A 60948-nucleotide genomic window follows, 5' to 3' on the forward strand; every position below is an offset into this window, starting at 1 on the left:
GTGTGTGTGTGTGTGTGTGTGTGTGTGTGTGTGTGTGTGTGTGTGTGTGTGTGTGTGTGTGTGTGTGTGTGTGTGTGTTTCTTTCGTTATTTGCAGACGATTTAATTCAGCTTAGAACAGATTTACGTAAGCTGGAGAGGTAAAAAAACAACCCTCATTATCCCTAACTTGACTGGAGGAATTCTTCTAATCTAAATATAATTACCTGGTGGACGTAAGGTACAAGGATAATATAAACGTAATATTTATCAGGGGCTTGACAATATATCAGGCAAAGGTCTTTATTTCTCTGAGGACGGGTTGTGTGGCCTCCAGAATGATTGAGGTATAAAGATTTGATACCTTAACTACGAGAACGTCTTTCCTCTTTTTCCACATTTACTACCTCACGACGCTTCTCTTCACCTTGGAAACTGTGTCTTTTAATGAAGGGCTTACTCAAGGCTCTATCTCAAACCTTCATTTACAGAAGGCTATCGTTAGTTAACTATAATCATCTGAAATCGCCGCAAAAAAATGCCAAGTAGGTCATAGAAGCGAAATGGTTAACTCTTTCAGGCCACTACCATAAACGATTTTATTCAACTCAGGACAGTCCTTTAGAAGCGAAGGGGTTAATCATACTGTAGCTATATCTTACCCTTCCAGTTCGAAAAACCTCTCCAATGATGAATAATCTGGTGGTAGATAAGTATGATAAAATGATAAGTATATGTTTTGATGAGCATAAGTATATATTGATAAGAATATTTTGCTGAATATGTATAATGATAAGCATATATTAATGAGTGATCGACGGCCAGTGAATGAGTTTTGCATTCATATTAGAGCCTGTGATTATAATGGAAACGTATGTTGATGAGAAATTTGGTAAATGAGCTAATTATAATATGTTGGCGTCCGACAAGTTGGGAAGTGTCCTTGAATTAATGAGCTTAACTTAATTAGACTCGTTAACGAATGGCTCGTCTGTCTAATTATCCGTCTATGTATGCAGGCTATATAACTTTCTGTTTGTTTATATACCTCTCTCTGTATCTCTCTGTCTATCTGTCTATATCTGTCTCTTTACCTGCCATTCTGTGTATGTGTGTGTATTTACCTCATGTCTGTCTATCTGTCTGTTTGTTCATCTATTTATGCTCCTACGTATGCTTATCCTCTCCAGGGGAAAAATATGTGATTTTCTCCATACTTACCGCCCTTGTAATGACTAGACTGTGCATTGCGTCCGTCTTTTTTCTGTCTATGATCATGTCTATTTCCTGGACCTTGATTCTGCCTGTGTTTCTGACTTTCTCTCCCTCTAGTTCCTTTTCCCCCCCTTTTTCCACAGTCTTCTGTCCTGAGGCCTTTCAGACTGGTTGATGCAGTCTGTTTCCCCTTCCTTCTGTTCTACCTGCATTTCTATTGAGGTCCATCATTACATCGACAGTTGCGGGTGGTACTGTAGGAAAAGCTTGGGACAGCAAAAACTAATCATCTTTCTAAATGACCCTCATGCAGGAGGGTAAAATATAGGGCTGTTTATCAGGGAGGTCCGACAGATAACAAACATCAGCGGACGAATTATGGTGTGTGAAGTGAGGTGGGGTGAGGTGGTGTTAGCAAGGGTAAGGTAGGGTGAGATGAGGTGAGGCAGGATGAGATGAGGTGAGCGGAAGTGAGGTGAGGTGAAGTGAGACGAGATGAGATTAGGTGAGGTGAAATGGTAAGAGATGTAGCGAAATAAAGCAAGATAAATTAATATAAGGTGAATTAGATTATGTGAGGTTTGGCGGGGTAAGGTGAGAGTTTAATATGTGAGGTGAGGTAAGGTGAGGTGAGATGAGACAAGGTGAAATTATGTGAAGTATGGTGAGGTAAGGTGAGGTGAGTTAATGTGAAGTGCGTGAAATGAAGTGAGATGAGGTGAAATGAGATGAGGTAAGGTGGGGTAAGTTGGGGTAAGATGAGGTGAGGTGAGGTGGGATGAGGCAAGATGAGGTAAACTGATGTGAGGTGGGGTGAAGTGCGATGAGGTTAGATGAGATTCAGTGAGATAATGTGAGGTCTGGTGAGGTGAAATAAATTAACAACAGGTGATGTAATGGGATGAGTTGTGATGTGATGAGGGGTGGGATGAGATGAAGTGAGGTGGAACAGGATGAGGCGAAGTGAGAGTATGGAGTGAACAATTCTGTATTTCTCATGGAAAGGATAAACGTAGTATCATCCAACGTACGTCAGACGATTTCCTTGAGCTGATGGTATTAGAGCCCGAGAGCGTAGGTATTCCCACAGTTAACCCTCTCTGGGTTGGGACAACTGTAGTATTCTCCTGCAGGAAATGTCAGACGATTTTGTTCGGCTGAGTGAATAGAGTAACCTAATACAGTATCCTAATGCTTACCATAGTATTAATCACATGCACTGAGCATTCGGTTCATCATCGACTCTGGGCATCTACAGTGTAATGAGCCACTTATTTATCGTCTGTTCTGGAGAGGGACAGCGTCACGTCGTGGCACCGATGTAACCGAGCAGCTTTGCCGACAGGTTATTCAAACGTTCCTCATCTCCCTTCTATGATGAACTGCAGGAGAGGGGCATTTTCAATCTGCAGTTCACAGGATTCACATTCAGATGAACCTGGGGTTACAGTTGTCACTGCTACACTCTCCTGCCAAGCTGCCTTAACCTGACATTGGCGAGCAGCTTTGCTGGACACCTTGAAGCCGTGTTGCTCCTCAGTAATAAAATAATCAGAGGAAATCAGAAGTGGGATACAGACTGTTCGTGTTATAAGTAATGGATGATTTCTCAGATATACATTACAACATTTTACATACCGTGCATTTGGGAAACTGGCAAATCATACAATTTTCCCCCAAATTAACCACCCTCGTAGTGGCTAGATGCCTTTGAATCGAGTCTGTCTGTATGCATTTCTATTTGTGTTCGTCTTTCTTGCTGTGTTTGTTTGTCTTTATGCCTGTGTCTGCCTGTCTGTGTTCCTGCCTTTGCTTTTGTCTGGTATTCTACTGTATCTGTATTTATGTTTGTGTCTGTCTATATGTGTGTCTGTCTTTGCTTTTGTCTGGCTCTATGTCTGTGTCTGCCTATCTGTGTTTTGTCTGCTTTTGTCTGACTTTCTCTCTGTTTCTCTCTTTATGTCTGTGTCTGTTTACCTTTGTGTCTGTATTTGATTTTGTCTGACTTTCTATCTTTGTCCTCCTTTATGCTTGCATTTCCCAATGTCATGCTTTTGTCTGGCTGTCTATCCATGTCTATCTTTATTTCTGTCTCTGTCTATCTGCGTTTCTGTCTTTACGTCTATCTGGTTTTCTGTATGTGCTTGCCTTTATATCTGTCTTTCTGTCTGTGTCTGTCTTTGCTTTTGTCTGGCTTATTATCTGTGTCTGTCTATCTCTGTGTCTACCTATCTGTATTTCTGTCTTTGTTTTTGTCTGGTTTACTGTCCGTGTCTGTCCCTATATTTCTGCCTGCCTGCCTGTGTTTCTGTCTTTTCTTTACCCTGGCTTTCTCTCTGTGTCTGTCTGTCTTTTTGCGTTTTTAAGGTAACAATGGAGCTCTATAGGAAGCTGTTTTTTAAATTTATTGAAGCTTTCATAGCAAAATAGTATGTTAAAAAAAAAAAGGGGGGACCACTTATAAAGGGAACCCACTACAATAGCCTGCCTCGTAATTTCCATACATCAGCGCTTGTTAACATCACAAAAAGCCTTAGAATATATCGCACCGCGGGTGAGCTTATGTGTGGTTGTTCTTATGCATGTGGTCATATTTTTGCTTTTTTTTTTCTTAGGTGTGTGTGTGTGTGTGTGTGTGTGTGTGTGTGTGTGTGTGTGTGTGTGCGTCTGTCTGTGTCTGTGTGTGTGTTAATCTCACGCAGTAGTGAAGCTGAGATCCGGCGCTCATCCTGAACTGACAGTCGTGTTTACCTTGTTCAGCGAGGCCGTAACGCCAACCTGATATATCCACGTTTCCCTCCTTATCAGTGTGTCAGATACAGTTGGGTCCGTGTCGTGTCGTGTCGTGTCGTGTCGTCCCATTCTTTTGCTCTACCTTTCGTTTCCAGGTATCTCATGAATTTCAAAACAGTGTTCTTAGCGAGCGTCTCATTTTAGGTCCTGGAGCATTTGTGGATCTTTTCTCTGTGTCTCTCACTGGCAATTTTCGGACACGCAGTGCCTAACTCTCACAGACTTTAGCGACCTTCGCCGACCCACACCCCACCACATAACACAGTGACCCTCCCACACCACACCACACCACACCAAGGGTATTAACTGAAAGGCTCTGAAGCTACCACACATAGGGCTTTTTAACTTGGTTATTTATTCGCTTAGTACTTTTAACAAAGTAAGGAAGGGAGATGAAGCTAAGACTATAGCTCCCAGCTCCATCCGCTGTTGTATGTTACGTTAGAATTACTTTAGGTTAAGGTTTATTATGTTACCTTATTTTAACATAGATGGGATGGAGGATAAATCTAGTAGCTGGAGAAATAATCTGCTTCTTCCCTATTTTCTCAGTACAAATGAAGCCTTTGTGAATGAAATTTCAGGAATACTCCCCTTCGACCAATATATTTTTTTTTTTTTAAATAACAGAACGGAGGAAGGAAAAACAAATGGGGAAATATATATATATATATATATATATATATATATATATATATATATATATATATATATATATATATATATATATACAGTATATGTGTGTGTGTGTGTGTGTGTGTGTGTGTGTGTGTATACACACATATATATTCGCAATGACCTAATGATGAGAAAGGTAAAATGTTTTAGGATGGTAAGTGGTAGAATGAGTATGTGGCAGAGTAAGGGGGTAAATGGCAATGTAAGTGTATAGGTGGCCGAATTGGTGAGTGAGACACTATAGCCAATTTAATATGATCTGAGAAGAGACGAGCCTTAAATTTCTGAAAGCTGGCAGTTGATTGGTTGTCCGAATGCATTCATTATTAGTGACACATTTTAAATTATTTTTACTATATGGGCTTCAATAACCGTTTGGTGATAAGATTGCCCAAATAAAATATTATGTATAATTATTTGCATACATTAATATAAAAACGGGGCCTTACAAAGTTTATCATATGGCCTAGATACGTGTGAAATTTTGAATTCTCGGGACAAAAAAAACACGTCCATGTAAAGTTTTACGAATACCTTGATTCCCCCCCCCCCCAATGTTTGGACATATTAAGGTAAATTATGTCATTACTGCAACATTATGTAAAATCTAACCTAGTAAAGTATCGGAATTCCAATGAAAAATAACTGGCAAACACAGGTGAAGAAGCTGTATGTTACAGTCACCCAGACATCCCGCAACCCATACCTTGTCACTTAGAAGCGATGCGAAAGTAGAAAGCACAATACAATCTGATGCGACAGCAAAACACTCTCAAGTAAATATGAATACTCATCTGCTTAGTCAAGTAAGATATCCCATGAGTGGCCTACCCCACCCCACCCCACCCCCGTCTATCATTCTTCAAAATTCAGGGAATATGTTATATTTCATTGCGTTTGTGATGTTTTACTTGGTTATATTTTACATACTATCACCGTCATGACATTATTTATCTTGATTTGCCTGAACATGAAAAAAAAATCAAGGTACGCGTAAAACTTTAGCTACAGTAGACATGGTTTGATTTGTTCCAAGAATTCAAAATTTCACACGTATCTAGTCCATCTGATAAACAAGATAACGTCCTGTTTTTAAATTAATTTATGGAAATAAGTATATGAAATATTTTATTTGGGCGATCTTATTATCAAACGGTTATTGAAACAGTATAACAAAAATAATTTGAAATGTGTCACTGATAATGAATGCACTCGGACAACCAATTAGCTGCCAGCTTTCAAAAGCATAAAGCTCGTCTCCTGTCAGATCACATTAAATAGGCTATAATTAGCGGATGGCAACGTAGGTGGGTGAGAGGAGTGTGAGTGGGTGGGAGAGCAGGAGGGCAGGTGGTAGGGTGAGTGGATGGCAATGCAGGTATGTGAAAGACTGTAGATAATTGAAGGATAATGTGTGTGTGTGTGTGTGTGTGTGTGTGTGTGTGTGTGCATTCTCTCTCTAGTTTCTTCACTGCCAAGTACTCTTTCATTATTATTTCCCTTCATCCCCTCTCCTCTCTTCTTCACGATTCAGGCGAACATCAACGTTACAGTTACCCCTAAAAGAATTCCTGATTTTTACGTTCTTTCTTATGCCCCTCAATCTCTTCACTACGATGGCGTATTTCATAGTTTATTCCTGCTACCTCCAGACGATTATGTTCATTATTTTAAGAGAATTTAGGGACTAGATTGGCTACCTAAAATCTGTTCTTCATCAACCTGTCCAGTGCAAGAGATCTTTTCTATCTACCCTAAAATCGTTCGTTGGGTAGCCAGAGTATAAAGGAAAAAAAAAAAAAAAAGGCGTGGTAAGGATGATGCTAATTGGTAGATGGCTTCAGTGTCGGGGTTTTCTGGGATATTCTGAAGACCAAACTGTTCGAATGTTTCTGAGTCCAGTTCACACCCCAGCTTCGAATCCTCTGAACCCGTGAAGCTGCCGGGGCGCATCAGTTCCCCGTTACCCTTGAAGGAAGTGTGGAGTGCTGGAGGCGGTGCAGGCAGGGTGAGTATAGCAAGTTAGGGATTTATTTTACTCACATTGCACGGTATTATGGCTATTGATTTACAGTACTTTCCACTGTGTTATCATTTAGGTGAAAAAGTTAACAATTGCCAAAGGATTCTCGGTTAAAATTATTAAGCCGGTCTTTCGCACATTACTGAGGCAGCCGGTGCAATATTCATGATCTGTCACCTAATTTAATCTGTACTCTTGTCATCATATGTCTGGTGTTATTTACCCTCCCAAGCCAATGCACTATATCATCACTAATCCTACTTATTGTTTGGTTTTAACGGCTACTAGACAGCTGCGAGCACTAATTACAACACTGTCCACAACACCATCACTCAAGCACAAATTTTGTTTATTTTTACTGAAAGAATCTGGGGTAATACTTGAGATGGCCTTCAGAAATTACTACTCTGAAAGCTGATGTAATGTTCACTTACATTACTAAGTTAATTCATTTACTTTGATGGCGCAAGTTTATTGTGTATTGTTTCGAATTTCCGGAAAGCTTTATTCAGCCTGGGAGAGACTTCTTGGACTAGAAAAGTTAGGTATAGCCCTAAGTAACCTCCATATAACCAGAGATCTTTTCCAAATGAAGAAAAATCGTCCGGTGGTAGTAAGAACAAACTATAAATTGTCATTGTATTTAAGGAGTTAAGGTAATTTCTCGGTGTTTATAATCAATAAGTTTGAATTCACTTGGTACCGAGACTGTGTGGTCTTGTTTACCCTCCAAAACGAGTGTAATTTCCCGAAGCTCTCTCTCGTACAGCTAACTACATCTAACTATACGGGTAATGTAAGGGGAAGCAATCATATCTGACCTTCGTTGGCCATATGACAGTTCTCGTTAAAAGCTCCAATATTTAGTGCACACGTTCTACTGGATGCAGTACGTACATAGTTAAGATGTAATTGAAATGGGAACCACCTACTTTCAGGTACGAGTATCCAGACATGTCATAGCTTTAATCAACAGCCAATGAAGTGTGCACTAGGACGATTTTTCCTCTGCTGGACACCGCATTATGTATCATGTACCACGACTATTACTATTATTATTTTTATTATTATTATCATTCGTAGTATTAACGTTAAGAAAATAGCCACAAACATTGCAGGACTTAAATAAATGATTTTCACAATAAATATTCAGAATTTGCTAATATAAACTAGGCTATAGTATCATGATCTGCACGCCCTCCAATAAATGACATTTGCCATGTGTCACTATTTTTGTGGGTTATTTATTACTAATATCACTGTTGTTGTCTTATTTTTTTGTCTACTTATAAGCCTTTGAATTGCAGTAATGCTGGACATAAACCCGAGACCTGTTCTGAAGAGTGGAAGAGTACAGTAAGGCTGTATATGGAAGCTGGTGGTGTGGGTGGAGACCACTACAACTGGCGTGGAAGTTCAAGAGGAATGGCATCGTTTGTGTACCATTCAACTTGGAAAGTATAAGGTAGGGATATACTGAAAGAACTAATTTTGTTTAGTGGCGTATCGAGAGGGAGGGAGGGATGGGGTAATAAGGAGAAGCATGTAACATCTATTGACTCCGGAGAATATAAGGTAGTCCCCCCCTGATATTTGCTAATGATACTCCCTATTATTCGCTACAGATAGTGCCTCCCTAATATTCGCTGCAGGTAGTGATTCCCTAATATTCGCTACAGGTAATGCCTCCCTAAAGTCGCTACATGTAGTACCTCCCTAATATCGCTACAGGTAATGCCTCCCTAATATCGCTACAGGTAGTACCTCCCTATATTCACAGTGGGCAGTGCCCCCTAATCTTCGCTATTTGTAGTGCCTCCCTAATATTTGGCATAGGTTGTGCCTCCCTAATATTCGCTGTAGGTAGTGCCTCCCTAATATTCGCAATATGAAGAGCCTCCCTAGTATTTGCTGTATGCCGATTAAAACTTAAGTTCGTATTGATGTATTTAGAAGCTTATCATAATACTATGATATCACTTGTACTAATAAACCATCTTAACACAGTAACTTCAGGGTTGATAAAACGAAAGGATTCAAATTGTGTTGTTATATTTTAAAATGGAAAATGAAATGCATTTCAGTACTTGGGTAGTGTGTTGAGTAACGGTGAAAGTTTGGAGGGCGAAGTGCTTGAAAGGATACAACAAGAAAGAAAGGTTGCTGGTTCTTTGAAAGCAGCGATAAGAAACAGGGAAATGAGCATGGAAATAAAATCGTCAGTGCATGACACTTCTGTGATACATATGAAAGTGAAGCTTGGACTTTGCTGGAAGGAGACAAGTCAAAAGTGAAAGCAGTGGAAATGAGTTATCAGAGAGGAACATGTGTTACATGGAGAGACAAACTGACAAATGAGGACGTGAAGGAGCTTTGTGGTGTGGATGTGGATGTGATAGGAAGCGTTAGGAGAAAACACTGAGGTAGTTTGGCCATGTGGAGAGGATGGAGAGCGAGAGACTAACAAGGAGAGTGTATGTGAGAGGTGGAGGAGAGGAGAGGGAGGGGGAGGCCAAGGATGAAATGGAGGGATTGAGTGGAGAAGTATATGAGAGAGTGGGATGTGAACTGGGAGCAGGGCAGTGAAATGGCGGGGGACCGGCCGACATGGAGGCGATTTGTCTGTGGCCACCCCTTACGGGATTAAAGTGTATGACGATAGATAGATAGACAGACAGATATTTTAATATCGTACATATGAACGTCTCATAATCACGCGATATATCATTAACTCACCTTTACTCCTTTGACTTAATCCTTACATCTGACTGTTCTATTCATCTTTGGAGGTACGTTGAAATGGTGGGGTTAGATACGGCCCTCCTTTATACCTTCACCACAAGAGGTCTCCCAAGCATAAAAAAATCCTTGGAAGGCAGCAGGAATATGTCACTGTATATTAGGTTACCTGATTCAGTGAATTACCTGTACAAAGGGATAAGCTTACAGTAAACAGAAGAATACTTGCTCATCTTTTCCATACCTTCTGTATATGTAGCTACTCCCGCCAGTCCAATGACTAATGTTTTTCTCATACCATTAGACAATTTTACTCATATTGAGACACTTTCCGAGGTTGATGGGTTAAATACAGCCTTCATTAACCCTCTCACCACTGTACGACTCTTATATGCTGAATAAAATAATTTGGTAACCCGAAGGATATATGTTAAACACCACAGGACTGAAGGAGACAAATGTGAATTATAGTCATTTCCAAGATTCTCGTAGGCCATTGCTTTAATTAACCTGCTCACGCCTAACACCTATACAGGGTGTTTCGTGCATAGCGATTTCCAGTCTTGTGTGTGCTCTTTTGTGAGAAGCGAAGACATTTTGGCTACTTCATGCAGTCAATGTACATAAACAAAAAAAGACACCAGAATGAATAGAAATGGTTATGAAAAGTAGAAAAAATATATGCAGTAAGATAGACACTGATAACGCTGACTGAGCCGTTCCCACAAGTACTTGAATAATGGCATGTAACATATGGACCACCATGAATATTGTTCTTGCTGTCCAGACTTCACTGAACTTTGGAGAAATTTTTCAGAGATGGTAAGCACTTGCCTTGATAACTCCCTCACTCCGAAGACATTTATTGTCAAATTACTGCTGTCTCTAAATGACTTTATTCAGCTCTGGACAGGCTTTTCGAACTGAAGGTATTAGATGTAACCATTATTTACCCTTTTAGTAGCACAGATTTTCTCAGGGTTGAATAAAATCTTCTAGTAGCGGCTTGATGTCAATGAAAAAATACATCATTGTATTAAAGAGACCAACAGTTAGTGAAGTGTACATTATTGAGAGGCTAGGCTTGAGATGTTAAAGCCATGTTGCCTGTTACGTGGGCTACGGTTATTAGTATTTATAATAATGATTTCATAAGCATTGCCACAGGTACCGCGGTGCTTAATAAACTGGCTGAATTTTGCTTTCATTGTGGGTATTTCAGGTGTGGTGGCATAGGCAGTAAGGTTACCGTTGTGAGCTTACTACGTGATAATTGTTTTTGTTAATATTTGTGCGAGCCAATTTCATACTAAGATTTAATACGATTATTATATTATTGTTTATTGTTATTATTATTATTATTATTATTATTATTATTATTATTATTATTATCATTATTATTATTATTATTATTATTATTATTATTATTATTATTATTATTAATTATTAGTAGTAGTAGTACCAGTATTATTTTTGCTGTTGATGTTTTGTTGTTCTCTTTGTTGCTGTTTTGTTCCTGTTGCGCATACTTTCAAATTTATGGATTCCAGAGATACTGGGCATAACTCCAAAATCCGCTCTGAAAGGGAGACAGAGGGGATGCCCGTGGAAGTTGGTGGTGTGGATGGATGGACAGAGGCACTACTAGCTGCGTGGGAGTTTGTGCTGGTAGCATCGTTCGTGCACAGTCTAGCCTGAGAGGTATAAGGTGTAAATATAACTGTGAATAAATACTTTGGTCCAGTTGTGTACCGAGAGGAGGGTTGGGCGTGGCTGAGGTATGTGATGTATCCCCTCTCCCTTTTTCCTCTCTATTGTTCTCCAAAATTCTCTACTTATAACAACTGCATTGCAAGGTGCTGCAGTATTGTGAAACATGACAATATGATCATATCAGTTCATGATAACTAAATATTCTAGTGACTTGGAGATTAATAGCGAAATGAATATGAAACCGTTCAAAACTGTATGTGCAACTGTAGACACTGTAGAAGTATGCAAACACTCTTTGTATTTTGATGAATTACACAGTGTAATCAGTACCAGTCCGATATATTTTCATATTAGAATAGTCTTTCCACTTTTTTTGTAGTTTTGTGAAATAGAATGTTTTAAAGGTCCATGTATAATTACAAGGTTTTTAATTTGCTGTACTGATCTTCGCGTGCAGTGGCTAAAGGTAACATTAACCTGTGCAGAGGACAAGGTTTATGATGTACAAAATGATTATTATTTATCTTTTTTCAATATCCATAGATATCATACAATTTGCGGTTAAAGTAAGTTAAAGGGCTCCGACCTCAAAATTATGGGTATGACACAGCTTAGGGTAGCCTCTTGTATCTGATGACGTTTTTGCAGATTATATTTTTGTTCCACCAGGCGATTATGTCCCTTCACAAGACTTCTCACAGTGAAGGGTTTAAGAAAGACATTTGTCTAATCCCTCCAGTATGAAAACTCTCTCCTTAGCTCAGTAAAGTTGTCCGAAGGTAGAAAAGTAAAAAATGTGTCATTTAATTGAAGAGATGAACAACTGTGTACACTCTACGTAATTAGAGTTTGAGTTGTTAGATAGTATATTACATAATGCCGTCTCAGTTGTTTATGTTACTGCTGCTGTAAATAATGCCACAAATACTGCACTAGTTAAAAAGCTAACTAAATTTTTTACTCACTATGTGTGCTCCAGGTGTAATGAATTATGCCGTAGGCTACTGTATCATGACTTCACCTTCCACCTGGACTTTGGTTTCCCTGTAATCAGTGAAAGTGTGAAATTGTCATATTTGTTTATCATTATCGTACTTAATCATTTTCACTATGTGGACTATTGTAATTGCGCATACTAATAACAATGTAAATTTCAGAAGTGGTGAACACAGACTGGGATCCGTTTTGGAGGTGCATCGTACGCGACATGACAGATGGCCTGATGAGTCTGACTTGAACAACTGCAGAGAGACGACCTTCTCTCCCTTCACACCACCACACCTACACCCTCATACTACCATACCTACACCCTCACGCCACCACACCTACGTCTTCACACCACCACACCCACACGCTCACACCACCACACCTACACCCATACACCACCACACCCACACCCTCACACCACCACACCCACACCCTCACACCACCACACCCACACCCTCACAACACCACACCCATACCCTCACAACACTCACACCCTCACAATACCACACCTGCACCCTCACACCACCACATCTACACCCTCACATCACCACATCCACAACAAGAAGGCCTACAAAATGTACCAGCACCAGCCCACCCCAGAATCGCATCTATTATGTCTCGGCTCGGAATAGTGCTGTCTGTTCTGTCCTCTGGTCAGAAAAAAAAAAAATCATTCCTGGTAAATGCTCTGAACTCTTTGACTCAGATTCTTCCTGCTCTTTCCGGTGCCTTGCCAAAGCCTTTCTAACGACTTTGTCATCCACCTTCCCTCTTCTTTCCCACGCTGATGATTCTGCATCAGTTTCTTCTACTGAATTAGCAGTACTCTTGTCTCAGATTTTCTCCTCCAATTCAACCTTAGACAATGCCGGTGCTGTTCCTCCATCTTTCCTCCCCCTCTGATTTTTTCATAATCGACTTTAAAATTTCTTCAGTAAAATGAGCTTTCTGCCCTCAATGGCCTAAATACTTGCAAGGCATACGGGCTTGATGGAATCTCTGTTATCCTCAAGAACCGTGCTTCTGTACTTACACTCTGTCTAAGTAAACTCTTTTGTCTTTGTCCGTCGACATGTACCTTTCCTTCTTGCTGGAAATTTGCTCTCATTGAGCCTGTTCCAAAGAAGGGTGACCATTCCCAACCCTCAAATTATCGCCCAATTGCATTAACATCCTGCATTTCTAAAGTTTTTAATCTACTCTTTAAAAAAAAATAAAAAATAAAAAAATAAAGCATCTTTCCTATCATAATTTTTCCAATTGTCAGTATGGGTTACTCCTCACCTTCCTTCCAGACTCTTGGCCATCCTCCTTTCTGGACATTGGCGAAAGCTTTGCCATTGCACTTGACATCTCAAAGGCTTTAGATCGAGTCTGACATAAATCTTTAATATCAAAACTGACATTTTACTGTTTCTTTGCCTTCATCTCTAGCTTCCTTCCTGGTCATTCTATGGCTGATGCTGTAGACGGCCACTGTTGTTCTCCTAGGGCTATAAACTGTGGTGTTCCTCAGGGTTCTGTCCTGTCACCAACTCTCTTCTATTCTTCGCTGACCTTCTTAGCTGTACATCTAGCCCTATTCACTCCTACGCTGATGACTCCATCCTTCACCATTCCATTTGCTTCTCGCAGTGACCATCTCAACAGTCACTTCAGCATGCATGGGATGAGGCTATGGCACATTTAATGTCTAACTTGGCTTATAAATCTGATTGGGGAAAAGTGATTTTTTAGTTTTTAATACTTTACAATCTTAGTTCTTACATCTTATGTCCCATCAGAATCTTTTGCAGGACAATCCTTTAATGTTTAACAATATCAAACTCAATCCTGTATCATGTTTGAACATCTCGTACATGGGGTTTCATTCTCAGGGAATTTGTCCTGGAATTATCATATTACCTCCCTTGTAAAATCTGCTTTCAAGAGGCTAGGTGTGTTAAGCAGACTCCCCCTTGCAAAGTTGTTGACTTTATATGGGAGTTTTATTCTTCCGTATGTCGAGTACTATTGTCATTTGTGGGGTGCTCCTCACATACAGCTCTTCTCAGTAGGGTGGAATTAAAATTTTTCGTCTAATTAACTCTCCTCCTATTGGCTTCCTTCAACCTCTGTCTTTTTGCCGCACTGTTGCATCTTCCTCATTTCTAATGCTACTTCAATGTTCTGAACAGTCTGCTTGTATCCCTCCCTTACGAGTGTTAAGGAGGGCGCATAGCACCTTCCTGGCAACGAAATCTCACCACTTTTCTGTACACTCTTTAACACAAGAATTAACTGTTACTCGCGGTCCTTCATGTATGCAACAGGTCATCTCTGGAAATGTTTTCATCTGGCTGTATTTTCTATTACCTATGACCTCCAGTCTTTTAAATGCAATTTGTCCAGGCATCTTGATATGAACGGATCTTGATTTTTTTTTTTTTTTTTTGGGGGGGGGAATCTTGCAGGCTTCTAGCCTTTGTTTCCTTCTTCCATATCTGTGCCCACTCATTATTTATTGATGTCTTCTTATGGAAAAACCGACACCTTAACCCCTTCAGCCAGATGACTTGAATACTAGCAGATTTCTTGTATTACCAAACGATTTTATTCAGCTTCAGGGAGTGACCAGGCAGTGAAAGGGTTAATGAAGGCTTTATCTAACCCCTCAAGCTCCAAATATTTCGCCAAAGCTGAATAAAATCGTCTGGAGATTGGGACAATGAATAGAAGTCGTCATTGTAGTGAAAGCGGTAACTGATCAAGTCATCATTTTAGCCGTTTGTTTCTGTATTCATAATTTATTTAATATTTTTAGTTTATCAATGTTACTGAGGATACAATAAATAATTTAAACATTCCCATGGCTTTAGTTATTTTTAAAACTATTCTCGTCCTTTTTAGTAGGGTAACAAATACTTATAGCAGAGAGAGAGAGAGGGGGGGAAGAAATGCCTTTTTATTCTAAGTAACAATGATTAACTTAGTGGATAACAGAGCAGAGGCCATCACAATGAATTCAAAGATATTCCATTTTTTATCATGGTAGCTAAATCAAAGCAGCAGATGAAGATAGATTTTTACATTATTGTTTTTACACAAGAAAATCAAGCAGCACTGAAGTAGCCCCTTCAGTCCGGTGATATTTTTGCCTTTATTTTTTAGCAACGTTGGGTCTGGTTAGTACTTGGATGGGTGACCGCCTGGGAACACCAGATGCTGTTGGCATCCCTACGTGTCAAGTGGGGTTGGTGGAGGATTAGTGCCCCTCCCTGTAAAACAATTAACTCTAAGCCCTTGACCACTCCGTTTGGGATACATGGCGTCTGGCAATGGATGGATGGATGGATTTTTTAATACCAACAGACTCGGCTCAGGACATGCCTCTAGTAGTGAAGGGGTTAATGAAGGCTATAAGTTGCTAATCCCTGCAGTCTCTCTCTCTCTCTCTCTCTCTCTCTCTCTCTCTCTCTCTCTCTCTCTCTCTCTCTCTCTCTCTCTCTCTCAGCTGAATTAATTCGTCTGAAGGTGGCAAAAATAAAGACGTCACTCGAACTAAAGGTGATAAAGTATTATGAAAAAAAATACTAACTTCCACTTTCTCTAGTCGCCTCTTCCTAAGCTACTTACTTTGTTTAAAACACCTTACTGGCCTCTTGTCATTTAAGTCAGTCAAATACCACCATACTCATCATAAATAACATACAGATCAATATTAACTAGCCGTATAAAATAACTCTCTAAGGAGTAGGTGTTAGGGACCTTCCTCAATATAGGCCTTCATCTTCACAGTACACTTCAATTTCCCCTTATTTATTACTGATACTAAATAAATAAAATACAGTAGGAGTTCTGGCCGCATCCTTATTGGGGGCGTGGTGGCAGAGTGAGTAGAGAGGTGAATTGCCAATCTACTGGACCCGGGTTCGATTCCTGGTAGATAAAGGAATATTTAAAAATGTGGCAGTATCCATAGTGGCACCTGCTACTATTCCCGGGTTCGACTCCCGGCGTAGAACTGGGGAAGTTTACATAGTACACTTTCCTTAAAACACACACCCCTATATACGTATACACACACACGTCAAAACCCCAAAGACATAGACACACGGACAGCCACATACACACAGGTACATATGCACAAAAATACGACGTGGAATGAAGGGAGGTTTTATTTAGAAGCTCGACTTTTCCAATGGCAAAATTTGACTTTGAAATAAAACCCCGTCCTCATTCCACAGGGTATGCGTTGTGCATGTATGTCTCTCCATCCATGTGTGTCTCTCGTGTCAGAACTGTGTGTTTGTAGGGACCAGTAGCAGGCCACTACGGACACTGCCACGTTTTTAAATATACACCTGCCTACCGGGAATCGAACCCGGATCTAGTAAGTTGGCGTACCGCCTCTCTACTAACTCTGCCACCAAAGCCTCACTCAAGAAGCGTCTGGAACTTCTGCTGTATTTTAGTTGTTTGGTATCAGTAATAAACAAGGGGAAACTAAAGCATACTGTGAATATAAAGTCGCTAAGGAAGAGTTATTTCGAAATCTCCAGACCTTATTAGAATACTTAAATCTGTAATTTAACGATAGTCAAGAGGTGAAGTGTACCTACTTATATACTGTATAATTATGTAGGTAGAAAATAAAACTTGGAACATTTTTTTTTTTAATACTTTACAATACCTTCTTTACCTCCCCTGTGTTACTTTTGTTTACCGTGTCTCTTAGGCCCCTGTGACCCACTCAGCTGGACCAAACCGTCTGGCTTCAGCTGGAAGAGAATATAGCCTACTAATTATGCCGGTCAAATGGGGTTAATGGTGGCAGTGTATTAACTCTCTAGGGCTTCTATGACATTCTCAGCCGAAGAAAATCACCTGAGTCAGCTGGAATGGAATACTAAAGTTGTCCCGTGCATAGGGGTTAACAAATGCTTAATTTAACCCTCTAATGGTCGGATCTACTCTGGTTCCTTATTCCAGCCGACGGGAGACGTTCGTCTGAGGGTGTGTCCAACGAAGCTGAGGGTATTAATACCGTCACCATTAACCCTCTCACTGTCAGAATAGCTCTAGTATTATGTTCCACCTGGCGCCAGACGATTTTATTCAGCGAAGAGTGAATCATAGGAACTTGAGAGAGATAAAATACTTTGCCTTGTTTGCTTTAACTAGACGAAAATAAAATATTGCAGCCTTGCCATCCTAATTTCTGACCAGTAGCGACGCAGTAACACTAGAATACAATGCTAATCACGAAGAAATGCTATGAAAAGGATGTAAAGCCATAGTATTGTCTCACTCTGCCACTGAGTTACAGGAAATAAGCTACAAAAGGACGAAAAACTGTGTCTAATTGAGGTGAATGAACTCCGGATGAAAAATTGCGTAGTGTCCGCTTGACCATTCTCTTCACAGGAATGCAGCAGTGACGCCATCTTGTGCGTGGAATGCTTGAAGTCCAGGCTCTACTTCACTGAATGGCGTCTGCAGCCACGAAAGTGATAATAACAGTCTTTAGTCAGCCCTTCTAGGACCCTAGGACGTCAGCCTGAAAATATACATTTATTAAAAACAAAATAATCAGCCATATATACAGTTCAGTATCTTAGTCAGTCGTTCAATCAGCCAAACAATAAATTTTAGTCCCTTCAGCACGAGGACGCATTCCTGAGAGTTACTATTTGAACTGGAGGGGTTAGACATGGTTTCATTGAGGAATTCCATAAGACAAGGCTACCTGTACCTGCATAAAATCGTCTGAAGGTAACAAAAATAAAGTACAAAACGTCTACATGATATAAAAATATCTGGCCACCATCAGGACTCGATCCTCGGCGTATAGGACACAGCACTCAATCTCCAGGCATCATTTTTACTCTTTGTTAGCTTCAGACGATCTTCTGTAGCTTAAGAAAACCCTCTCAAGATGATAGGACAGATATATTAATCCCTTCAAACCGAGAGCGACTTTTTTACTTTGTCCTACTTAACCATACGATTTTATAAAGCTTAGGAGATCCCCTGGTAGTGAAAGGGTTAATGATGGCTGTATCTAATCCCTTAAGCTCTATCTCTCCAGAGCTGAAGAAAATCGTCTGGAGGTAGAAAGAAGAAAATAGAAAAAAAAAAATATTATAGTGGTAAAGAGTTTAAGTAAGGTACGTTAGGGTAGGGTAGGGTATGGTAAGGTTGGATAGGATAGGTTATGGCAGGGAAGGCTAGGGGCAGGTTATGGCAGGGTATGGTAGGGTAGAGTAGGTTATGGCAGGGATGGATAGGGATGGGTAGGATAAGGTAGGGTAGTGTAGGATAGAGGACATTACGGTAGGGTTGGGTAGGACAGGTTATGGCAAGGAGGAATAGGGGTAGGTTATGACAGGGTAGGGTAGATTATGGCAGGGATGGATAGGGGTGGGTAGGATAAGGCAGGGTAGTGTAGGGTAGAGGACATTACGGTAGGGTTGGGTTGGGTCGGCTATGGTAAGGTAAGGTAGGTTAGGACAGGGTAGGATTAGGTCGGTTATGGCAGGGTTGGGCCGGGTCGGTTAAGACAGGGTTGGGTTGTGTCGGTTATGGCAGGGTAGGGTTGGGTCGGGTCGGTTATGGCAGGTTGAGTTGGGTCGGTTATGGTAGGGCAGGGATGGATTGGCTCTGTAATGGTAGGATAGGGTTGGTTTGGTTATGGTACGGTAGTGTTGGCTCGGTTATGGCTGGGTAGGGTAGGGCTGAATCGGTTATGGTAGTGTAGGTTTGGGTCGGTTACGGTAGGGTAGGGTAGGGTAGGGGCGGTTTTGCCAGGGTAAGATTGAGTCAAAGGTAGGGTAGGGTTGGATCGGTTATGGCGGTTATGGTAGGGGAGGGCTAGGTCAGTTATGGCAGGGCAGCGTCAGTAATGGCAGGGTAGGGCTGGGTTGGTTATGGCAGGGTAGGAGTGGGTTGGTTATGGCAGGGCAGGGTTGGTCAGTTAAGGAAGGGAAGGATTGAGTCGGTTACGAAAGGGTAAGGTTGGGTCGGTATTGGCTGGGTAGGGTTGGATTGGGCAGATTATGGTAGTGTAGGGTCGGACTCGGTCGGTTATGGCAGGGTAGGGTTGGTCAGTCAGGGAAGGGAAGGATTGGGTCGGTTATGGTAGGGTTGGGTTGGGTCGGTTATGGCAGGGTAGGGTAGGGTTAGGTTAGGTTGTGCCGGTTATGGTAGGGTAGGGTTGGTCTGTTAAGGAAGGAAAAGACTGAGTAGGTTATGGCAGGGTAGGGTTGGGTCTGTTATGGCAGGGTAGGATTGGGTCAGTTATGGTAGGGTAGGGTTGCGTCGGTTATGGCAGGGTAGGGTTGGTTAGTTAGGGAAGGGAAGCATTGGGTTGGTTATTGTAAGGTAGGGTTGGGTCGGTTGTGATAGGGTGGGGTTGGATCGGTTATTGTAGGGTGGGGTTGGATCAGTTATGGTAGGGTGGGGTTGGATCGGTTATGGTAGGGTGGGGTTGGATCGGTCATGGCAGGGTAGGGCTGGGTCAGTTATGGTAGGGTTGGGTTGGGTTGGTTATGGTAGGGTAGGGCTGGATCAGTTATGGTACGGTTGGTTTTGAGTCGGTTATGGTAGGGTGGGGTTTCTTGGGTCGGTTATGGTAGGGTTGGGTTTGCGTCGGTTATGGTAGGGTGAGGTTGGGTCGGTAATGGTAGGGCGGGGTTGTGTTGGTTATGATAGGATAGAGTTTGGGTCGGTTATCTCAGGGTTTTGTTGTTTCAGTAACGGTAGGATTGGGGTGGGTAGGTTATGGCAGGGTGGGTAGGTTATGGCAGGGGGGGGGGGTCGGTTATGGCAGGGTATGGTTATGTCGGTTATGGCATGGTAGGACTGGGACGGTTATAGCAGGGCTGGGTTGTTTCAGTAATGGTAGAGTTGGACTGGGTCTGTTAGGACAGGGTATGGCTGGGTCGGTTATGGTAAGGTATGAGTGTGCCGGTTTTGGCACGATAGAGTTGGGTCAGTTTTTGTAGGGTAGGGCTGGGTTAGTTATGATTGGGTAGGATTGGGTCGGCTATGGTAGGGTAGGATTGAGTCGGTTACAAAAGGGTAGGGTTGGGTCGGTTATGATGGGGCTGGACTGGGTCATTTATAGCAGGGTAGGGTTTGGTCGGTTTTGGTAAGGTAGTGTTAGGTCGGTCTTGGTAGGGTAGGGTTGGGTCGGTTATGGTAGGGTAGGATTAGATTGAGTCGGGTATGATAGGGTAGGGTTGAGTCAGTTATGGTAGTGTAGGGTTAGGTCGGTTATGGCATGGTAGGGTAAGGTAGGTTATGGTAGGGTGGGGTTGGGTCAGTTATGGTAAGGTAGGGTAGGGTTGATGATGGCAGGGTAGGGTAGGGTAGGTTATGGCAGAGTATATTTGGGTTGGTTATGGTAGGGTTGGGTCGCGTCTTTTATGGCAGGGTCAGGTTGGGCTTGTTATGGCAGGGTAAGGTAGGGTTCGGTCTTTTAAGGTAGGGTAGTGCAGAGTCGGTTATGGTAAGGTAGAGTAGGGTAGTTTATGGCAAGATAAGGTTGGGTCGGTATAGTAGGGTAGGGTAGGGTTTAGTATGGTGGGCTAGAGGTGGATCTGTTATGGTACGGTAGGGCAGGATTGGGCCGATTATGGCAGGGTAAGGTAAGGTAGGTAGGGTAGGAGGTTAGGTTAGGATAACTTAATATAGGGTAGGGTAGGGTAGGAGAGTGTAGGGTAGAGAGGAGTAAGGGATTTATTTGCCATTTAGTTCTGTCATGCCCGGCCCTATTTCTCTATTATTTTTCTTGTTTGTTTACCCCTTTTAGATCAATCTTATATTTCGAGGTTGACCCTTGGTTTTTATGGTGGTTTTTGATATTTCGATCGAGCCTGTTGTTCATTTCGGTAGGGAATTCCTTGCTTTACGTCTCATCTCCCTTCCCCTTGCACTAAGGAGAACTAATGGGCATCCTGGAATTTCAAACAAAAATTAACTCCAAAATCGATCGAAACACAAAAACCCACCAGGAGAAACATGAGCCATCAATGAACTTAAAGGACTATCATTCATTCATTGCCAGACGCCATGTATCCCAAACGGGGTGGTCAAGGGCCCACAGTTAATTGTTTCACAGGGAGGGGCACCAATCCTCCACCAACCCCACTTGACACGTAGGGAGAACGTTATGCCAACAGCATCTGGTGTTCCCAGGCGGTCACCCATCCAAGTACTAACCAGACACAACGTTACTAAACTAACTAAAAAAAAAAAAAATCCGAATTGCTGAAGTACAGTATCTGTAACTCTGTGTGTGTGTGTGTGTGTGTGTGTGTGTGTGTGTGTGTGTGTCCAGTCTCTGACACGATGTAAGGAACTGAGAAATCCTATTTACTGGAGCGTAGGTACACGAGGCTAGGCTACCTATAATCCAGAACATTTCTGGGTAGGACACCAACCTACACCCTGGTAACGTTTACAGGATATAAAAGCAACTGACCACCTCCAGGACGCATATTTCCAATGTCTATTTTCGGCACATTTGGGAGACACCTGAGCCGTGGGTGACGCTTGGGTCGTTCCTCACAAACTAACCACATGATTCTTTTCTAACTGTTCTCAGTGTATTTCCCGGGCAAAAAGCCCTTGCAGAAACACACACCTACCCTATCCTAACCTAACCTAACCTAAACCGGGTCGGATGCCGAACTCCAGTAGACTTCGGGAATATGCCTCCGGGACTTGAACAGCGCGCTTAAGCTGCGGACATCACTTTTAGGCTTTGCCAACTTTGAACGATTTCCTGCAGCTTTAGAAAACCCTCACAAGCTGATGGGACAGATACATTAAACCTTTATGAGAAAGATTTATTTACTTTTTTCTAGCTAACCGCACGAATATATTCAGCTTATGAGATCCCTTGTAATGAAGAGGTTAATGATGGCTGTATCTAACCCCTTCAGTTCGAAAAGTTTCTCCAGAGCTGAAGAAATGGTTTGGGGGTAGAATGAAGAATCAGAAATAATAATAATATTATACTGGTAAAGAGGTTAAATAATGACTGAACGTTAGGGTAAGACAGGGTAGGGCTGAGGTGGGTAGGGTAAGCCGGGTAGGGTAGAGTAGGTTGACATAGGGTGGTGTAGGGCAGAGAAGAGTTGGAAAAGGTAAGGTAGGGAAAGGCTGAATAAGGTACAGGGATGGCCCGGCCAGGAGGGGAAGGGGCCACCCCTCCCCCCCCCCAACGTTTGTTTCTAAGTTGGTCAAAAAATTACTGACCTGGTCAAAAATGGAGAGTAGAGACTTTTTTTTTTTTTTTTTACATGAAACGAAAGGTCTGGGAGAAGACAAAATATTTTTAAACAGTAGTTTTTCTTTAGAGAGAGAGAGAGAAAGAGAGAGAAAGAAAGAAAGAAAGAGAAAGAAACAAAATACAAAATACTCTCATTTCCCTACCGTTAGGAGAACAGTCTAAGCCAAAATCGAGTACCTTTATTAATCAAGCTGCCTGGACCTGGACCCCCTTCACGCCTGGCGAGAGGGGGGGGGGCGTACGGGCAAATTTGTATACACTCATGTGACGGGTCTGGTCATAATTAACACCAAATATCATGCCCGGATGAATTAGTTTAATTAGGCTATGAAATAATTTACATGGTGTTTGTTTTCTTGTCAACAATAATTCAGGCCTGGGTCCAAGTTCAGGTGACTTTAAGTGCTCAGAGTTGGTCAAACGTTCACACAGTTGGTCAAAAGAGAGAGAGAGAGAGAGAGGCTGCTTTTCCAACAAATGGAGTAAGGCATATTGTGAAGTGCAATGAATAGTCACAGTTAAATCATCAGGGTGCACTTATATTATGTGTAATTCACCGGGTCGGTCAGGATCACTTGATGGTCGTGATCGTCAGCGTTTTACCCTCCCGGAAGGGAGCTGAGAGCTCATATAGTCCGATCTAAGGGCAACACTGTGACCTTCACACACACACACCCGTCCCCTTGTTCAAGGGGGACAGTAACCATCCACTTCATCAGTGAAACTTTGCGCAACCTGAGCGAGGCTCGAACTCGACCCGTCCACCAGTTGGCAAGCAAGAACGTTACCACTGCACCAGCGAGCGGTGTGTGTGTGTGTGTGTGTGTGTGTGTGTGTGTGTGTGTGTGTGTGTGTGTTTAAAATAGCAGAAGTGCTATATCTAACTTGTTGGTCATATATGTTAAAGTTAGTCAAGTAAGGGGCGACTTGGTTAAATAAGGGGTGAATTGATCAAATATGCGGAGAGTTGGCCAGAACTAAGGTTACCTTCCCCACACCCCCGTCCCGTAGCAAACTCCTCGGGCCATCCCTGATAAGATACGGAAAGTTACGACAGAGTAAGGCAGATAAAGTCAGGGTATGGCAGGAGGAGGTAAGGCGGTGTAAAGCAGTGGAAAGTAGGGTGGAGTAGGTTGGGTTAGGATAAGGCAGGGCTGAGCAGAAGGATGAAACTGAGATATAATTTGCCGAAAATTTATATTATATCATAGTTACACATATAAATTTTATTTTCTATGAAGCTGACAAGGTAGAAAATTGTATATTCTTGTATAACTAAAGTAATTTGATGCCGTAACACTGAGCTCAGATATCAAGATATGATCCAAATTACAAAATTTGTTTTATGTTTTGACTGACGCTATTAACCTATAATCAGATATAAGCAACTCAGTGGAACTAAACAGTATAAGACATGATCGATGAACGCTGTGGGTTAGTTGGGTTAAGGAAAAAAACGCAAATTATATCATACTTGCCCATATAAATTTTATTTTCTACAAACCCGTCAAGGTAGAAAATTGTGTTTTCTTGGATAACTAAACTAACTTGATGCACCAACAGCACTCTCGATATGGAGACTTCATGCGAATTACAAAATATGTATTTCCTTTTAGTTGATGCTATTTACCAATAATCAGATCAGAACAGCTCAGCAGACCTAAACAGTATATAACGTTCCTGATGAACGCTATGGCCGAAAGAAAACAAATAAAATGTATATATATTAGAGCAAGCATCAAACGATTTTAATGAAATTAGCTGAAGACAAACTATGGCAGCATATGGGTTAAGTTTACACACACACACACACAGGTTGAATCTCTCTCGGCGGTATAGAATGTGTTCTCGAAAATTATGACATCTTGCTTTGCAGCATTAATGATAAGGACAATTATAATAATAACTAAATCACCAGAAAATTGTCCAAGGACAATTCTAATATAAAATAAATTCCCACAGCCATTGCCTATTAGAAGCCAACCTATAAAGAGGCCTTGAGGTCAAGGTCAGTGTGCTTGTGCATGTCATATTAGGTCATTACAGTCTATAAGTGCACCGAGTTTGGTGGCTCCAGCTCTATTCCTTCATGGAAAATTAGGTGACATCCGGAATATCCGGGAAAGACCCAGTTTTTTACGCAATGCGATTTCAGAGAATATTCAACCGACTGGAACCACACTCTTTTCCCCAATGCGGCCGCTTTGTCTATACTGCAGTAAAATTTCAGCTTGCTAGCTTAATCAGTTTCTGAGATAGCGTCCCGGAATATTTTTTTGTTTTTACATTCTAAATAATTTCCAGTGACCCAGATGATGGACTGCCATTATATTTGGTCAGAAGCCGCCAGCTGGGCGATTAACTTGACGAAGATTGAGGACTCTGAGCCAAAGAGCATCCGAGTAACGAACATTTACGTTATAAGAGGAAAGAATGATAAGAATAATGGCGAAAACAAGAAAACTTCCCATAGGGATGTGGGAAGTTTTGATGATGATGATGATAAAAATCATCATCATCATCATCATCATCATCATAATTAAGTCGGGTAAATAAGAAGAAAAACTACAAACTCCGCCCACCTGCACAGTCCCAAGTCCGAGCATGGAACCTGGGTTCCCATACTTATTTCGCATAACCCCTCAGCGGTGGCCAGTGATTGTGGCAGTGGCCTTGGGGCGCCCTGCCAGGACAGCTATAGGAACACTCTCCAAGCGCGCTTTGGCACTGGAACTGCCCCACCATTAAGCATCCATTGACTGGGCAGCCTCCTGCGGCTCTACTCCCAGGTTCTGGTCCCTCTTTTTTGAACGGAAGCGCCAGCCTGGGAACCGCAATGTCCTGTACCTTCTTTCACAGATCCGAGCTCATCCCATCCCGTTCATAAAACTCTGTTGGCCGAGACAGAGCCACGCCTCCCCTCAGGCCGCCACTAAGTAGCGGGAGCAAAGTTTTTTTTTACCGCGAGCCTTGCTGGCGTCAGTCCCTGTGACGTAATGGAGTACATTGTGTGGTATGCAAAGCACTTTTAGAGTAGTGCATGAAACAGAAAATTGTCTGGCAGAGTATGCTGGTCTACTCTCCGTGTTAGTGTCACGCTGAAAAGGTCAGCAAAGGGGGATGGTCAGGATATCCTGACTGCAAGTGAAACAGGAGCTCCAGTTCACCTTATCATCACCTACTTCCTTACCTCCAAGAATCATCCCTCCCCCAACTCCCCAAAACTCCGCTTCCTCTGCCACTGAACCCCTCTCCCCTTACCTCCAAGAACCCACTCCTGCTACCCCCTGAACGTCCTCCCAGTAACCCTCAACCCCCCCCCCCACTCTCTTGAGCCTTATTCTCCAATAAACCCGCTCTCCCTTAACCCCTTTCCGTTGCATGCTTAATTTCATTTTTCCTTGTAATCTGTTACGGTGGTGGTAACAATTATTTCAAGTTAAAACCATCTTTAGTGTTAGTACTGTGCAGTTGCCTAGCTATATGTATACGTTTTTGATACCGTAAAACTTAACATTTATTTAAAACCGCCTTCTTTAATGTTCATTATTATGTACAAAATCTTACGTCGCATTTTTTACTTTGATTTTGCATGAAACTTGCTCCCTGTAGAACTGATTTACTAGTTTCCTGGAACAGATCTCCAATATAAAACCCTCCTCTGTAGTACTATAAAACATGCCTACCTACCCAAGTGATCCTGGGTCCTGTTTGCTCTTGCAGGTGGTGATATCAGACTAACGCTGAAGAAGGAGGACCCGACCCAACTCACAGCTCAGATGTCCGTCCAGGGAGCATCCAGGCGAAAGTTGTTCTCTATCGTTTCTGAAATAAAAATTCTAACATTGAGGTGGTTTGGTCATGTGAAGAGGATGGAGAGTGAGAGACTGGCCAGGAGAGTGTATGTGAGTGAGGTGGAGGGAGGGAGAGGGAAGGGGAGGCCAAGGATGAGATGGAGGGATGGAGTGGAGAGGTATATGAGAGAGGGGGGGGGTGAGTTGGGAGCAGGGCAATGAAATGGCGGGGGACTGGGCGACATGGAGGCGATTTGTTTGTGGCTACCCCTTAGGGGATTAAGGCGTCTGGCAATAGACAGATAGACAGAATCGCTTTATCCATATACTATGCCTGACTCGAAGTGAATTTTGGATAAATGCAATTACCTTTGAAAATTAAGACAAGCACATACGAAAAATATAAGCTTAGTGAAGCGCATCGGACGCAAAGTATGCCGACGCTTGAGATTTTATTTCTGGAAAGAAAATAGGTGGATAAAGGGGCACAATTCAGTACACCTATTGTTGTGCAGTGCAGTGTGCGTAAACTGAACCCATAACCTACTTACATATCCTTCACTGCCACCAGCACGCAACACCTTCTCTGTCACGGGCTGCGAGAGATTGAGGCGGCTCGGGTTCAGAGGGATTCGAAGCTGGGGTGTGAACTGGACTCCGGGGCGTTCGAATAGTTTAGTGTTCAGAATATCCCAGGAAATCTTGACACTGATGCCTGGCTTTACCTTCACTACGATTATGTCTTTTGTATTTTATTCTGGCTATCGAACAGACGATTTTAGACAAGTTACGAAGCACCTCTTGTACTGTATAGGATAACGACGACTAGGTAATCCTTTCAGCCCAAAAAGTCTTCCTAAAGTGAATATAATAACCAGAGGTTAGCAAAAATAAACTCAGAAATACGCCATCATAGTGAAACCACTTCAGTGCCAAGAAACTTCAGCACCAAGACCACTTCAACGCCAATGCCACTTCAACACCAAGGCCACTTCTACGCCAAGACAACTTCAATCTCAAGACCACTAAAGACAACTTCAATCTCAAGACCACTAAAGACAACTTCAATCTCAAGACCACTAAAGACAACTTCAATCTCAAGACCACTTCTACGCCAAGACAGCTTCCATCTCAAGACCATTGCTACGCCAAGACAACTTCAATCTCAAGACCACTTCAACTCCAAGACCGTTTCAAAGCCAAGACCACTTCAAAACCATCACCACATCCAAACAAAGACCACTTCAATCTCAAGACAACATCAATCTGAAGACCACTTCAACACCAAGACCGCTTCAACACCAAGACCACTTCGAAGCCAAGACCACTTCAAAGCCAGGACCACTTCCAAGCCAAGACCACCTCAAAGCCAAGACTACTTCAACGCCAAGATCATTTCAATGCCAAGACCACTTCAACACCAAAACCACTTCAATGCCAAGACCACTTCAGTGGCAAGATTACTTCAACGCCAAGATCACTTATACGCCAAGACCACTTTTTCTCCAGGATCACTTCACCTTCAAGACCACTTCGCTATGTCCACTTCAACGCCAAGACTACTTCAACGCCAGCACCACTTCATCGCTAAGACCACTTCATTATTTCTGCGTCAATACTATTTTTAAGTCTCCTTTCTCGTTTCTGTTTCATTGTCAGTCATATAATTATCACTGCTTTGAGTTATTGCCATATGGTCTGTGATACCTACCACTAGGGATTCATTAATCATTTTTTTCATTCGATTTTTCTCGATGCTTTAACCGCTATAATTCATTTACTTGCAGATGACGCAAAAGTGTCTCCTCACTATAGAAATCAGGAAGATTGTCAGTCCTTGCAAATCTATCTAAACGATCTAAATCACTGGTCTTCTACATGGCAGGTAATCACTCCCTCTGTACCCTCTCTAACTCTCATAATTAATACTCTACCATACACCTTACCTACAACACTCAACAGTCTTATACCCCTAAAGCTAGTACATTCATACTTATCACCCTTGCCTTTATACAACGGGACCACACAAGCACTTGCCCAGTCAGTTGGCACCATACCATTCACAAAGCACACATTCAACAATCGTACTAACCAGTCAACAGTAGTCACTCCACCACCCTTCAGGCATTCCACAGCACACCCATCCATACCTGCAGCTTTCCCTGTTTTCATCTCCTTTACTGCCTTCTCCACTTCCTCCTTCGTGATCAAAGAATCATTCATCTCTCCCAACACATTTATTCCTTGCACCCTTCCATCCGCCACAATCTCAGCCACCCTTTCCTCCTCTACATTTAACAATCTTTCAAAATACTCTGCCCATCTCTTCCTTACTGCATTCATCTTAATAAACATCCTTCCATCCTCTGCTTTTACTCGTTCTTCCTTCCCAGACTCTCCCTTTCGCACCGTTTTCATCTCCTTCCAGAACATTTTCTTATTCTGTTGAAAATTTTCAGTCAGTCGCCTACCCCACCTTTCATCTGCTGCCACTTTAGCATCACCCACAGCCCTTCTCGCCCTATTCCTCTTTTCCTTATACCTCTCATATGACACCTTATCCTTCCTCTGCAGCCACACTTCATATGCACGTCTCTTCTCAGCCACAGCCGTACTTACTTCCTCGCACCACAATTCACTTCCCTTTCTTACACCACCACCCACACGTCTCACACTACACACCTCTTCTGCATGCCCCACCACAGCACTCTTAAACAACTGCCATTCCTCCTCCACACTGCCATTTTCCTGATCTTTCACTGCGTTCCACTCATCTTTCAATTTCTTCTGGTACTCTATCATTTGCTCTCTTTTATCCAACTCACTCACTTTCAAAACCTCCCTGCCACACCTAACCCTCCTAGCTCTCACCCATCTCTTACCTACTCTTAACTTTCCCTCCACCAGGTAGTGGTCAGACATACCTCCACCCTCCCCTCTCAGAACTCTCACATCCAACAATCTTCCTATTACATTCCTAGACACAACCACATAGTCCATCAACGCTTTATCCACAACCATTCCATCCTCCTGTCTCACCCATGTATACTTATAAATATCTTTATTTTCGAACAGCGTATTTCCAATCACCATCTCTCACACAACACACATCCCTATCATTCGTTCCCTATTTTCATTTCTTCCAGGCACACCATGCATACCAACTACGCCTTCAACTGCTACATTTCCCACTCTAGCATTCAGATCTCCCATCATTACCACATTCACATTCGCTCCAAAACTCTGCAGACACTCATCAACATCATTCCAGAAAGACTCCCTCTCTTCTTCATCCCTTTCACTACCAGGCCCATATGCACTCACAAACACCCACAACTCACGTTCAAATTTCGCTTTCACCCACATCAGTCTCGATGACACCTCCTTCCATTCAGTCACACACTGCTGTACTTCCGGACTCACTAACAGGGCCACACCTTCTCTTTCCCTTCCTCTATCAACACCTGACAATCTTCCATTCACACTTCCAAACATAGACTCACCCTTCCCTTTCATCTTCGTTTCACTCAGAGCTAACACATCCAACTTTCTTCTCACAAACATTCTCCCAGTCTCCTCCCTTTTAGCCTCAGTCGTACTACATCCACGCACATTCATAGACCCAATCTTCAGGATACGGGGATAACTCAATCCCCCATCCCTTTCTCTGGTATGTCTCTTTTTAGGAACTAAAATACAGAGGAGGGGGTCCCTAGTCCCCTCACCCCGCCCCTTTTAGTCGCCTTTTACGACACGCAGGGAATACGGTGGCGGTATTCTTCCTAACACAACCTGACCGCAGAGCAGTAGTACCACCCCATAGTGCAGCCACTGCTCAAAATTCAACACCCTCTTCTCTCCGCGAGCCCTGGTGTAATAAAACGAATGATATAGTACTAAATATAGAAGAAATTAACATTAACGGGATCTATAACATCACTCTCAGTTGAATAAAATCGTCTTGTGATAGCAGACTATGAAAATGCCAAAGATGCCAGTACCAACACTCTCAGGCTCCAGTGCCCACTTTCAGCTGAATGAAATCGCCTGGAGTCAGTTAGAGCAATATCACAGCTGTCTCGACCATGAGCAAGTTAAAATGTGTTCGTAGGTGAAGGCCATGAGAGAGCGTGCTCACAGGCTGTATTCACCAAACTAAATTTATTCTATTTTTTCAGTTACTTTTTATTTATTCTTATTTTCTTTTTCAGTATAGACAAGAGGAGTTTAGAATCTTTCCATGCCGCTTGTTCCTCAAACAAAATAAAATCTGATCTTAGTAGCTGTACAGTAGCAGTGGTGGTGGTGGTGAAGGTCATTTGTGGGTCCGGGCCCAGTCTGATGTGAATCCGTCAGCTGGCCAATCTGACTGTGATGACGGTTCGGTTAGGCTGGGAACTAGGGAGACATGCTCGCGCTCGTGTGTGTGTGTGTGTGTGTGTGTGTGTGTGTGTGTGTGTGTGTGTGTGTGTGTGTGTGTGTGTGTGTGTGTGTGTGTGTGTGTGTGTGTGTGTGTGTGTGTGTGTGTGTGTGTGTGTGTGTGTGTTCTTTTTTTTCATCTTATGTTGTTATGTATCATCCTCATCTTAGAACTATCACCCTCTCCGTTTATTTTATCTGTTATGTAACACTCTCACCTTAAGAGTATCACCTTCTTCTTCTGTCTTATTTCTTATGTGCCTCCCCCACCTTAAGTATATCGCCCTCTCCTTATATCTTATTTACCAGGTATCACCTTCGCTGGTGGGGGCATCTTGGGATGACCTTAGCCTCAGCCTCTGACACAGTGCGGAGGGGAGGGGGGGTGTAAACACCTAATTTCCCTAACTTCCCCAACTTATATAATTCACGTCAAACTTTGCATACATGGCCATGGCCGGTGAAAACTGGACTTGAAATTCAAAAAATGAGCATGGAAAAGTGTTTGGGGCATGAAGGTTACAGGGTCGAGTGTCTGAGGATAATATTTATAGACTTTTACAATCATTACGTCACTGATGAAAATGTGGTCGTCGTGGTGTGAGTATGAGGGACTTAGGGCACTATCATGTTGTGGGAAGATAATGAAGACTGCATGACAGAGCACCCAGTGACAACACCTGGTTTCGGGTTCAGAAACAAAGTTTCTATAACTAAAACAAGTCTGACAGACTAGACTACTAAAAGATAACAATATTCTAATAGAATAGAAAGGCTATAATACAAGATACTATAATATAATAACAGGACAACATTACAATAACAAAACAATACTAGAACGCAACAGAGAGGGTACCCCTTCTCCAACCCTCGCCAAATTTGTGAATACTGTCGTAATTTCTCTTTCTTACCAGACAAATACTTTTACGATCCCTCATAGCCATTTAATTTTATGGTCTTTGCCTGCCCTGTTACACAATCTCAGGGAGGGCATACCACCACCAACGTCAATAAAATTTATGATTTATTCTTATATCCAGATCAGCGTCCATCTCAAAAACTAATCAACTCTTCCTTGGACCACTGCCCCCCTACCCACCAAATTGAATTGAAATGTAATAACAACGTTTTGATATATCTTGCACACATACACACAGAACAAGTGAATACATAATCTGTCCAACTTCATTGACGGAAGTAATAACAAAATAACAAGAGTATGTCAAATAACACAAAAAAGGAGGACTTAAAAAAAAATGGGAGGTTTATATCGACACTAAAATAAAACAAAAGAGTAATAATATTGCTACACTAATAAGATACTTATAAAATAAAAAGTCGAAAAGGTGGTTAGATATAGCCTTCTCATATCCTCTTTCACTATCAGACTACTCTCCCTAAAACGGAGAGAGAGAGAGAGAGAGAGAGAGAGAGAGAGAGAGAAGCATCAGCTGTGGCCGGACATACAGTATCGAGGCAGACACACAGAAGGGACCATGGCAGCTGCGTCGTTACTGTGGAAATTACTCCTGCCCATTTTAGGTACAGTCCGCTAAAAATGAGTCGCTATAGATCCTTTTTCCTCTCCCTCTCTCATCCTCTTACCTGACGAAGATCCCAAACCCCTTTCAGCTCAAATGATGCCAAATATAGTCGGTTTGGAGGGTCGGTTTGATTGGTAAAGCGGGGCTCTTATTCATTTCTCGTAACTTAGACCCATCAAGTGTAATGCAACCACGATTTAGTATTTAGGTCGTGCGAGTGGCTCAGTTCCGTCTTGTGAAAACAGACTGATTATAGTCTTTCTTTGCATAACCCCTTTCGTCGGATTTTATTTATTTATTTATTTTTTTCGTGTTACCACTGGATGATACTATTTTGTTGTGGAGAGAGGTATCGAACTGGAGGTGTAGATACAGTCTCCATAACCTTTCACTAAGAGGTCCGTTCTAAGTTTAATAAAATCATTTAATGGTGGCAAGAATAAACTAATATTTTACGTCGTTCTCTTATCCACTGCAGTTCAATGACGTCTTTTTATATTTATTCGTTCTATCTCCAAACCAGTTAAATCAAAATAGGAGTGACCATTCTAACTGGATAGGTTAACTATAGCCTTAATTAGCCGCTTCAAAATTGCACATCTTTCCTAAGCTGAGTAAAGTCGTCTGTATACAAGCAGGAAACAAATAGGAACAACGGCATTAGAATGACTAGGATCGAGGTAAGTCGAGATGGTATCATAACTCCTAGACCTCAGAAGGTTTATCTGTGGCGAGTCATCAGGAGGTAGCCAGAATGACAAGAGATGAATTGGGGTTTGTGCGTTTAAGCTCTTTACGATAATAAAAAAATAATAATAATTTACATTCGGTAGTCTTTTTTCTTTTTCTTTTCTCTATTTTTTCTTTGTTTTTACTCTTCTTTTTTCTTTAGACAGCGTAGTGAATGGGCTACAATCAACTTTCAATAATCCCTTTCAATCCGGAGACGTATCTTTTAGCTCATTCTTAGGGAAGCCAGCTGTACTCTTCTTACCCTGCCTTAGCCCAGTTTTTTTTTCTTCTTCTTCTGTCCTTTTTCGGCAAATTTCACGAAACTCGAAAGAAGACTGAGACAAAACTACATCAGTAGGTGACATCCTTTCCGTAGCACTGCCTCGTGACTAGCATCATAGACTCGTGCTGATCCATTGTTACAACGGAGCATTCAAGACGGAGAGATACCAGCTTTAGGCCAAGTTATAGCAAAATATGTATAGGAGTGAACGAACTATATGACGTACCCCGTAGGTACGAAAACTCCCTCATGAGCTAAATAAAATCGTCTGGAGGCAGTAGGAATAAAGCGCAAAGTTCAGTCAAAGAAAAAAACCATATCCCAGTTTTGTCTGAGGAAATTTACAATACCGACATACAATGAAAACCCCTATTTCTGCTTGTGCTTGCGTCGGATGGTTCGAGTTTTCCGCTATGTATTCGTTAAACTTTGGGAAGATACTTGTCCCTGTCTGTACGTCACGGGACTGAAAGAGTTAACTCTTCCACTACGATGTTCCTGTGCCAAGTTGAATACAGAGTTGTCCATAAATAGCGCACCAGTGGAAACTCAGCAGTGGAGTGGAAGAGGAGCGTTATATACATGGACCACCTTGTATAACCAGCTGAAAGTAGTGAGGATTAAAAAATATAATAATAATAATAATAAAAAGGCACTGAAGTATTTGCCCCTTCTTCCCAATGAGGTATTTCTAAATTTTTTCTTGCTACCTCCTGACGAGTTTCTCTCTCTCTCTCTCTCTCTCTCTCTCTCTCTCTCTCTCTCTCTCTCTCTCTCTCTCTCTCTCTCTCTCTCTCTCTCTCTCTCTCTCTCTCTCTCTCTCTCTCGTTCGGGGATATGGTTTGTAACGACGGGATCAGAACCAGTCTCCATTAACCCCTTCACAGCCTGACCTCTCTTCTGAAGCTGAATGAGGTAGCTTGAAGGTGGCAAGAACATAGTGAAAATAATGTTTATCCTAATTTGTGCCTGCTTCTTCACTGTGAGTAATTCGAAACTAAAGGTTTAAAATTATACCCATTTCAGTGACATACGAAACTCCATAGCACCTCTTCCTCAGCGATTTAATTTTCTGTTTACAAGTAACATTCTAATTTCTATTTTTATTTCTTCTAAGTGTCATAAACGAGGATATGAAAGAGTAATGCACAAACTAAATCGCTGAAAACTAAATGTCACGAAGTCTCCAAAGGCACTCATACTACGACCCTACATTACAGGTCTATATGTGGGATCGGGCTTGTTATCACCCATGCCATCCCAGACAGCTGCCTCTGCCTCTGCCCCCTCCTTGCCAGCACACTTTATGATCCACGCCCTCTTCCCGGCCCATCAGAAAGTCAGGTAATGGGTGCTACAGATCTTACAATTAACCCAGCTTCTAATGGGTGCTAGAGATATAGATAACAGTATACAATGGATGCTAGAGATGGAGATAACAGTTTCTAATGCGTGCCTGAGACGCTTTAGATAACACATATAACGAAAACACAGTCTATAATAGGAGACGCTTTATATCACGCAGTCTATAATGCCTGATAGAGACCTTATAGATAACACAGTCTATAATGGGTGCTAGAACCCCTATAGATAACACAGTCTATAATGGGTGCTAGAACCCCTATAGATAACACAGTCTATAATGGGTGCTGGAGACCCTATAAGCTGTTGTTTTGTCAATTGACCCATACATTGAGCAGCAGACTCCCGTTTTCAAAATTTCGTGGCCAGACCTATTCCCTTTTTACTTTAACATGGCCTAAAATTACCGTCTCTCCTTCTTGATTTTGAGCTGCAGCAAGAGATGAACACTAGAATATAGTGCTAGTCATGAAGAAGCGCTATGGCAAGGATGCAGAGCTAGGGTATTGTCCTATTCTGCCACTGAGCTACTGAAATGGCTCCAAAAGTACAAAAACTTGGGTCAAGTTAAGGAGACATCCATTGTATGAGTCCATAGACCTTAGTACGTGCATTCAGGGGCCTGACGTTTAAGTGCAGTGCGTACACTGCTGACGATTTCAGTCGATTATTTGCGTAACTCATCCATAATATTCTGTAACTCTGGTGTACTCCGGAGATCACCATCACTCTGTTTCAAATGCTACTGCTCAGTTTCGTTATTTATCTTAATGATGTGTACAGATATTTATGTCTTTAACTGCACTATTCAGGGACATGACATGCTTGGAATGCAAGACGGCGGCTGCAGCTCTGGACGCAATGATGGCGGCGGGGGCTACGGTGGAGGAGATGGAAGATTTCGTCATTTCTGAATGTATCAGATTTGAGCTCTTCCCGCCCGACGTCTGCTCTGGCATGGTTCATCTCTGTGGGGTAACCTTTTCTACTTCTCTGTGGTTTTACATCATCATCATCATCATCATCATCCTTCCCTTGTTTCCCACTAATCCATGAGGTGTTATGAATCTAGAAACGATAACAGGAAAGTTCATATATATATATATATGTGTGTGTGTGTGTGTGTGTGTGTGTGTGTGTGTGTGTGTGTGTGTGTGTGTGTGTACGCTGGCGAGCGTCATTAGACATACCATAATACTTGGTGATGAGTTGATGGAGTGTGGGGGATGTATAATGGACGCGTTCCTCATTGGTCACTGCGACAGGAGTCGCTTTATATGTCCATTGGACGTGTTGCGTGAAGTGCTGGAGAGCAGGGACTGTTGCTCCTGACGAATTTGACAGAGGTTGGTAGGTATTAGATGGTATCTCAGAGATATATACAGGTGCAACAACGTCAGGATTCTGGCAGGCGCAGGGGTAGTCACTGCAGGAGGACAGGGCCAAAGGAAGGGGTCTGATGAACATACTGTACCGAGGGTGCTGAAAAATGGGTCATGTGAAAATCCATTGTACCAGACAACAGAAGAAGAGGAATTTATTAGCTTGTCTTCATACGGCTGATCCCCCGGTATGTGTGGATATGCTTCTGAAAATGTCTGAGTAAAAAGAATCAGTCTCAACCACAGGAGGTGAAGGGAAAGGAAACTTCATCTCAGGCGTGACTGAGCAGCGTGAAGTTGTGAGGCAAAGTAAGTTGGATAGTTACCTCAAGAAATGAATGATGAGTGAAAGAATATGGAGTCGATTTCTAACTATGCACTTTGAAGGTAGTTCTACTATTTTTCTCTTCTCTTCCTGTTTGTGGGCCAAACGCATCCCACTTAAATTAGATGAAAGTAGGATGATGATTACGATAACAGTGGTAGATGATTAATGATCATGTTATCGACAATGCCTGATATCCGCAGACTGAGGTGCTATACGTGATAAACAACACCGACTACAACTACGATACAGTCTGTGGGTGGCTGTTGGGTGGTCATTGTCAAAGCACTGAACTGGAGCCCTGGACCCTTGAGATTCCTGGGGGCAAGCCTGAACCATCACACCCAGAACCTCAACAGGTAAAAACATAAAAATCATGTATCCGTTTGTCTGTCTGTCGGTTGGTCAGTCTATCTGTTGCATTCCTATCGAAAGGCTACGCAGGTACAGATGTCGTCTTTAGCATTATTATCGTCTTGCAATATCATAATCAAAATTACAATAATCAGTACATCATTATTTTTAAAAGTTTTGTATGGTATACATGTGCAAGTCTTGATCTTGATCTATTGCAGCACCTTTGTTCAGTCCTTCTACCTTGAAGAATTTAGGTATTGTGCAGTGCATACATAGATAACCTCATCATGTATTTTTCAGTCTTTCCCTAAACATTTAAGCCATTACATTTTTTTTTACATACGAACTTCTTTATCAATTCCTTGAAGCTCATCTTCTCCTCGTGGCCAAATTACCTTAATCGAATAGTATGCACCAGATAGCCACCTTACCAACTAACCTAACAATAATTTGATCCACTACATCTTACTGCAGCCTAACCTAACCAAACAAAGCAAAACTACAACATTTCAACCTAATTTAGCCTAACCAAGTGTAAGCTAACCAAACCAAAATGAAATGTGACCAACATTAACCAAACCAGTTTGTAACCCACCTCGACAGCCCACAGCGTCAACACTAAGGATCCTGCACCTGTCAGACCTGCACGTGGACCTGCAATACAACGAAGGCAGTGCTGTGAGCTGTGAGTACCCGCTGTGTTGCCGAGACGCCTTTGGTATGCCCGGGCCGGGGGAGGAAGTGGCGGGACAGTGGGGGGCGCTCAGCAACTGTGATATCCCTCTGCGCACCCTGGAGGAGCTGGTGGCGCAGGCGGCACTTACAAACCCGGATTTAGTGTTAGTTTTTCACAAAGTATTAACCTTTGTCGTCAGTCTGTCAGAAAGTATTAATTCTTATTGTCAGTCTTCCACAAGGTATTCTCTCGTACTTTTAGTCTCTCAGCAAGTATTGACCTTTGCCACTCTCCCACAAAATATTAAACCATCTCACTCTTTCACAAAATATTAACTTTTACTGTCAGCCTCTCACAAAGTATTAACCCTTGTTGTCAGTCGTTCATAAAAGTACTAACCACTGTCGTCAATCTCTCACAAAGTATTAACTCCCACTGCTAAGCTCACAGTGTATTGACCTCTCATTGTCAGTCTCACAAAATATTAACTTTTACCCTCAGTCTCTCACAAAGTATTAACTCTTGCACCTTCAACACGTACGTCTTATATATTCAACTCTTCCCACCACCATGGAGTTTTAATAACCAAAGGAGACAATATTCGAACACGAGTTATACGAGCAACTTTCTACAACTTCAATACAAAATTTCTTTCCTAACCTGAATAATAACCCTCAGTGTCTGCATGAATATAACAACAAAGAAGTCATTGGAGTGAAAGGGTTATCTCTTAAGCTCTTTGTGCATTAAGACTTGTGTTTTATTCCTGCTAAAATTTGCTTCATTCAGAGAGAGAGAGAGAGAGAGAGACGGAGTTAAAGTAAGGCCCTTGTTTCAGCTACGTGACTGGAGACCTACCACCGCATGACGTGTGGGCTCAGAATCATGTAACTAACCTGGCTGCCATGAACGTCACCCTCACCCTCCTTCACCAAACCTTCCCACACATCCCGGTCATCAATACGCTCGGCAACCACGCCTCTGCTCCAGTCAACAGGTATACAGAGAGACAGAGACAAAAAGTATGCAAGCAGAGAGAGATATAGCTAGACAAACACTGATAGCCTCACTCTTCACAACATCATCCCATATAACCCGACCATTAATAAGCTCGGCAACCACGCTTCTGCTCCAGCCAACAGGTATAAGGAGGAAGGACGGACATGCCCGAGGTGTGAAGTAGACACAGTGGAATAGCAGACGAGCTTTTGTCCATGGTTGTATATAGAGACAATGATCATAGATAGATAGATGTATAGATAGGTGGATGGATAAATTGACTGATTGATAAACCTAGACACTGATTCATAAATAAGGAAGATACATATGTACATCTAGAAAAAATGCGGTCAGAGATATAAATGAACACAGAAATAGATTTGTCCATAGAAGCAGACACATAAATACAAAGAGGGAAAGGTGTCCACACACATACTTACATACATATATACAGAAAGAGAGAGAGAGAGAGAAATACGCAGACAGACAGCTATAGGTGAACAGACACATACACATACATACAGACAGAACTATGAAGACAAATGTGCAGTATATACACAGACAAAGACACATGCATGTTGTTACATACAGACAGAGGGACAGACATGCAGATAGATAGAGATAAACAAGCACAGAGAAATATGCAACGAGTTATAGACAGTCGTAAACACATGCACATACAGACAGACAGACAGAGAGAAATATACTGACAGATTTATACAAAGTACAGCTGCCGTCACACACGTACTAACAGACAGGGACATATATTATCAGACAGACACAGACGGACATGTACAGATACACGGATGGGAAGTATTAGACATACACATAGATGGACACAGACTGAGGCACATATACAGTAGACAGGTACAAACACAAATATTTTTCAAGCACAGAGACATGCACATAAAGTGATAGTCACTTATAGATTCCTAATACAGACACTTAAGACAGATAAATCGATCGAAAAAGTGATATGCACACACCCACCCACACACACACACACACACACACACACACACACACACACACACACACACACACACACACACACACACACACACACACACACACACACACACACATGAACTGGAAAGAAAATTTCATGTGATGTTCTTCATGCAAATGCCGCATCCATCCAGGAACCAAACCTCCACATTTTATCTGCGCCCTGCTGTGGTGGAGTGCTATCAACCGCAAGGGAACCCTGGTTCACGAGACAATCCTGCAGGGGCCGTTGCTTGTCTGCGGTTGATGGGTGTGTTCGGCCAGACAAACCGTGGCTGATCAACACCAACTCTTTCTCATTCTTGCTGGCTACGAATACAGACAGTGATCACATTGACGAGGAGCCTACACGTGAACTTCCCTGTAGGAAGGACCGTAGTCCAGCCCTGATAAAGCACTGACTACCACAAGCGGGTTTATGTACTGAACTGTACCCGTAGGACGGCCCCATAGAAGCAGTTGCATACTTGTGGTCGACGGCTCTGCTCTGCCTGGTAGACGGGTTAGGCAACAACACTGAAAACAACAAGCAATGATACTCAGCTCAGATCATATTTTTTGAAATGGGGAGGTTCGATATAGCCTTTACTAACGTGAAAGAAAAAAAAATTTCCTTTTAGCTAAATAAAATCACCTAAAGGCAGCAGACGGCATCGTGGTGTAGCGATTAATCATTCTGTACTTTATTTTTACAGCAACCATGCGATTTACAGCATAGGAGAGCACCTGGGTAATGAAGGATTTCATGAGAATTGTTATCAGCCCATCCAATTCAGAAAATATCCCTCGAGTTGAAAAAAAATGTCCGGAGGCAGTGAAGAGGTTATAGTACAAGTCCAGCACATGAGGCAAGCAAGCCTTTGCTCGTCCACAAGTCTAATATATATATAACTCAACCACAAGGAACCACAAAGTCATTCATGACATTTAGTAATTTTATGACAGGTGCAGTGGTAGCATATCCAGCTCGCAAATGAAAGACCTCGAGTTTAATTCTCAGAGTGGTCAAATTACTCGTAAAAGTTTGTTTCCCTTTTGTCCCTGTTCATCCAGTTTATCCAGAAGCAGGGCTGTGGGCCTGGATGCAAATTCAGTGGTTACCTGTCGTATTCTCGGGGAAGATTAAGCCTTAGAAAAAATTGATTACTCGCCGAAATGTCCCTCTTACAGTCGACAGGCATTAATCCAAGGTCTTCTTCTTCTTCAACCCTTTGGCAGCTTCGTGGTGCCGGCAGCATACGAATCCGGGTTTAATATGGAGTGGCTATACAACAGTGTGGCGGAGATGTGGGCCTTCTGGCTACCCGACACCACCCTACCAGACATCAGGTACTGTGGAGACTAAATGTAATGAGTTCCAGTTGTGGATAACAGTGCTTACTCATACTTTCATCTTCACTCAAACACCTGGCAAATGCTTCACATCCAACCTAGTGTGAATATTATTTGGCTTGAGTTATGTGTAAGATTGTTTGTTTATGCTCCCATCATCCATATACGGCAACAAACACTTTGCAAGCGAACTCAAATGAATGTAATTAGGCTTAAGTTTTATGTAATATGGCCCGTTTATACTTTTGTCTTCGCTCATACAGCTACAGTACCAAACACTTTACATATAATATTATCTGTTTAAGCTCTTCTGCTCTCAACATTACTAATAAGGCGACCAAACTCTTCAAAACCAAATCTGAATTAATATTTTTTTTTTTCATTTATGCTTTTACCCACACTCATAAAGCTGTTAAATGCTTCACAACCAAACTAGTGTGAATATTACGAAGCTTAAGTGTAACATTTTTTAAGCATTCATCTTCACTCGTAGTCACCAAGCACTTCACAACTAAACTACGATGAATAGTATGAAGCTTTAGTTGTTTATATGTGACAGTTTATATTTTCATCTTCACTTATACATCTGTCAAGCCCCTAGGAGCAAAATTAGAATAAATGAACAAGTGAAAAATAAGAAAAATAAAAATGATCCTGATAATTCACTGATAAGGAAACTTGTGCCGTATTGTAGGTAGGACTGGAGGTTTCGTGGCACCTCTTCTTCAGCGCTTTACTCCACATTTCACATATGAATATCATCCTGTATTTTATTGATGCAAAGTCAGTACTAAAATGATATAGATAACACACAAGAGAATGAAAATGCCTAGTATGCAAAATAAATCGTTAAGGAAGAGGTGTTACGACGCCTCTTATGTCCCCTAGAATAAAGAACTTGGAGTTGTATTTATAAGGGATCCTAAAAAAAAATACAGGATAGGTGTGGATAACAGCTAACTATATTCACAAATCGTTTATTGGAGAAGAACAGGGAGGCTTCAGGAAGGGAAGAGGTTGTGTAGATCAGATATTCATTCTTAGATCTTTGGTGCAAAAGTTTCTAGAGAAGGGAAAGAAGTTGTATGCGGCTTTCATGGATTTGGAGAAAGCATATGACAGGGTGGATAGACAAGGATTGTGGAAAGTGTTAAAAATATTTGGAGTAGATGGGAAGTTGTTGAATGCTGTGAAGAGTATGTACGATGGTGCGAAGGCTGCAGTGCGTGTGGATGGTGAACTAAGTGAATTTTTCTCTTTGAAAGTTGGTTTGAAACAGGGATGTGTCATGTCTCCAATCTGTACATGGATGGGGTAATAAAAGAGGTACAAGGTAGGGTAGTGGATATTGGAGTGGCCCTGGTGAGAGAGGATAGTGTTTGGAAACTCCCTGTACTGTTGTTTGCAGATGATACTGTGTTGTTGAGTGAAGACGAAGGGGAGCTGCAAGGCTTGGTGGATGAGTCTGAGAGAGTGTGTAAGAAACGGAATCTAAAGGTGAATGTAGGGAAGCGTAAAGTGATGGTCTTTGAGAGAGGTGAAGTTAGTGAATGTACAGCGAGGTTGGATGGTGAGGAACTGGAAAATGTGAGTACGTTTAAGTACTTGGGTAGTGTGATGAGTAAGGATGGAGGTTTGGAGGGTGAAGTGCTTGAAAGGGTACAGCAGGGAAGAAAGGTTGCTGGTTCTTTGAAAGCAGTGATAAGAAACAGGGAAGTGAGCATGGAAGTGAAAAAGTTACTACATGACAGTATTGTGATACCAACTCTAACGTACGGAAGTGAAGCTTGGACATTGTTGGAAGGACACAAGTCAAGAGTGAGAGCAGTGGAAATGAGTTATTTAAGAGGAGCCTGTGGAGTCACGTGGAGAGACAGGCTAACGAATGAGGATATAAAGGAGCGTTGTGGTGTTGATGTGGATGTGATAGGAAGCGTTATGAGGAACACACTGAGGTGGTTTGGCCATGTGGAGAGGATGGAGGGTGAAAGACTGACGAAGAGAGTGTATGTGAGTGAGGTGGAGGGGGGAAGAGGGAGGGGGAGGCCGAGGATGAGATGGAGGGATGGGGTGGAGAGGTATATGAGAGAGAGGGGTGTGAGTTGGGAGCAAGGCAGTGAAATGGCAGGGGACAGGGCGACTTGGAGGCGATTTGTTTGTGGCCACCCCAAACGGGATTGAGGCGTCTGGCAATAGATAGATAGATAGATAGTTTATTTTTTTCTGTTAGTTTTTGTCATTTCATTAAAAAATTGTTTAGTTTTTCGTTTACTTTTCTCGTCCCTTCATCCACAAGTCGTTTAGCTTTTCGTTTAGCTTTTCGTCATTTCATTCACAAATCGTTTAGCTTTTCGTATTATCACTTCATCCCCTCTAATCTGACCGTGAAGTATTTGGCAGGTGTAGGTATAAAGACAAAGGATATACAAGTAATGTTATACAAAATTTAACCTTAGAAAAATAGTTATGGTTCTTCGTCAATATCCTTCACAAGTGCTTTCCCAGGACCGGTGGGTACTTCTCCTACTCTCCCCTGCCAGGCCTACGAGTCGTCTCCGTCAACATGAACTACTGCAACACACTAAACTGGTAAATTAGCATTCTCCTATTTACAGACACTCCTCATTATTAGATCAAATTAGCTAGTGTTCTTATATTTACACTGTCTTCGTTATTATAGCAGCTAGTTTTCTTCTATTAAAGACAAAATCTCGTATTATCTCATATTTACAAACTGTCCCCGTTATAAGCTAGTGTTCTCATATTTACTGACGGTCCTAATTAAAAGAAATATCACTATAATGGAGACCAGTATGCCATACAGCACTAGTAAGGTCTTGAAGGCAATTTCACATGAGCGTGTTTCTGGTAGCCTGATTTTAGAGGCAGTTATTTCACGGCTCCTGGTTACCTTCGCACAACCGCGACTGCAAAGGGACATGTGATATTATTTCGAGTATTACTTTAAAAGATGTAAGAGAATATCACAAAGATAATACTCCCAGAGAGAGAGAGAGAGTGTGAGAGTCAGAGCTTTAGAAATACAGGTCAGTAACGTTGCAAGCTTTCTCTCTGAGGTGGCTGCTGCTGGAGAACGCAGATCCTGTGGGCGAGCTGCGGTGGCTGGTGGAAACCCTGGCCACCGCTGAGGCCACGGGGGAGGTCGTCCACCTGCTGGGCCACATCCCGCCTGGTGGGGGTGACTGTGACCACATCTGGAGTCACATCTTCAACCAGATCATCACAAGGTCGGCAAATCTCACACTTGATAATTTGATATCCAGCCAAACATAACTTAAAAATCAAGGATGTGTACAGACAAAATGCAGCTTCTGTGATGGAGAGGGACGCCTTCATGCGATGGCACGGATATAACCTAGCAGTTCCGTGGTCAGATTATACACACATCCCAATCCTTCAACTCCCTCTGTCACAGGAGACGGGGATGTGGAGTATAGGAGAAGGGCAACCAATTTCGTATTCAGACCAGCCTGGGGCAACAGCAACAACGACAATAACAGCAACAACAACTACATTACCACAAATAAGAACAACAATAATAACAACAACGTCTACAACAACAATAATAATAACGAAAACAACAACTGGTGAGAAATATGCTCCTGGTTCATTAGTGAGGAGTGGTTGAGAACACACACACACACACACACACACACACACACACACACACACACACACACACACACACACACACACACACACACACACACACATTCATCTCTAACTTCAAAATCATTTTATAATTAAACAGAAGCAATTGTTTGTAAAGAAAATGTGTTAGTCAGTCGGTAGCCTAGTAATGAAACAACCTGAAATGCATCAGCATTTTACAAACATAAACATACGCACACAGTCAGTTCTTCCTACTCCTCGGATGACAACATAATCTGAAGTTCTTTTATTGTATCCATTACCAGGCAGTTTTATTCAGCTTAGGACTGGCTTTTCACACCTGAGGGCTAAAATTCAGTGGGCATCATTAGTTTTCTCTGGTCCATACTTAAATGTACCTGTGAGTTTGGGATTATAACGGTGATGGGCCATGCCCCGCAAAATGGAGGTATAGCCCATTTTCACACTGAGCACCGCTGCAATAGCCAGGTGGTTTGCATTACCATCTATGAAAGTTGTCAGCCCAATACCACCCGCCCTGAGGGGGGAGGGGGGACTGTTGGTGCCACTTGACTTCAGTGTCTGTCCCCAAACTGTGTGGGTTGGCAGGTACAATGAGCAATTATGGTAATATCTAGGGAAGGTAACTATTGCAACCTAGATTGGGTAGTGACCTTGTATCCCAGGAAGGTAGGTGAATAACCCACTACTGGCTCAAAGGCTTACGTCATGGAGATAAGTCAGGCTGCTAAGCGTCTCAAGATGTCTACCTCCAATTTTACCATTTTGTTCGTTAACAATTTTTCTTGTTGTTTTCCTTTTTCCCTTCTTGATTTCTCATCCTTATCTTCTACTCTTAGAATCAGATACAGTCATAGTATTCCCTCTAACAAATAGCCTCGAATTAACCACTCGGTCTGTGCTGTTTGCTTTACACCTTCCTTTGTACTCCTTGGTATACCCACCCCATTTATTACCGCGGAAGTAAGAGTTACAATGAACAAAATAATGATAATGATTATAAATATGATGACAACAACCCTTGCCCAGATTCGAGTCCACCATACGAGGGATGTTTTTCGGTCACAAACATAAGGATACATGGCAGATTATGTACGACCCTGACTCCAACTACACGCGTCCCGTCGCCTCTGTCTTCATCCCAGGAGCAGGTAAGATATGTCCCCCTGTCTGTCCATATACTGCCTGACGCTGCATCATGTGAAGTTTGGCCTCGACGAATAGATTTCCAGGTATTTTTGCTCATACTCAATAACGACCCTTCTTCTCATGACACCCTACCCTCCCTTACATGCTCTTACACCTTGTCTCTCCACCTCGTTTTCGGTCTTCCTCTTATGCTCCTTCCAATCGCCTCACTTTCATACACTCTAAAATCATCTCCTCATACTTCAGGCACTCCACATGACCGAGCCCCCTCAGTGTTACCTTTTGCTTCCCCACAACTTCAGCATCCACACCAGTTTTCACACAGTATTCCACTGATTTTAAACCAAATTTGTTTTTGAGAAGGTCAAAGGTCAAAGTCACAGGGCTAGATCAAAGTTTGGCTTAGCAGAATCAATTATAATAGTTTCTTTAACCCATTTAGATCAATCCTGCAGGAAGTCTTCACAATAAGGGAAGAATAACGTGATTCAGTTTTGAGAACAACCAGTCGAAGTTCAAGGTCATAGGGAAAGGTCATCCCGTGTGTGTGTGTGTGTGTGTGTGTGTGTGTGTGTAATTCACCTGGTCGGTCAGGATCACTTGATGGTCGTGATCGTCAGCTTTTACCCTCCCAGAAGGGAGCTGAGAGCTCATATAGTCCGATCTAAGGGCAAGGCTGTGACCTTCACACACGCACACACCCGTCCCCTTGCTCAAAGTGGACAGTAACCACCCACTTCGTCAGTGAAACTTTTCGCAACCTGAGCGAGGCGCGAACTCCCGTCTACCAGATGGCAAGCGAGAACGTTACCACTGCGCCAGCGTGTGTGTGTGTGTGTGTGTGTGTGTGTGTGTGTGTGTGTGTGTGTGTGTGTGTGTGTGTGTTTTAACAAAAAAAACTCAGTTTTGATGAGATTTGTACCAAATTTGGCGGAAGGATTGAGGGTCAGCTAAGAAGTAAACCTTTTTTAAAACACCAGGTCAGGGGTCAAGGTCATAGGAAAATGTGACTTTAAACAGCTTTTATCCGATTTAGACCAAACATCGTGGAAGGGCTGAGGATAAGGCAAGAATAAGAGAATTCGACTTTGAGAATAATTATTATAAGGTCTAGGTTACAGGGAAAGGGTCAAATGCCACAGTCGCAGGGCAAGGTCACTTCAAACACTCATGGTCTGCACTGAATCAGTTTGGTGGAAGTGTTAAGGATCAGGTAAGAGCGAGGGGATAATATATGAGAACAGTCAGTCAGTGTCAAGGTCATAGGCCAAGGTATCGGTTCGACCCGTGTGTCTGTGTCAAGAAAATAGCTAGAACAGTTTTTATATGAGTTCGATCTAACTTGGCAAATGAGTTGATGATGATGAAGATGAGGAGAAGGAGACGACGATGATGATAACGATGATGATGATGATAATGACGATGAAGAGGAGAAGTAGGAAGGGAATGATGATGATGATGATGATGATGATGATGTTTCAGGCACCACTGGAGATGTACACAACCCAGCCTTCAGGGTCTATATCGTTGACGGTGGACACGACAACGCCACTTGGGTACGTCACAAGCCTGGCTAGGGCTCGCATTCTATAGGGACACTGAAGATTTCGCAATGCCTCTTCCTTAGCGACTTATTTCACACATTATTATTATTATTTTCATTACTATTATTACTACTACTACTATTACTAAAACTGCTGCTGCTGCTGCTGCTGCTGCAACTACTACTACTACTACTACTACTACTACTACTACCACTACTACTGCTGCTGCTGCTGCTGCTGCTGCTGCTGCTACTGTTATTATTATTATTATTATTATTATTAATATAGAACACTATGTATGAATTTCCACTTAGAGACTACGCAGCCTACATACCCCAATGGATCGTAGTGGGAGGCACAAACAGTCAAAAAACAATGCATAACTAAAAAAAAATAATAATAAAAAAAAAAAAAAAAAAAGGCCTTAACCCACTAACCTCAGTTCTTAACACCTGAAAACTCTCCGTTTCAGCATTTTAATAAAGAAAGTACTCCAGAATTTACTGACTGACGGAATAAAACACCTTTAATTCTGTGCTGTATCATTACACGAGAAAATGTCTGATTATTTAAATTTAATGAATATTTGGTCACCTGGACTTGCTGAAAAGGTGGTGCAAGTTTAGTATGCAAATGATGGTCAGCATTAAGCAATATCTTTGGGAGTGTGGTTAGAGATCTAGCAAAACGACGATGTTCTTGATGTAGACAGATCAGGCAACAGAAACCTAATTTGATAGAAAACACAATTCATTGCCTTTAGTATGATTCAGCAACAGAGACCCAGACAAGAGAGCAGTTGTCAAAGTAGGGCAGTATAAAGATTGCCTATAAAAAATCCGGACAATACAGCATCAGTCAAAGAAAGACGAGATAGAGGAACAAAAAAAAATCTAAACAATAGCATCATTGAAATAAGTACGTCTTCCTTACTTTTATTAAAGTCGCCCAAAGCAAGCAAGAATAATCAATAAAAAGTATCACACGACCTAAAATGTTAAACGTGCTAAACTTAGGGACACCACAAGAGGGATATTCTGGGACACTCTCTCTCTCTCTCTCTCTCTCTCTCTCTCTCTCTCTCTCTCTCTCTCTCTCTCTCTCTCTCTCTCTCTCTCTCTCACCGTTAGCTATTATTTACGGCTCTTTTTCCTCCTTTTTCAGACAATCCTGGACACTGAAACATACAACATGAACCTCACCCTCGCCAATCAAGACGGTGGGATCCCGGAGTTTACCCTCAGGTAGGTGAGATAGCGGATAGTTATCTATGTAACACCTTTTCCCTAGCGATTTATTTAGCCCATCGCGCCTCAGTAGCCTCTCGTACCGGTATGTTATCAATGCAAATTATATCGATAATAAAACGACGTCAAGAACATGCAAAAAAATGTTAAGGCGAAATTTGCAAAATAAATCGATAAAGAAGAGATGTTAAGTCCTCCTATACGACCTTGCATATATCCATAGAAGTAAACACACACACACACACACACACACACACACACACACACACACACACACACACAATAAGATGCCATGCGGGATGCCATGCGGGAAATGAACTATATATCAACAAAACTGATCAAAACTTCCTGTATTTACGTTTTCAAACATGATGATGAAATTTGAATGACTGTCTTGTAACCAGGATAAAGGGCGTTGAATGACTCTTTTGTAACCAGGATGAAGGGCGTTGAATTAGCTTTGTAACCAGACTGAAGAGATGTGCACTACTGTTCTGCAATCTTTATCTGGTTGTGCTCTGAGTGGTGGCCTAACAACCAGTAATTGGATGCCTGATGGTCTAGTGGATTACGGTGCTCCAACCAAATGTGACTCATGAAGAGTTTAGTCCTATTAGGGTAGTTGGAGTTGCTTGCTCACAAATTACTATCCAGGGCAGGACAGCGCTGGGTAGGTTAAGTTAGGTTAAATTGCTCTACGCTGGGTTGTAGGAGAGGTAAATGTACATAGCTAGAGTGTTGCTTTGACAGATAACTGGGACAGGAGGCGTGTAGTTGTTAGATTAAGTTGGGTCGTTAGATTAGACTAGATCATGTTAATTACGTCAGAGTAGGTTAGGTTAAGTTAAAAAGAGATGAGTGCTAATTGCCAGTGTTCATTTTATTTGTTCATCTATTTATTTATTTATTTATTTATTTTTACAGATACCGAGGACAGGAGGCGTACGGTGTGTCCTCCTTCACCCCCGCCAGCCTAGACCAGCTGGTGATTGAGATGGCCACCAATGACACGCTCTTCAGGGAGTATCTGAGGTCTGGCAGGGTCGGGGCCTGGGGTGGGGAGCAGGGGGTAGTGGGGAATATTGAGGGGATAGGTAGAAGAGGGGAGGAGAGAGAGGGAGTGTGTGTGTGTGTGTGTGTGTGTGTGTGTGTGTGTGTGTGTGTGTGTGTGTGTGTGTGTGTGTGTGTGTGAGAGAGAGAGAGAGAGAGAGAGAGAGAGAGAGAGAGAGCGCGCAGGGGAGAGGAGGGAATGACAAGGGAGGGAATGGTGAGAACAGGAACAGGAGGGAATAATTGAAATGATGGGGAGGGAAGGATGAGAAAAATGAGGTTGAGAATAATGTAAATAATGGGGATGGAATAAAAAATCGTGAGGGGAGGAAAATGGGAATAATGGAGAGGGTGAAAGTAGTGACAGGAAGGAGCAATAGAAATAAAGCAAAGATGGAATGAAATGAATAATTGGAAAGAGGAATGTGGACAACCATGGGAGGGGGAGTACTGAGAATACTGAGAGGAAAGAATGGTTAAAGAGGGAATAATGAAAGGAGGAAATAATGTGGTAGGAAATAAGTAAAGAGAAGAAAATACTGGGAATAAGGAGGACAACAGAGAGAGAGAGAGAGAGAGAGAGAGAGAGAGAATGAGCAAAGAAACAACGCTTATAGCAGTACCACGCTGCATTCATGAGCAGCACTAATAAATATTCCCAAGTAATAAAAATAATAGCACCATATATACAGGATGACCCGTAAATAGCGCCTCATTAGCAGCTCACGTGGTATTATTTTCTGTATTGTGGGGACTGTTCAGTCGGCTGGTGTGGGTGTGGGGTTGGCAGTGGAAGTAGAAAATGAATAGATGATGCATGGTACAGACTCGAAGCTACTGACAGGTTAACACTGACTGAACCGTACCCACAACAAAGGAAGAATTGCCCAGTCGAGTGGAAGTGGTGTGTTATATATATAGACCAACATGCACATTACCACGCTTTCAGGAACTATAACAACTATATGGAGGAGCCGCCTGAGATGTGGGGCTGCGAGGACAAAGAGTGCCGCAAAGACGAGCTGTGCGGGCTGGTGACGGGGGACTCCTCCAGCGATATCCCTTGTCAGCGTATAGAGGGCATTGTGGAGGGGGCCGCGTGAACTCTGCAACTTTGTGGTCTCCTGTGCGGGCTGTATTCTCGTCAGCGTAGGGGGATTTCTTGAACCTTTTCCTCAACCCCTTCAGCATGCGGGCGCCTTTCATTCTTGCTGCTACAGTACTAAGTTTATTATCGTCTGAAGGAAATTTGCCACTCTTGCTACTTGTATACCGTGTCGAGGCCACATTAAACTCACTGAGCCTTAGGTATGAGCTGGTAATGAGTCTTCTTGGATGCTAGTCAGAGTTATCCTTCATTCTGATTATACCTGATCGCAAATAAGCTGCAAGGGGTTAAAGATCTTTGCCAGATGAAAATAAACCGACTACAGATGGTTTTATTCAGCTTAGGTAGTGTCATGTAGTAAAGGGGTTGATGGGACTGTACCTAACATCTCCAGTCCCAGAGATTTCTCCTTAACTGAATACAATCATCTGGTTAAGGCAAGAAATAATGCGTTCTATGAAAGAAGGGGTTAATTATATATATTTTTTTTTATAAGTTACATCGCCTTTCAAATGATTTACGTCTTCTTTATATCAACAATGCTTAAAGATACAAGAAAATATTTACGTCCCACATACAGAAATAAACCGTAAGGAAGAGGTTTCAGAAGTCTCCTGAATCGACAAGGATACGAGCCCACGACACCGCCCTAAGGAAAATATGGACAACGCTGAAATTTGGTTTGGTTTCCTCGAAGAACTGATGGAGATCGTATTCTTACCACCAATTAAATATAAGTTCTCTTCATTTTGGTACTATTTCTGAAGGTACTTGATAACCTGGTAATACAATAAAGATTCACACAGTCATATCAGTCTCTAGAGTTATTCCAAGGGAACTCACTTATTTTCCTTATTAAGTCTTACTTTTTATAATAATACACTTGGATAGCTCTCGCCGCATCCAAAATAAATGTGCATAACCTTCACAACAGGCCAGACCTCCACAGGGCTAGGAAAGAGTGGGATTGCGGTTCAATTATGTGTTTTTGTTGTGTAGATTATTGACCATTCAGTCCAAACCCCAACGCTGAGGAACGTTGTCATTGAAGGCCAGTCAGGGATGAGTATGATAAAGCAGGATTCTTGATCAGTGTTTAACGTACTTTCCTCTCATTCCTTCCACGAAAGACCCCTTAAATTAGCATGATATCCCTGTGTAGATATGGTGTTGCTTGTTTACAGTGAACGGGGCCACTGTATAATGGTTTAGAACTTCGTAAATCTCAGTGAAGGACGATGTTTAATATTTAAATAGATGAGAGTAATGTGATTTTGAGAGGGAAAGTGAGTTATACAGTGATTTGTTGGTGAGCGGAAAGCTAGGTGTACTGGGGAAAGATTTTACATACCTGCACACTACCTCCGTGCACTGGGGAGAGAGAGAGAGAGAGAGAGAGAGAGAGAGAGAGGGAGAGAGAGAGAGAGAGCATGTTGGGTGGGAAAGGTGCTGTACAGGGTATGAAGGTATGGACATTTAACACTGTAATGGCATCTACAAGAACGATTTTCACACACACACACACAAACACACACTCTCTCTCTCTCTCTCTCTCTCTCTCTCTCTCTCTAAAAATAGTGGGAGAGCACACTTCCCACCATACGTTCCCCTCCACAACAGCATTGCTTGTACTTACGCTACCCGGAGATGATGACGGAGAGATCCATACGAAGGAGAATATTAACACAACCACTCTGAAAATTCAACACACAAATCGCCAAAGTCAACAAGTTCCAATAATTTTCTTTTTCGTAGCCTGGTGGAAGGCGCTCTAGAGGTAGTCGAAGTATTCTGGAGCGACACTAAGCTTTTTTTTTTTTTTTTTTTTTTTTTTTATGCGAGGAAGAAGGAACCAAAGGCCATGAGCCCGCAGTGACAGTTCCCTCCAAGAGAAAAACAAAATACAACAGAGAGCCAAATTCAAGATCCGATCATTTTGAGATGCCTGGACACACTACGTTTGAAAGACTGGAGATCATAGGCAGCAGGAAATACAGACAGAGGGAGACAGTTCCAGAGCTGACCTGTTGCATAAATGAAAGACTGGGAGTAACGGTTAACTCTTGCATTAGAGAGTTGGACAGAAAAGGGATGAGAGTTTGATGCCAGACGGGTGCTACGCGCTCGTCGTAGAGGTGGAGGAATGCAAGCTGACAGTTCAGAGGAGCAGTGACCATTAAAGTAGCGATAGTAAAGAGATAAAGATGCAACAGTGCGGCGAAGAGACAGAGGTTGAAGGGAGTCAGTAAGAGGAGGAGAGTTAATGAGACGAAAAGCCTTTGACTCCACCCCATTGAGAAGAGCTGTATGTGGGGAGCCTCCCCACACATGAGAGTTGTACTCCACACAGGGGCGGATAAAACCCCTGTATAGAGTCAACAATTGTGCAGGGGTAAAGAAAGAGCGGAGTCGGCTTAGCACACCCAATCTCTTGGAAGCAGATTTTACAAGAGATGTAATATGATCTTTCCAAGATAAGTCCCGAGTAAATGAAACCCCAAGCATGTTCAAGGATGATGCAGGATTAATCTGAATATTATCAAACATTAGTGGGTATACCTGTGGAAGATTTTGTCGGGTTGATAGGTGTAAGAACTGAGTCTTAGATGCATTAAAGACAACCATATTATTTTTACCCCAGTCAGAGATATGAGCCAAGTCAGACATTAGGTGTGCCATAGCCTCATCCCTTGTTTCTTGAAGTAACTGTTGAGATGGGCGTTGCGGGAACCGAATGGAAAGGTGAAGGGTGGAGTCATCAGCGTATGAGTGGATAGGGTTAGATGTACAGCTTAGAAGATCATTGATGAATAAAAGGAAGAGAGTTGGTGATAGGACAGAGCCCTGAGGAACACCACTGTTGATAGATCTAGGAGAAGAACGATGGCCGTCTACGACAGCGGCTATAGAACGACCAGAAAGGAAGCTAGCGATGAAGGCACAGATAGAAGGATAGAAACCGTAGGAGGGCAGTTTGGAAATTAAAGATTTATGCCAGACTCGATCGAAAGCCTTAGAGATGTCAAGTGCAATGGCAAAGCTTTCGCCAAAGTCCCGAAAGGAGGATGACCAGGAGTCTGAAAGGTAAGTGAGAAGATCGCCAGTGGAGCGTCCCTGACGGAACCCATACTGACAATCGGAAAGAAGGTTGTGATAGGAAAGATGCCTTAAAATTTTTTTATTAAGAAATGACTCGAAAACTTTTGAAATACAGGACGTTAAAGCAATTGGACGATAGTTGGAGGGTTGGGAGTGGTCACCCTTCTTTGGGACTGGCTGAATGAGAGCAAACTTCCAGCAAGAAGGAAAGGTACAAGTTGACAGACAAAGGCGAAATAATTTGCCTAGGCAGGGTGTAAGCACAGAAGCACAGTTTTTGAGAACAACAGGAGGGACCCCATCAGGCCCATATGCCTTGTTAGTATTGAGGCCAGTAATGGCAGAAAATACATCAACTGAAGAAATTTTAATGTCAGCCATGAGGAAGTCAGAGGGGGGAAGTGATGGAGGAACAGCACCGGAATCGTCTAAGGTGGAATTGGAGGAGAAAGTCTGTGCGAAGAGATCTGCTTTATCAGTAGAAGAAATAGCTACAGAACCATCAGAGTAGAAAAGAGGAGGGAAGGATGATGAGGTAAAGTTGTTAGAAAGATTTTTGGCAAGGTGCCAGAAGGAGCGGGAAGAATTCGAGTTGGAGAGTTGAGAGCATTTAGTATGGATGAAATTATTTTTAGTAAAGCGAAGAACAGACTTAGCACGATTCCGGGCAGAAACGTAAAGATTATGTGATTCAGGGGTGGGTTGGCTCCGGTACCTTTTGTAGGCCTTCTCCTTGTTGCGGACAGCATTAGAACAAGCGTGATTAAACCAAGGCTTTCTTGCGTTAGTCAAAGGATATGAGAAAGGAATGTATGCTTCCATGCCCGAGAGAATAACCTCCGTAATGCGCAAGGCACACTCAGATGGCTCACGGCCATGGAAGCAATAATCATTCCAGGGAAAATCAAAGAAGTACTGCCTGAGGGCCTCCCAGTCCGCAGCTCCAAAATGCCAGAGACGACGTTTCCCTGGAGGGTCCGCAGGCCGTACTGGAGCGATAGGACAGGTTAAGGTAATAAGGTTGTGATCGGAGGAGCCCAACGGAGAGAAAAGATTAACAGAGTAAGCAGAAGGATTAGTTGTGAGGAAGAGGTCAAGTATGTTGGAGCTCTCTCCAAGGCGGTCAGGGATACGGGTAGGGTGCTGTACAAGCTGCTCTAGGTCATTAAGGATAGAAAAGATGTAGGCTTGTTCACCAGGTGGATCCGTGAAAGGAGAGGAGAGCCAAAGGTGGTGGTGAACATTGAAATCTCCAAGAATGGAGATTTCAGAGAAAGGAGAAATGGACAGAATGTGTTCCATCGTAGAAGTAAGATAGTCGAAGAATTTTTGATAGTCAGTAGAATTAGGGGATAAGTAAACAGCACAGATATATTTAGTCAGAGAATGACAGGAAAGCCGAAGCCAGAGAGTGGAGAATTCAGAAGAATCAAGTTCAGGAACACGAGAGCAAGATAAGTCGTTGCGTATGTATACACAACAGCCACCTTTGGCTTTGAAATGAGTATAGAGAAAGTAGGAGGATACAGAAAAGGGTTTGCTGTCAGTTGCCTCAGACAGCTGAGTCTCCGTTAGAAAAAGAAGGTGAGGTTTAGAGGAGGAGAGGTGGTGCTCAACAGAGTGAAAGTTAGATGAAAGGCCGCGAATGTTGCAGAAATGAAGAAGAAGAGAGTCAGACAGTGGTTCCAGGCACCTCGAGTCGTCACCGGGAGAGGGGCAGATGGCGGGGGCATTTATGGTCCCCCTCCCTGGGGACTCCGAGGCTGGATGAATTGACGCCATTTTGGTGAATTTTGAATAGGAAGTGTAGTGTGTACTGTGCATGTAGTTTGGTGAAGATAGATAGAGAAATTTGTACTGGAGAGCATGCTGGCCTACTCTCTGTGTAACTGAGACACTGAAAAAGTTCAGCAAAGGGGGATGGCCAGGAACTAGTCCTGAGGGCTGATGAAACGGGAGCTCCAGCACTCCCTGTCATCAGCTTTCCATCCACCTCGGGAGTACTGCCCTGCTCGACTGGTGCTACAGTCTACTCCTTGTTTCGATTCTGCTCCACCCACCTTTGGGTCGCCTAGGGATTCAAAACCTAAAGGAACTTCAGAACAATTCATTCATCAGCCGGAGAAAAAAAAATGCAGGGGAAAAAAAATGCGTAAAGATTCATCTTTTCTGCTTCAAGCGAGGAAAAAACATTAGGCCTACTAGGCTATGAGAATTGCTTTATTACTTTCATATATAAGGAAAATTACGGTTATAGTTCATTGGGTGTTATACTTTTTTGCCACGACCAAAAGTATCTGCAGAATTGACGAAAGTCTGGGGAGAGTCGAAGGAAATTGAACCAGTCAGATATTCGGAGTGCACTGAATGAACCAGCTTCCCTCTGTTTTGGAGCGACTGTTCGCTCAACGTAGTCGTTTTCACAACAGGCATTCGATATACGCTGCATGCATGAAAGGCCTTGGTCAGCTTCTACAATAAATAAAATCTCCATAACAGTCAATTAGTACCACGAATAACTTTACTTTGTTTCATTTTTGTCAATCTAATATTCGCCCTGGTTTGGTTGTGAATTGTTTTGCAGCTGCTCGAGCAAAGAAAAACGTATAAATATGCAATCTTGTACACACCTTTGTCCCAGTGGTGAAGTCCATGTAAAATAAAAATTCATCAGCCCTTATATGTGTTCTTTGTTTTCCATGTTGTTCTCTCGACGACTTGTCATACTCTTTGACAGCAGCACTCAAACATTATCCAACCAACCCATAATAGTAATTATTATTATTATTATTATTATTATTATTATTATAATCCAGTGTACCCCCATGAGGAGCGAAGGAGCTCGGGGCTAGGCAAGTTGGTCCTGACCTTTAAGATGAGGGTAACCAGCCTCACTCATCCCTGAGTGACATTACATGAGCATTAAACCCCAATCATCCCTTGGATATAAACCTGCACTGGCTAAATCCGATTGGAGCGCCCACTAAACCACCAGGCGCCATAAATTGGTTATATGGTTACCACCCAGCGTAGTAAATGGCTTTCTGGTGTATAGGAAACCATTTAGCTTGTCACTTAGTGTAGAGTTACCCGTAGACAAAATGACGAGGAAAGACTGAAGGAAAGAAAGACAGAAGAGGAAGAAAGGAAAGATGGAAGGAAGTGAAGAAAGGGCCGGCATCCGAGAACAGCACTACGTCGAGTGAAAGGATGGTGAGAGCCCCCACCAACCACAGTAACAATAATAATAGTAGTAGTAGTAGTAGTAGTAGTAGTAGTGGTAGTAGTAGTAGTAGTAGTAGTAGTAGTAGTAGTAATAGTAGCAGTAGTAGTAGTAGTAGTAGTAGTAATAATAATAATAATAATAATGATAATAATAATCCCGTAAGGGGTGGCCATTTGACTTTGAGTTATTTGTTTTACGGGAAGGGGCACTAACCCTCCACAAACCCAATTGTTGACACGTAGGGAGCACGTATGGTTTGGTTATATGGTTACCACCCAGCGTTGTAAATGGTTCTTAGCTTACAGGAAACCATTTGGCTTGTCACGCAATGTAAAGCCAGGTGTAAAGGAAAGAAAAGCAGTAAGAAGTGACAGGAAAGATGGAAGAAAAGGAAGAGAGGAAGGCAGTCACAGAAAAAGAATGATAAAGGCTGAGGAAGAAGTAGGCAGCATTACATCAAGTAAGTGGATGATGGTCGCCACCACCTACCACTAATGATAATAATAATAATAATAATAATTATTATTATTATTATTATTATTATTATTATTATTATTATTATTATTATAAGTAGCAGAAGTAGTAGTAGTAGTAGTAGCAGCAGCAATAGTAGTAGTAGTAGTAGCACCGTAAATCCGATACGTATTGCACTGCAGAGAATCTTCACACGAACACTTGTAGGATGTTCCAGATACACTGCTGCTGTAACAGTGATAGAGACGATTTCCATGCAAAAGTTTATTCCCCCTCACACACACACACACAATCCGGCCATTCCAGGGGGTAGCATTCGAAGTCAGTGTATTTGACATAACAAGAATAAAAAAATTCCTTTATGAAAGCAATGGGGATACGCCGTACTCGCTCCACTGACCACTTCTTAACTTTAATACACAGGATCCTTTAGCCCTTATGATTGAGACGTATTGGTTGTGTGTGTGTGTGTGTGTGTGTGTGTGTGTGTGTGTGTGTGTGTGTGTCTGTCTGTCTGTCTGTCTGTTTGTCTGTGCCATCAGTAGGTCCGACGGGGTGCACACATGCAAGCAAATGAAAGGACATTACCACCAGCGCCCACCATAAGTGTCTGCCAAAACGTTATTTCGAACCCTAGACGCGGGACATAAGTAGAACGCAAGGCATAGACACCACCACCATGCAGACATGACTCCGCGTAGGAATGTGCTACCAATGTAAACGGTCGACTGAGTGTGAACATATGATAGGACAAACTACCCACTTAACGCCTTCAGTCCGATTGTACTTTGTTATTTTCACTACCGTCAACTGATGGTCGGAGTGATCTCTCGCAGTGGAGAGGACTTCTAATACTTCGTTCACTTCCTTGACTGTTCATCATCATGACGTCTGTTCTGTTATTCTTAGTACCACCAAACAACATTATTCAACTTAATAGGGACTTCTTGTAGTGAAGTGGCTAGATTTATTAAACAGTCTCCATTTCAATTAATAAATATCAATAACTCTTTCGCCCTTGTCTATCAATTTGTACCTTGCCTTCTTGCTGGAAGTTTGCTCTCATTCAGCCAGTCCCAAACAAGGGTGACCATTCCCAACCCTCTAACTATCGTCCAATTGCTCTAACATCCTGTATCTCAAAAGTTATCGAATCAATTCTTAATAGAAAAATTTTAAAGCATCTTTCCTATCACAGCCTTCTTTCTGATCATCAGTATGGGTTCCGTCAGGGACGCTCCACTGGCGATCTTCTCACCCACCTTTCAGACTCTTAGTCATCCTCCTTTCGGGACTTTGGCGAGAGCTTTGCCATTGCACTTAACATCTCAAAGGCTTTCGATCAAGTCTGGCATAAATCTTTAATTTCCAAACAGCCCTCTTACAGTTTCTATCCATCTATCTGTGCCTTCGTCTCTAGCTTCCTTTCTGGTCGTTCTATAGCCGCTGTTGTAGACGGCCATCGTTCTTCTCCTAGATCTATCAACAGTGGTGTTCCTCAGGGTTCTGTCCTATCACCAATTCTCTTTCTTTTATTTATCAATGATCATCTAAGCTGTACATCAAATCCTATCCACTCATACGCTGATGACTCCACCCTTCATCTTTCCATTCGGTTCCCACAACGTCCATCTCAGCAGTTACTTCAACAAACAAGGGATGAGGCTATGGCACACCTGATGTCTGACTTGGCTCGTATCTCTGACTGGGGTAAAAATAATCTGGTTGTTTTTAATGTATCAAAGACAGTTCTTACACTTATCAACCCGACAAATCTTCCACAGGTATACTCACTAATGTTTAATAATATTCAGCTTAATCCTGCATCATCCTTGAACATGCTTGGGGTTTCATTTACTCGGGACTTATCTTAGAAAGATCATCTTACATCTCTTGTAAAATCTGCTTCCAAGAGATTAGGTGTGCTAAGCCGACTCCGCTCTTTCTTTACCCCGCACAATTGTTGTCTCTATACAGGGATTTTATCCGTCCCTGTGTGGAGTACAACTCTCATGTGTGGGGAGGCTCTCCACATACACCTCTTCTCAATAGGGTGGAGTCAAAGGCTTTTCGTCTCATTAACTCTCCTCCTCTTACTGACTCCCTTCAATCTCTGTCTCTTCGTCGCACTGTTGCATCTTTATCTCTTTTCTATCGCTACTTCAATGGTCACTGCCCTTCTGAACTGTCTGCATACATTCCTCCACCTCTACGACAGGCGCGTAGCACCCTTCTAGCAGCAAACTCTCATCCCTTTTCTGTCCAGCTCTCTAATGCAAGAGTTAACCGTTACTCCCAGTCCTTCATTTATGCAACAGGCCAACTCTGGAACAGTTTCCCTCTGTCTGTGTTTCCTGCTTCCTATGATCTCCAGTCTTTCAAACGCGGTGTGTCCAGGCATCTCGAAATAATCGGATCTTGATTTTGGCTCTCTCTTGTATTTTGCTTTTCTCTTGGAAGGAACATAATTGCAGGCTCACGGCCTTTTGTACCTTCTTCCTCGCATTGAAAAAAAAAAAAAAAAAAAAAACGAAGTCCGTGTTCTTGCAATCTTCAAATGATTTTATTCAGCTTTCGGGACACCTTTCAGAGTGAAGGGATCGAATGTCCACCCCTGGTTAATGGGTAAAAGTTAATGTTTACACTAAAGCGCTGGAAAAAATCACAAGAGTGGATTTAAAATCCTCGTCTGAAAGAGGTTACAACGAATGTAAAGTAAGTCTAAAAAAATAAGTAAATATAAACGAATACAACATTGTCAGTACAATTAAAAGAAGGGGAAAAAAAAAGAGTTTAAACACGAAAACTCTAAGAGAATGTTGTATACTGGAAATAATCTTTCTAATACCCTTTCATTACCTATTAAAAAAAAAAAAAGTCAACTCCAACCCACCTCAGAAGCGTTTATAGATGCCCTCCTACATTTTTATACACCCTGGAACCAGTAGACAAAAAAAAATGTGCAAATATGTGTTAAAATAATTATTACTCGGTGTATTTTGCAATGAAAACGATCGCCAATGATGAGGTACTGTATACCAGCTCCAGTGTTGCCATAAAGCCATAACAATATTGCATGCATTTCGGTTCATGTGAAATGTAGTACAGATGTACTTGTACCAACAAAGAAACATTATACAGTCAATGACTATGGCATGACAGAAATGCTAGTATGAATTATTGTTCACATTCCCTTTCTGTGTTTGCGTTGAGCACTGCTAGACACTTCAAAGTCAGTGTTGGTTTTAAGTATGTTACCAACAAACTAATATTCCTTATTTATAATTTTCTTGTGTTTGGAGATTAATATAGCTTAAGCTAATATTGCTTTTGGAAGAAGACTAGCTACTCTTTCTTGTCCCCAGCTAATCCTGACCCCAAAAGAAGGGCCCCAATGGAAATACGCTGCAGAGGCATTATTGGGTTATCCTTGGTTGGTTTCAGGCATGGCTAGTACTTATAAACACTCGTTCCACGTTTAATGTGCCACTCTGTATGTACCAAACCGAATAAATTACTACTACTACTACTACTACTACTACTACTGCTGCTGCTGCTGCTGCTGCTGCTGTTGTTGTTGTTGCTGCTGCTGCTGCTACTACTACTACAACTATTATTATTATTATTATTATTATTATTATTATTATTGTTATTATTCGTTTTCGTTTTTGAAGGCTCCAACATGTTTGCATGCGTCGGCCTTGATCACCTAACTGTGGCTCTCCATGATGCCCGATCTATGGCAGCCACCCTGTTCAGTCCCTAAATCATGAGGTCAC

General features: G+C 42.2%; 1 protein-coding gene across 1 annotated transcript; it reads left to right on the top strand.

Moving 5' to 3' along the window:
* Positions 1-34429: 34429 nt before the first annotated feature.
* On the top strand, positions 34430-50365 carry LOC145409263 (sphingomyelin phosphodiesterase-like). Its single transcript, XM_080279744.1, has 13 exons — positions 34430-34521; positions 35352-35514; positions 36450-36605; positions 37207-37442; positions 38118-38276; positions 40505-40615; positions 43124-43207; positions 43696-43866; positions 45302-45423; positions 46904-46977; positions 48130-48209; positions 49137-49244; positions 50212-50365. Exons 1-13 carry the CDS (start codon positions 34430-34432, stop codon positions 50363-50365), a joined length of 1710 nt encoding a protein of 569 aa, XP_080135870.1.
* The last annotated feature ends 10583 nt before the right edge of the window (positions 50366-60948 follow it).

The sequence above is a fragment of the Coenobita brevimanus genome, chromosome 80 (genome assembly GCF_032717465.1).
Source record: "Coenobita brevimanus isolate Jiangsu-jjx chromosome 80, ASM3271746v2, whole genome shotgun sequence".
NCBI classification, from domain to species: Eukaryota; Metazoa; Arthropoda; class Malacostraca; order Decapoda; family Coenobitidae; genus Coenobita; species Coenobita brevimanus.

Coding starts and splice junctions, on each gene's coding strand:
- LOC145409263 (XM_080279744.1), top strand. CDS start 34,430: ATGCCATCCCAGACAGCTGCCTCTGCCTCTGCCCCCTCCTTGCCAGCA. Junction 45,424..46,903: donor TGTCTTCATCCCAGGAGCAG/GTAAGATATGTC, acceptor ATGATGTTTCAG/GCACCACTGGAGATGTACAC. Junction 48,210..49,136: donor ATCCCGGAGTTTACCCTCAG/GTAGGTGAGATA, acceptor TTATTTTTACAG/ATACCGAGGACAGGAGGCGT.